This window comes from Camellia sinensis, chromosome 12, assembly GCF_055761805.1.
Source record: "Camellia sinensis isolate YWXY chromosome 12, ASM5576180v1, whole genome shotgun sequence".
Lineage (NCBI taxonomy): Eukaryota > Viridiplantae > Streptophyta > Magnoliopsida > Ericales > Theaceae > Camellia > Camellia sinensis.
Genome location: NC_138972.1, coordinates 39,811,310 through 39,883,398, shown reverse-complemented (window position 1 = coordinate 39,883,398; position 72,089 = coordinate 39,811,310). Strand labels below are relative to the sequence as shown.

The 72,089-nt window shown below is 40.1% G+C and overlaps 1 protein-coding gene across 1 annotated transcript; it reads right to left on the bottom strand.

The window, feature by feature from the left end:
• Nucleotides 1-24,668: 24,668 nt before the first annotated feature.
• LOC114272017 (transcription initiation factor IIB-2-like) lies at nucleotides 24,669-51,795 on the bottom strand. Its single transcript, XM_028213688.2, has 5 exons — nucleotides 51,501-51,795; nucleotides 51,282-51,412; nucleotides 51,052-51,140; nucleotides 25,777-25,856; nucleotides 24,669-24,820 (listed from the first exon to the last, which is right to left on the bottom strand). The coding sequence occupies exons 1-5, from the start codon at nucleotides 51,793-51,795 to the stop codon at nucleotides 24,669-24,671; spliced, it is 747 nt and encodes a 248-aa protein (XP_028069489.2).
• Nucleotides 51,796-72,089: the final 20,294 nt, after the last annotated feature.

The following is a 72,089-nucleotide window of genomic DNA, read 5'->3' as shown; positions in this document are numbered from 1 at the left end:
TAAATAGTTTGTTTAGAGTGTTTTGTGGTTTGGAGGTGTTTGACCCCTCTTAGGCCTTGAGAGGCCCCATTTTGGGCTGTTTTGTGTAAGCTCCGCGACTTTGGTGTTTGGGCCTCCTCACCACTGAAATCTTGAGGGATTTCAGTGGTAAGGATGGTGCCTTGAAGTCCCAAGAAGGAGAGGGCCACCCCCTCTCCTTGTTGTCCTTGAAATGGACCATTTTTAGCTTCTTGAGGGAGCACCTAGCTAAGCTTCTTGTTGACCATGCCTTGGCTGTTTTTTGTGCTTATTATGTCATAACATGCCTCTGTTTTTTGTTAGTTTTGGTACACCATGCATGCTTAGCATACCTACCTTGTAATGCCACTTTGTTGCCTTAACATGCCTTAGGTTGTAAACCCTTGTTCTAACATGTTTTAGGCTTAGCCTTGTGAATCTTTCATGCTTATTTTGCTATGTTTGAGGTCTATCCTAGGTTGTTTGGGTTGGCCATGGCATGTTTAATATGGCCCCTTTGCATTTTTGGTTTGTTGGCCTTAAGTGTGTGAATGTATAGCATGCATCCTTGCCTTAATTTAGTGTGTTGGGACCATTTGCCATGTTATTTCAGTCCCTTTAACATGCTTGTATGCTTGCCTTGGATGCCTCTTTGAAGCTTTGAAAGTTTGTCTTGCATGCTCCATGTTTTGGTCATTGTGCATGCTTTTGAGTTTGAGCCACTTAGATGCCATCTAGGTGTCCCTTGGGTGTTGTTTAGGCCTGCCTTAGACCTATTTTAAATCCTCTTAGCCTTGTGAGGCTCGGTTGATTTAGACTTGGTTTAAGCCTCTTGGCTTGTCTTGGATTTTTGCTTTGTTTGTATGCTAATGTTTGTCTTGTTTAAATTGGCTTAGCACCTTTTGTAACATGATTTTCAATGCTTACCTTGCATGCCATTAGTCCATGTTAGGCCTCTTTCAAGTGTGCTTGAGAATTGTTCCTTTATGCCTAAGTGTTGGTCCTTGTATACATGCATGCTTGCATGCCATTAGTCCTTCATTTTGGGCACTTATGGCCACTGTTTTGGGCCTAATTTGAGCTGCCCAAATCATGTTTAAGTCCATCCCTTGTATACCATTCAAGTGTTGTTACATCACCCCATGTTTGCATGCTTTGGTTGCATGTGTTGCATGCTTGAAATTATTTGCATTTGGCATGCATTCCCTTGGTCAAATTACTAGCATGTTGCATGATTAGATCACATCTTGCATGCTCTAAGTAGTTTGCATAGTTGTGGCATGCTTGTATGCTTGTTTGCCTAGTCTATGTTCCTAGCGCGCATCACTTGCTTGTATGCTCATGTTGCATGCTAGCTCACATGATTAGAGTTGCATTGCATTGGTATGCATGCTCTACCTCCTGACCAAGTCATGATGGAGGTAGAAGCCTCTTGGTTTGATTGTGTGCATTGCATTTCATTTGACATCAAAAGGTGCACACTTGGTCTCTTGGGCCATCACGCATGGAAATGCGCGATTGGTGGTCGAGAACCAAGGAGCATGTCCCTTTGACTCACTCACGTGATAAGGAACATGATTGGTGCATATATGGCTTGAATTGTATTGCCATGCAAAGTCCTGTCCTCTGCTGCTGTCAAACAGGTTCTGCAGGCATTCTCTGCCGATCGACTTCATAGAATGCCGACCGGTAATAAACCGGAAGCCGATGGATTAATTATGTGCCGATGACCACCAGACCACTGCCGGTGACCATTCTACTCAGCCGGTGGTGTCTCCCAATGTCCAGAGAAGCAACTCTGAGAGTTTGACCATCTTCAGAGGAGCAGAGCAGGGAAAACAGAGGCATATTGCGCATGGTAGTGAATTCCCGAGCAAGACCGAGCATGCATTGCATCGAGCTCTCTTCCCGAGGCGGTTTACTGTTTTTCCTAACTTAGTTAATTTGTTAACTAATTAGGTAATTTGTAATAATTAATTAGCTAGGATAGTTAATTCATTATTCGAACTGTATTATTCTTTTGGTCCCTCCGAGCGAGGGTAAACTTGTAATAAGTGTGGGTGAGTGTGTGCATGTCTTCCAACCCCCACTTCTTTCTCCCTTTTATTTACATGCTTATGATGGTAGACTAGGGCATATTTAAATTAGCATACCTTGTGCTATGCATGCGTGCATCCATACATTTGTCTCGCACGCATCGGGCTCGGTACATCATGCTAACTGCATTTGTACTTCAATTCCAAAATGAATACGTGCATCAATTGATTGCATTTCACATGCCATGCTTAGGTTAGCCGAGTCCACTCTAATTGCATCCTGTATGTGTTGCATTAGACATTTAAACATGAACTTGGATCATGCATTGTTTACTAATGAGTTTATTGTTTTGACATGGAGTACGATGTAAGTATTTTCATGTTTTAGCATATCGCATGCGTGTGAATGCTATCATAAACAGCATGTTTACCATGTGGCTAGATGCTTATGTGATAAATTGTTTGAATGCTTGTGGGTGAAGGTTGGATTGTCTGAGTTGGAAAAACTCGTTGAAATCCGTATTTTAGCCTACTTGCAAGTAGCAAATTCCAAAGTGTTTTTCAAGACAAACGGATATGCAATGCTTATTTCCAAATTAGGCAATCTAGTCTATACTTGTTTGCTGTGCGCATAACATAGTAATTCTAGGCTAATAACTGGAATGAGAACACATAACGTTTTCATAAACGGATATCACGGTTAGTAGAGACCGGTCTTCGGACCGGGCGAGAGGGGGTGCTCATAGCTGACCTTCCGCAATCGTACCCAAGCTCCCGAGCCGAGGCAACTTTGGTGATGACGGACACGTGGCCTTTGGCACCGAGTCAGGGTTTCCTAAATTCCCCCATTTTAAAATATTTAGGTGGCGACTCTGTATCTGGCAAAGCAGTCCATGTTTGGCACTTCTTTTTCTAAAAATCTGTTTCTCAAAACGATTTGCCAGATTTGGACTCTTTGGTTCAGATTAAGAACCGTGACACAAATCGAGTCCGAACTGTAGTCGCGGGGCCCCCATGCGGGTGCGTCTACAGAGGGCGGAGTCTGTTTCCCTCTTCATCCACTTTTAAGGGTTGCCCTTTGCCATTGGGGTTTAATCCCTTCTCATCCGAAGATAAACTTTTTTCGAATAATAATGGGTATTGTAGAACTAAACCGGGACCTTAGGCTTAACCTCGGAGTCCCTGCCATTCGACATTGTTATGCCTTGGCCAAGTCCTCTAGACGGTAGGGGCGCTACTTTCTCAGGGCCAAGGATACCGACCATCACTTGGTCACTATGCTTGCTAGCTCTGGCAAGCGAGTTGACGATGTCATGGTTATGGTCCATGGAAACTAGGAATTCAGCGAGGGCGAAGATCGTCAAGATCCAGTGCCCAGGCAAAGGGGTGAACCAAGTGGCCGTTTAACTCCCCATGAATTTTTACTAAATACTTCCTATTCAAATTCTATGTGTTTACTGTTTTAATTGGGTAGGAAACAATTTGAAGAAAGTTCTAGTTTCGGCTGACGACGACATACTTGCGCATATCAGAATGGTACTCCAGTTCGTTGGCCGTTTGAATCTCCAGAAACAAGAGAGGGCAGCCCACATTCTTCTACGATATGAGCCGAATTATTCCATATTTTCGGCCGCGGAACATATTCCGATTCCAAGGGGCGAACAGCACCTCACGACGCTTGTTTTTATGAGTTTCAAGAATCTTAGGCAGATCGGTTTTGAGGCTTCAGATTTAGAGCCGGTAGAAGAACAAGTTATCGAAGGAGTCGCTGAGCAGCCGAATCAGCCATCTTTGGACGGATCCGATAGACTAGAGGAAGAGGTTGATGCGGCACTAAATTTGGCTTTTGAAGAAGCCGACCTCAATCCTCCCTCCACTTTCGGCTGAACGGAGGTGTCTTTCGAGGATATATTTACCGACTTAAGGGACCTACCTAGCTCCTATCCAGACAACATGGCCAGTGAATCGCTCACTCAATTGGCCAGACGAAAAAATGCCATGAGGATGGCTGCGTGTAGGAGAGCCGAAGCCGAGCAAGTCCAACCTCCACCCCCTCCACCCAACGCTAGGGAAGAAACTCCTCCACCTGCTCCTGTTGAACAGGCTGAGACCGAAGTGGCCGAAATGGAACCTGTAGTCGATCAACTAGAGGGTCAAGTGATGGAGCACAAGGGCGAAAAACACCCGGCTAAGTACGAAGCTGATTATTCGGAAGAACCAATTGACAAACGGCCACGCATGGAAGAATCTGACTTGGTTGTGTCGTTTACGATACAACCGAGGATAAAGAACATGTCGGTTGCCTTTGATGCATCGATTATAAGAGACCCAGGAGTGGCCTTGAGCTTAGCGTCCTTCATTTCTCTGCCAGTTGACAGAGTAGCTTTTAGGGCAGAGGCTGATTTGCTGGCCATCGCATTAGCCACTCAATCGGCGATATTGGTACGTGTCCCTTTGTAATTTTACAAGGTTGACTGAAAGAAAAGTTTTTATATTAGCTTATTGATCCCTTGTTTTGTAGGCGGCGAAGAGGATAGCCGAAATTGGCCGTCGCCAACACGACGCTATCGAATAGATCGACTTTCTTATAGCCGAACTGGAGAACGAGAAGGGAAAAGTGGCAGAGGCCTCTCTCCGGGCCGATTTTGAGGCCATAAAAGCGGTGGCAGAGAGAGCTAGGGCCGATTTTGAAGCAGATAAGGCCAAGACTGCTGACGAATTGAGAGTGGCCACCGAGGGAAGGGCGAATGCCAACGAAGAAGCGCTCAAACTGGCCAACGAAACAATTGCCAAGCTGGAGGCCGACTTAGAAGAGTCGAAGAGGGCGATGGCAAATGTCGAGTCCAAAATTTCCAAGTCATTCCTGGCGGGCAAGGATGCGGCCTTAGCGGACTACGTAGAATAAGTGCCGAAGTTCAAAAATAAGGGATTCAGGCACGGCTGACTCAAAGCCTTGGCTGCTACTAACGTGGTATCGGAGTAGCTGATTTCGTACGAGCAGGTAGACATTGAGCCGTTGCCGTTTGACCCCGAAGACTGATCTAGAGTCCAGCATTTTTCATTTTGTTTGTTGTTTGTTTTTTTGTTTTGTTTTGTTTTGTTTTGTTTTGTTTTTTTTGTTTTTGTTTTGGTGGTATGTATATGTAGGTTTTGTTGGAGTTATCAGCTTTTGACTATTGGTTTTTGTCAAAAACTGACGTAGGGTGGTTTTCATTTGTAAAATGACTTATGTTTGTGCTCAATTTATGAATGAAAATTACTTTTGTCTTTCTGCTTGATGAATTTGCTTGTTAACGGCTAAGTAAGATGTACAATCATGAAATTAATTTTCTGCCTGATGAATGTGCTTGTTAACGGCTAAGTAGGTTGTACAATCATGAAATGAATTTTCTGCCTGATGAATGTGCTTAACGGCTAAGTAAGATGTAAAATCATGAAATGAATAGAACAAACTACTGAATCAAGTCAGTGCACGAATAACTGTATAGCACTGCAACTTAGCCGAATATATTGATAAATCTGCCCTTGCCCCAGCAAGTTGATCAACAGGACTGCCTAAAAACGACGGTTCAAGTGTTTGCTGGGGCACAATGGATGTTCGGCTATCAATTCTGATATTTAGGCTGAATAGATTGATGAATCTGCCCTTGCCCCAGCGAGTTGATGAAAGCCGCCTAATAACGGCAGTTCAGGTGTTTGCTGGGGCACAATGAATATTCGGCTATTAATTCTAAATTGGCTGATGAATCTGCCATTTGTGAATTGGCTGGGGCAGCCTGTCTGTTCAGCACAAAGACTTGCGTAAGGCCGAATATATTAATTAATTTTCCCTTGCCCCAGTGAATTAGTGAACATTGCCGCCGATTATCAGGCATTTATGAATTGGCTGGGGCAGCGTTGAAGGGACCGCTTTGGGAGCGATGCATCCGTGGTTAATAAAAAGGGGAGTTGCTTCGTGCGCGTAGGTCCCATTAGCGTGTTAAGACTCAACTCAAACCAGTTTGCTGAAGAAGGCTAGATAAGTGTGAATGTCAAGTAGACTATTCTTCAATAGCAGAGGAGAAGGTAGGACATTGGCTGAGCTGGACTTAGCGATGTATCGAGGTGGGGAACCTTCATGAACGGGAAGTAGGACGTCTGGGGAACGGGAAAGGCGTCACTCTCCACGTCATCGAAGTAGGTCACCTAGAAGGGAGAAGCTACAGCGGGGAAACTCCCTTTATTCACGAAGCGAGGCCAGTGGGCCACCACGCCCGATGAGTTTTTCAGTCTTTATCGGGAACAAATCTATGACGAAAGTAGACTCGATCATCTGAGATCCAAGCGTGGCATTCGAATTTGCACGAAAAATTTTTTCGCTGGAAGTCCAGCAGTCGATGATTGGTTGACAAGATTTTGAAGTGTTTCGAGAGGGCGTTCACGGAGCGGTGAAAGGACTATATACCGCTTATGAGATCAGCATGCACCTTCATGCCGCACGGCGGGAGATCGAACATAAAGATGAACACATTCGTAACTTAGAGGCCCGTGCGGAGAAGGTCGAGGGGGAGTTAAGAAAAGTCAAAATTGCCGAAACTCATTTGGCTGGCCTAGCTAACCCGATTGTAGAGGAGAGGGTGACCCAGCATCTTATAAGTCACGCGATTGCTGATCGTGATACGACAAGCATGTTTGTCATAGAAGCTGCAAAGACTAGGGCTTATGAACAAGGCTTTCATGTACGCCGAAAAGTTAGGATAGAGAAGACGAAGGAAAAGCTCGTCGAGGAGGTCTGCCGATGTGAGAACTATGGATTTAAGCATGGGTGGATCAAGGCTTTCTAGGCCGCAGAGTCTCTACGGGTAGCAGGCGTTGATTCGGCGTCCTCATTATACCAAAGTCATCATTTTCCTTTCACAGCCTTCGAAGTCAAGAAGAGCGATGACGAGGGGGATGCCTAATTAAATTAAACATGTTGTACCGCTTTAACGTAAATTGGGAGTGAATTATGTATTATCGATTAATTCAATAAAACATATTATTTTACATTTGCATGTTGTTTTAGCTTATGTCACATGTTGTTTCAGTTTGTATTTAAACATATTAACAATCATCTTCCATCCTTCGTCAACTGAGTTTATGCTTGTTAACAGAATATTCATGAAAAGCGTACCGAAGCCGGATGCTTATTCATGTTGTTACTTAGCCAATCATGAATTCCATAAAGGGCGCTCCGAATCCGGAGGCTTACTCGGCCCAAAAGTGTCATTCATTGATGGGGCTCCGAATTCAAAGGCTTTTTACTTGGCTAATCGTGATATCTACGAAGGGCGCTCTAAATCCGGAGGATTACTCGGCCCAAAAGTGTCATTCAGTAATGGGGCTCCGAAAGCGGAGGCTTTAACTTGGCCAATTGTGATATCCACGAAGGGCGCTCCGAATCCGGAGGATTACTCGGCCCAAAAGTGTAATTCACTAATAGGGTTCTGAATTCGGTGGCTTTTTACTTGGCCAATCCTGAATCATGAAGGGCGCTCCGAATCCAGAGGCTGACTCGGCCCAAAAGTGTCATTCACTGATGGGGTTCCGAATTCGGAGGCTTTTTACTTGGCCAATCGTGAGTCACGAATGACGCTCCGAATCCGGAGGCTTATTTGGCCCAAAAATGTCATTCACTGATGGGGCTCCGAATTCGGAGGCTTTTTACTTGGCCAATCATGATATCTACGAAGGACGCTCCGAATCCGGAGGCTTACTCGGCCCAAAAGTGTCATTCATTGATGGGGTTCCGAATTTGGAGGCTTTTTACTTGGCCAATCGTGAGTCTCGAAGGGCACTCCGAATGCGGAGGCTTATTTGGCCCAAAAATGTCATTCACTAATGGGGCTCCGAATTCGGAGGCTTTTTACTTGGCCAATCGTGATATCCACGAAGGGCGCTCCGAATTCGGAGGCTTATTTGGCCCAAAAGTGTCATTCACTGATAGGGCTCCGAATTCGAAGGCTTTTTACTTGGCTAATCGTGAATCACGAAGGGCACTCCGAATCCGGAGGCTTACTTGGCCTAAAAGTGTCATTCACTGATGGGGCTCCAAATTCGAAGGCTTTTTACTTGGCTAATTGTGAGTCACGAAGGGCGCCCCGAATCCGAAGGCTTATTCGGCCCAAAAGTGTCATTCACTGATGGGGCTCCGAATTCGGAGGCTTTTTACTTGGCCAATCGTGATATCCACGAAGGGCTCCAAATTCGGAGGCTTTCATCTTCAAACTAAAATTTCATGTAATGAGATAAGTAATTTTGCATTACAAAAGTGAAAGTTTGTACACGACGAACATTCAAAATAAATCATCATGCCCCCAAGTCAGGTTAATGATAGAATTTACGCAAATGCGTGGAATTTCAAGGATGCGGTAGACTTTTTCCGGACATGTCTTTGAGCCGATATGCCCCTGTTCCTGCGATTGAATCGATTTGATAGGGGTCGTCCCAGTTAGGACCTAGTTTGCTGTCAGCCGGATTCCTGGCAGCTGGGAGTACTTTATTGAGGACCAATTCTCCTGGTGTATAATGGCGTAGATGAACATGTTGATTATACGACTTAGCAAGTTGTTGCTGGTACCGTGCCATGGATGCAAGGGCACGGTCTCGTCGTTCCTCAATCAGAGTCAAATCCAAGGCCACCATCATGTCATTTCGGCCCATATCAAAAGCTTTCGATTTCAAGGTTGGGAGGCCGATCTCTAGGGGGATGATTGCCTGGGTTCCAAAGCATAAAGCAAACGGCGTTTCCCCAGTGGATCGCCTCGGCGTAGTGCGATGGGCCCATAAGACACTCGACAATTCTTCGACCCATCTGCCTTTGGCTTTCTCCAGCCTTTTCTTGATGCCATCCAAGATGACTTTGTTGGAGGCTTCGGCTTGCTTTGTGGATAAGCCGGCGTCTAGAAATTAGGCCGAATACCATACGTGCTGGACAGTTCCCGATAGACGCCACAATCGAACTAGGTGCCGTTGTCTGAAATAAGTGCTCTTGGAATGCCGAATCATGTGATGATATTTCTCCATACAAAATACTTAACATCAGTATCTTGAATGTGTGTTAGTGCCTCTGCTTCGACTCATTTTGTGAAGTAATCTGTTGCGACAATAAAAAATCGCTTATTGCTCAGGGCACGAGGTAATGGTCCGACGATATCAAGTCCCCATTGGGCGAATAGCCAAGGACTGGTGACAGAACTTAACTCTTTAGCTGGCAAATGTGTTAAAGGGGAAAACGTCTGGCACTGTTCACATTTCTTGACGTAACACTCGAAATCAGCTCTCATTGTCGGCCTATAATACCCTTGTGTCACAGCTCGATGAGCCAGAGAGCACCCGTCGGAACGGGCACCACAACTACCTTCATGTATTTCAGTCAGGAGTTCTTCGACTTTGTCTGGATAAACGCATTCTAGATATGGACCAGAAAGGGATTTTTTGTAGAGCTGTCCTAGCAGATCCAAGTAATATCGCAGGACTTTGTTTCGCAGTTTGTGTACTTTTTTCTTGTCCACCGGGAACTGTTCAGAAGATAGGAATGCAGTGATAGGGTCCATCCAGCTTGGACCTAATTCTATGACATCAATTTGGATCGACTCCGAGGGGGCAATGCTCGGCTCAGGGATGAATCCTACTTCAATTGTCCATTTGATTTTCTGAGTTGATGGCGGAGGCTAGGCAGGCCAAGGCATCTGCATGCGTGTTCTGATCCCTGGTTATTTGATTTAGTTCATGATGGTCGAATTTTGCCAGCAAAGAATTCGCTGTTTTCATGTAAGCTGCCATACAGTCATTTTTGGCTGCGTATTCTCCTTTCAATTGGTTGATGACTAGCTTTGAATTGCAGAAAATAAGGAGAGGTCAAGCACTAAGGAGATGTGCATTCTGTAAGTCGGTTAACAATGCTTCGTATTCGGCCTTATTGTTCGATGCATCGAAGCCCAGTTTGACAACCTGCTCAATTATTGCCCCGTTGGGAGTGATGATCACTACGCCTGCCCTACTGCCACGTTGGTTGGACGATCCATCACAATACAATTGCCAAATGTCCCCAACATAAATTCTCCAGTTCGGGTTAGGTTGAATTTGATCAGACTTAAAGTCGGCGAGGCCTCTAGTGAGTTTGACCACAAAGTCGGCGAGTACTTGCCCCTTGATTGAGGTCCTAGGCAGAAATCGAATATCGTACTGGCCGAGTTCGAGAGCCCACTTTGAAACGTGCCCCGATACTTCTGCACTACGAAGTACTAACCGGAGGGGGTAGTCCATTAGTACCCCAATGGTATGGCCTTGAAAGTAATGCATCAGTTTTCTTGCTGCCATGACGAGAGCAAGGACAAGTTTTTCTAACGGAAGGTAACGTGTTTCGATGTCAACCATTGCTTTGCTCACATAATACACTGGCCGCTGCTCCCCAAGTTCTTCCTTTAACAGTACGACATTGACGGCCCGGTAGAAAACTGCCAGATATAAAATGAGCGGATCACTTGTCGAAGGTGTTGTCAAGAGTCGAACTAATCAGAGGTAAGTCTTCAAACCGTTGAAAGCGGCTTTGCACTTAGAGGTCCATTCAAAAGCATTGCCTTGCTGTAAGGTATGAAAGAATTGTCGGCAGCAATTTGTGGATCGACTGATGAACCTGTTGAGTGCGGCGGCCATCCCCATTTACTTTTGAACCCCCTTCACCGATCGAGGAGAGTTGAGTTCCAGAATTGCCATAATTTGCCTCAGGTTGGCTTTGATTCTGCGGTGGTTAACAATGTAGCCAAGGAATTTGCCAGATCCGATCCCAAATGCACATTTGGAAGCGTTCAGCTTCATTTTGTACTTGCGTAAAATGCTGAATGTCTCTTCCAGATCGATTAGATGATTTTGCTCTTCTTTGGACTTGACCACCATATCGTCAATATACACTTCCATAGTACAGCCGAGTTGCTCTTTGAACATGGCAATGACTAGCCTTTGGTAAGTTTCCCCCGCATTCTTCAGCCCAAAAGGCATAACCTTATAGCAATAGGTTCCTCTTGGAGTGAGGAATGCAGTTTTGTCTTGGTCCTCCGGATGCATGGAAATTTGATGGTAGCCTCTGTAGGCATCGAGGAAGCTCATACGTTGATGATGTGCCGTGGTATCTACGAGTTGGTCTATTCTGGGGAGTGGAAAACAATCCTCGGGACAAGCTCTATTTAAGTCGGTGAAATCCATACAAACACGCCAAGTCCCATTTTTCTTCTTCACAACCACAGTATTCAACAGCCATGTAGGATAGGTCACTTCCTGTATTGCCCCAGCATCAAGCAACTGATCAACTTCTTTAACAATGGCAGTAGTGTGTTTTGCGGCTGACCGCCAGCTTTTTTGAATAATCAGCTTACATTTGGGGTCAACGTTTAAATGGTGCTGAGAAATAGATGAATCCACTCCTAGTATATCATATGGTGACCACGCAAATACATCAAGGTTGCCGAGTAAGAAGGAAATTAATTGCTGCTTGTCAACTTTGCTTAGGAAGGCACCGACCATGAAGAACCTGTCAAGATTCCCGTTAATTTCAATTTGATCTAGGGCTTCAGTTGCCTTTTCGTTTGGGAGCCGCCCAACATCGTTGAGGCTCTCTCGGTCCGTCACCTCAATAGAATTCATTTTCAGCTCTTGTGGTGTCTTTGTGGCAAGGAGATAACATGCCTATCCCGATTTCTGGAAACCACAGATTTGTTCAATGCCGCGTTTAGTAGGGAAGCGAAGTAGTTGATGATAGGTGCTTAGCACGTCCTGCATTGTATACGGCCAAGTTCGTCCCATGATGAGATTATATGGCGAGGAAAGCTTGACAACCAAAAATTCCACATCCACTGATCGGGAGCCCGCTCGAACTGGTAGGGTGATTTTGCCCAACGGATATTCCGGATTGGCATTGAAGCCGAATAATGGATAATGAGCTGGAGACAGGTCTGACTCAGTGAACCCGAGTTTGATGAAGGTCTTGTAGTACATAACTTCCGAAGTACTCCCTTGGTCAATGAGAACGCGTTCTACGGTGAATCGGTTTACGCGTAGTTCGATGACCAAGGGATCAATGTGGGGGAGCGTTATGCCGACCAGATCAGAATCGTCGAAAGTAATACTCGGAACTTCATGGGGTCGTTTTGCTGGTGTGATTTTCTTTTATGGGTCAGGATGCGACTAAATTGTATGTACCGTGGATGCCGTCGGCAAGCTGTATATCATATGGATTACGCCAAGTGGGGGTGAATCTTGTTATAAAGCAACTGTTTTGGTTGAATTGTTCTTTCGGACGTGTTGCTTAAGTTGACCGTCCTGTACCAACTCCTTAAGATGATCTTTCAAGGCATAGCAACTGTCGGTATCATGTCTGTGGTCTTTGTGATATTCGCACCGTCTATCCCGTCTCCTTGTGTTGGGAGGTCCCACCATCTTGGGTGGCCATTTGAACAACAGAAGAAGTTGAATTTTAGACATAACCATGCTGATCGGCTCCGACAGCTCTGTATATTTCTTGTCCACGTGCCTGATGTGCTGGCTATCCACCTGAAGTTGTTCATTAGCCCGTTGTGAATATTGGTCATTTGATCGGTGCGAATCTCGTCTTTTGTCTCGTTTAGCCTGATACTGTGGTTCAGGGCTCTGTGAGGGTACGAAATTTATCGGCTGAAAGATCTCAGATGGGGTCGTTTTCTTGGCCTTGTGCCCGGCTTTAACCCGCAGGGCGTCATCCTCCACTTTGTAGTATTCCTTGACTTTCTTCATTAGCGACTAGACTGTTTTGAGGGGCCTTCTAGTCAGGGAGCTACGGAGGGCACTGTCGGGGTGCAACCCTATTTTAAAGGCGGTGATGACTATGGAGTCATTGCAGGCATCATCTATGAGATTAAAGCATTCCCAATAGCACGCCAAATAAGCACGTAGGGTTTCCCCTGGTTGAATTTGCATTGCCCAGAGAGAATTGGCTTACTTCGGTTGGACCTCATTGGTGATGAACCTTACCCTAAAGGATTTTTGAAGTTGATGAAAGCTCTTAATCGATGTCGGTTGTAATTTATAATACCATCTGACGGCCAATGGTCCTAAATTACTGGGAAATATTCGGCACATGAGGGCCTCGTCGTCTGCATGTAGTGTCATGGCTTGCTTGTAGTGATGGATGTGATCGGTGGGGTATGATTTTCCATCATAGAGGGTGAACGATGGAGCTTTGAACTTTTTAGGTAGTACCGCCCTTGCGATCCGTCGTACAAAGGGGTCATGTTGATCCTCTTTGTCTGAATCATTTCTTTTTCGTTTAGTCCTTGCACGCGGACTCCATTCGGAAGAACTGAAGACTTCAACCCATCCCTTCTTTTTGGATCCTGGGGAGGATGAGTCAGAATCACTGCTACTATCTTGTCTCCGAATTTGAGGTCGTCGACCATCTTTTCTCAGAGGTCGTCCCAGATCTTGGCACGTGGTTTGTTGGGATTTCGCCACCTCCAAGGTCAAATCCTGTCGAAGGCGCTCGTTCTCAGCCATCATATTTTCCAGCCTCTGTTCATTTTGCTTCGCCTGATCCATAAATGCTTGCATTGTCTCATGCGCTGATGTCGAGGGTGAGGTCTGGGCAGCTGAGTTGAAGTTCAAGGCTTGTCGTGCGGTAATGTTTTTTGGTCCAATCATGTTGCTTGAAGTGGTGTTAACTCGTGGTGTAAGGTCGTCAATGACTACTACAGGATCTTTCGTCACGCCCGCCATGGATGTGTTGGAGTATTCCCATAGACGGCACCAATTATGGAGAAGTGGTTTGGAAATACTTTTTGAATCCAATAGGATGCTCGAGATCCTCAGCTAGTCACCTGAAAAGGAATGAACACTTCGGTCGGGGGTGCCGGAATTAGCACTCTGACGGATAAGTCAGTGTATACTCTCTTGGTTGCTTATATCTTAAGTTAAACTTACTTGTTCTCATATACCTTTTGTTAGCTAATACACTCCTTATTTATAGTCGTTCTTGATGTTGACGGTTGGGCCCACCTTTCTTCCAATGAATAATCCCTCATTCGGCTAACTGTTCGTACTTGGCCTGGTCAACAGCTGAATATTCGGCTGATCTGGTTATTCGGCCTTCGTCCCACCAGGATGGAGCTGTATAATTCACAATTTGGTTTTATTCCTCAAGCTATTCGGCCTCCGTACGTAATAGATTTGTTCGGCCCCCACAATACAATTCAATCCGTTCTTTGATTTGCTTAATGCTCTTACGCTTCTTTCATGCTCTTCAATTCATTTACAATGTCCAATACATGCCTAAGAGTACTTAGAAATGAAAGAGAATGGAAAACGAAACATAAAATGCCTTTTCAAATTTCCTAAAATAGGACTCCCCGCTCGAGCGGACCCCTTTGGTCTACAAAAGTACTGGTTACATGTATTTTACGCTCAAGTGACACTTCTTGAGCGAGAAGTCTTGCAAAATAAGGTCCACTCGAGTGTACACTTTATTGCTCGAGCGATAGCACAATCTCTACAAAACTTCTAGGAGCTTGATTTTTATGCTCGAGCGGGGCTTTTCCCCACTCGAGCGGACAAGTTGAATTCTAGGTTTTCCAGAACTCCATTTGAAGCTCAAAACACATATTCAAAGGCTCAAAAGCTATAGATTGATGCCGAAAGAAAACATATATATGTATATATATATAGACAAATATAGTATGACATAAAGGGACTTGGATACTTGAAATCACTTGCTCAAAAATCATGGTTCATCTCCCAAATTTCCAAAACCATTTCAAGTTCTTCAAGCTCATACAATCAAGTTACATATATTCAAGAATTGGGCTTGCATGTAATTCATTAACTCCAATTTCATTCCAAAAGGTACAAATGATGTTCAAAGCCATAAAGCTCAACAAAATTATGCATGCTTGTAAGTTTTGAAACTCAATTCTTTATAATTAACATGCTACATGCTTGATTACACAAATTCATGGCAATTTTCTACATGCATGGTTCTATTGACTACAAATTTATCAAATTCAACTCAATCCATGTTCTTGAGCACAATTTTATCTTGAGCTCACATAATTATAATTTAAACTTATGAATTCATGTCTAATTACTCACCTAGAAGCTTCAATCCTTCCAAAATTAGCTAATTCTTGAGTTTAGCTTCCAGAATTCCAAACTTTGAGCTAAAATCCACAATTTGAGCTTCTTCTCTCTCTAGAACCGTGTACTGTCTCTCTCTAAAGTGTATGTCCGGAAATTTTGAGCTAAAAAGGAATGAGCTTGGGTGTTAAAAGGCCTATATATATACACTTGGCTAATCAACTTAATTAAGGCCAATTAACTAGGCTTAAATTAATCAATTTAATCCAATTATTTTGATTCGAATAAATTTTTAATTAAATTTCACCGTAGGCTCTAAAAATTAAGCTAATCACATTGCCTCTACGGCCTTCAATTTAAATTTTATAACAAAAAATCAAATAAATTTTCCTATGGTGAACAGATAGAAATTCAAACACACATATAATCGTAAAATTAGCATCCAAAATCATATCAAGCTCATAATTATAAGCACAATTAGGACCAATTACCATAACATAGAGTAGGGTTATCACATTCTTCCCCTCTTTAGGAAGTTTGGTCCCCCAAACTTACGTTACCTTCAGTCGGAAATAAATGTGGGTAGTGCTGTCGCATCTCTTCTTCTTTCTCCCACGTGGCATCCTTACCATAATGTTCCTTCCATTGCGTTTTTACCATGGGAATGGACTTGTTCCTCAGCTGCTTTACTTGTCAGTCAATGATCCGTTCTGGTCATTCCCCGTACTCCATATTTTCATCAAGTGCTATACAGTGATAGTCAATCACGTGGAACAAATCTTGGAGATAGCCCCTTAACATTGATACGTGAAACACATTGTGCATTTCTTCCATTCTCGGCGGTAAGGAAACTCTATAAGCAACTGGACTGAGTCTTTCTAGAATTTGGAACGGCCCAATGTAACGAGGTGATAGTTTACTCTTTTTACCGAATCTTAGTTGGCCTTTCATCAGATTCAAGTGGATGAACACATGATCACCAACCTCATACTCAAAGGGCCGTCTTCTAACATCCGCATAACTTTTCTGTCGGCTCTGAGCTGTCTTAAGCCTTTGTTGAATAACTTTGATTTTATCAGTAGTCGTCTGCACAAGCTTGGGCCCAAACAAGACTCTATCCCCAACTTCAGTCCAGCATATTGGAGATCTACATTTTCGGCCATATAATGCTTCATATGGCGCCATGCCAATGTTGGAGTGGAAGCTGTTATAGTACGTAAATTCGGCCAATAGTAGATAAGTCTCTCAACTCCCTTGAAAATCCAATGCACACATTCAGAGCATGTCTTCTAGAGTCTGTATAGTCTGTTCTGATTGCCTATCAGTTTATGGATGGAATGCTATACTAGGCCTTAACTTTGTTCCAATTGCTTCTTGAAGACTCCTCCAGAATCTAGATACAAATTGCGGGTCTCTATCTGACACAATAGATACTGGAACCCCATGTAGACAAACAATCTTATCAACATAAATTGTAGCTAATCGATATGCATCATACGTAGATTTCACTGGTAGAAAGTGTGCATATTTAGTCAGTCTATCAACTATAACCCAAATGTAATCCATACCTCTAGGTGTTCGAGGTAGGCCAACAATAAAATCCATGGTTATATACTCCAATTTCCATTTCGGAATGGGGTGAGGTTGAAGTAGACCTGCTGGTTTCTGGTGTTCAGCCTTAACTTGCTGACATTAAAGACATTTAGATACGTATTCTGCAATTTTACGTTTTATATTTGGCCACCAATAACTCTGTTTTAGGTCCTGATACAACTTGTTGTTACCCGGGTACATAGCAAACATTGATTTATGAGCTTCATCGAGAATTCTCGTCTTTAACTCAGGAATACTTGGAACACACAATCTATTTTGGAATTTCAACACTTCATTTACGACACTATCGAGGAGATCAGATAGAAACAGAAGGAAGATGAATTCCTCAATCCACTTTGTTAATGCAATACCACTCTAATCCCAGATTTCTCAAAGTCTTGCAAGATTTCTTTCTGTTCGGTAAGTAGGTAAGCCAAACTCCCTATCGATTTTCTGCTCAAGGCATTAGCAACTGTATTGGCTTTCCCGGGGTGATACTGAATCTGAAGATCATAGTCTTTTATCAGTTCATGACACCTTCTCTGTTGCATATTCAACTATTTCTGAGTAAAGAAGTACTTTAAACTTTTGTGATCTGTGTATACTTCGCATTTTCCCCCTTACGAGTAATGCCGCCAAATTTTTAAAGCAAATACAACTGCGGCTAATTCCAGTCATGTGTTGGGTAGTTTTTCTCATGCGGTCTCAATTGCCGGGAGACATAAGCAATTACCCGTCCATCCTGCATTAACACACACCCCAGACCCTTATAAGATGCATCACTGAAAATCACAAAGTTTTTTGTACTTGTAGGCAGTGTTAGCACTGGTGCAGTCATTAATTTTTTTTTTTTTTTTTTCCAGTTCTTAGAAGGCGGATTCTCTTTCATCATTCTATTAAAATGGTTTGCCCTTGTATGTCAATTGAGTGAGGGGCACAACTATTTTGGAAAAGTTCTTGACAAACCTTCTGTAATACCCAGCTAAGCCCACAAAACTGCGGACTTTTGTTACATTTGTTGGTGTAGGCCAATTTATAATTGCCTCAATTTTCTGTGGGTCTATTGAAATCCCATCTCTGTTGATGACATGCCCTAGGAAAACATCTTCATCCAACCAAAATTCACATTTTGTAAGTTTAGCAAATAATTTCTTCTCTCTAAGTATTTGCAAGACAGTTCTCAAATGTTGTTCATGTTCAAGTCTTCCCTTTGAAAATATTAGGATATCATCAATAAAAAACACAAAAAATTCATCAAGGTTAGGCCTAAAAGTTCGATTCATAAGATCCATAAATGCTACAAGGGCGTTAATCACTCCAAATGGCATAACAAGAAATTCATAGTGACCATACCTCATTCTGAATGCAGTTTTCTCAACATCTTCTGCCTTCACTTTCAACTGGTGGTAGCTGGATCTCAAATCAATCTTCGAAAAGACTTGTGAACCCTGTAACTGATCAAATAAATCGTCAATTTGGGGTAATGGATATTTATTTTTGATTGTTACCTTGTTTAGTTCCCGGTAGTCAATACACAAACGTAAGGTTCCGTCTTTCTTCTTTACAAACAATACGAGAGCACCTCATGGCGAAGTGCTTGGTCGTATAAAAACGTAAGGTTCCGTCTTTCTTCTTTACAAACAATACGAGAGCACCTCATGGCGAAGTGCTTGGTCGTATAAACCCTTTGTCTAATAAGCTTTGCAATTGTTCTTTCAGTTCCTTCATTTCAGCAGTGGACATTCTGTAGGGAGTTTTTGAGAAAGGTCGGGTGCCTAGGACAGCATCAATGGTAAATTCTATTTCTCTGTCCACCAATCCCTCTGGTAGCTCATCAGGAAATACATCCGAAAATTCCCGGACAACAGAAATATTATTCAATTCAACATTCATGGATTGTTCGGACAACACACTACACAAGTATCCCTGACACCCTTTCCTGATCAATTTACATGCTTTCATTATAGATATCAAATAAGGTAGAGGCACTACCCCATTACCCACAAATTCAAATTCATCATGCCCTCGCGGTTTAAACATAACCCATTTTGTCACACAATTGATAGTAGCACAATATTTCAATAGCCAATCCATACCCAAAATTACATCAAAATGCCGAATGTCCAAGGGTAACAAATCCACATACAAAATAGTATTGTCAATTCGTATGTCACAAACATGATACACAGATGCACATAATATGGATTCCCCAGATGGAGCAGATACACATAGCAAATATGGCAATGATTCTAGGGGTCTAGTCAATCTAGATGTAAATATAGTAGACACAAAGGAATGTGTAGAGCCAGAATCAAATAACACAAAAGCATCTTGATTGCATATAGAGATAATACATGAGACAACGACTTCTGCATTCTGTGTGTCACTCGGGACAAGTGCAAAGACTCTCCCCTGTCTCATTGTGTCTCGGGTGGCAGTAAGCTTCATAGTATTACCCAATTTTTTGATAGATCCGGTCGAACTAATAGTTAGTCACCCCTCTTGTTGTTGTTCAGTTCAGGTGCAATCCTTTGCCATGTGCCCCATTTCCCCACATCTGTAGCATGCCCCAGAAATACGGCAACAAACTCCACGGTGCTTCTTACCATATTGAGTACATGTTGGTGCCGTATTTCTGGTGGAGTCTGAGGTGCTTGAAGACCTCGTGTTTTGTTTCTTTGATGATTTCTTTCCTAAGAAAAAGCCTTGCCTCTTAGCTTTCCAGTCGGCTGGTGGCTTGCCTCGGTTGGCCGTATTGGTTTCTGACATTAAGGCTCTGTCTAACACATCGACATATGTGGGTAATTTCAGCACATTTACCTTTTCTTGAATGTCATTGCGAAGGCCATTTTCAAACTTCCTCGGCTTTTTATAGTTAGTGTCAACCATATGTGGGGCGAATCTAGCGAATTTGGTGAACTTGGCTTCATATTCCGCCACGGTCATATCACCTTGACTTAACCTTTCAAATTCTTATACCTTTTTATCATGAACACAGTGAGGGAAGTATTTCTCGTAAAAGAGTGCAAGAAACTGTGCCCAATCAATGCCTTTATTATCATCATAGACCAACATCCACCACCTCCTTACGTCATCTTCTAATGTAAAAGTGGCTAATTGAACTTTCTATGTCTCCACATGGAAATACTTCAAATAATTTCTCAATACCTAGGACCCAGGGTCTATACCCCCGTGGAATAGTGGTGGCTTCATTTTCTTGAATTCTTTAGTGAGGGCTATTGTCCGATCTTCATTTTGCATATCCGGTATAGGTTGTACTAGAGGTGGGGGCTGTGGATGTTGCCATTGCTGTTGTTACCTTAGCGTTTCTGCCATGTCTTGTATCATTCTCTCCATTCGGTCTAACCGGTTAGTGGAGGACTCTTTTAGCTCATCGGCTCTTGTTCTCACCATTATCTAATGAGACTTGCATTATATTTCACATAGAAGATATGCACAATATTCATATACAAAAGAGCATATTCACGCAATTAGGCAATAATTATATACATATCATGCAGTTGCATACTTCGAATTACTTAGCAATTCCTCATTGTATCCAAGCATACATTTATCACATGAATGCAACATAGATCTTTTCTAGACACTCTATTGCTCATTTGGACAAGTGTGTGAGTCATTACTCGTGCCCTAATACTACTTTGTCATGACCCAAACCCGCCCCCATGGATTAGAGTCATAATCGGCCAGTAACCATGAGATTACCTACGACCTTAGTCAAAAATCGATCTGGATTTAATGATAGGGGGCCATATTGCAGAAGAAAAATTTTCAAAGATTGTCCATTGAGCTGTGCATAGATGGCTTAGCCAAGCATTCTTACATTCACATAATAACTCACACCTTATGATTATTCACATTAAGCATGTCATATATTCATCCAGGATTATCCAAAACCAGTGCTAACAAAGATTCAGGTTATACACAAGGTTGGTCATTCATGACCGCAAAAGGTCCAAAAGACAAGTGGATCAAGACTGAGGCCTCTTGCGTGAGGCGACTTTGGTTGATCTCTCAAAACACGGTTTCTCATCGTTCACTAGGGTTGGGGCTGGACATCCCGCTGCTCACCTACATACATAAATATAAACAGTGAGCCAACGCCTAGTGAATAATACTAGAGTAAGGAGGTTAATGAATGAGATTCATCCATAAATGAGTCATACTTATAGTTTAAACATTCGAACTACTATTCCCATTCATATTAGATTTATAGATCATAATGAAGCAAAACGACCTCGGGTCCAACAAGTCATATCCATATACAAAACGACCTCAGGTCCATGGTATACAAAACGACCTTAGGTCTATTTAAACAAAATGACCTCAGGTCCGATACTCATTTATAGGCAGACCTTAGGTCTAATAGGTTCATCTGCCATTGACCATCGACTTTTCATATCATAATACCAAACGACCTTGGGTCTAACATTCTAATATTCATAATTATGCGCATATAATCGTGATATCATCCGTATTCACATTCATAACGACCTTTGGTCCAATCAGTTTTTTTAATCAAAATGACCTTTGGTGTATTTAACATTCATACAGAACGACCTTCGGTCCAAATCATATTTAAAATGACTTTCAGTCTATCTTATTAAACATTCCAAACGGCCTCAAGTCTAATATGCATCCCTATCAATATTCCAAACGGCCTTAGGCCAACTTTTAGATTTTCACATCAATCACTTTATAGATTCTATTATGAATCGTACAAATAAAATACTCATTCATATTACAAATTTATAAGTTTAAAAATTTACCACATGGGTAACAGTTAGAAAATAATGCATATACAAAAATATCTTTATTAAGATATTACTCACTGTGTTTTGGTGCCTGATTCGTCCTTGCACTTGACCCTACATAATTTATAACACATTGGGTTATTATACAATTCAATCCGTTCTTTGATTTGCTTAATGCTCTTAGGCTTCTTTCATGCTCTTCAATTCATTTACAATATTCAATGCATGCCTAAGAGTGCTTAGAAATGAAAGAGAACGGAATACGAAACATAAAGCGTCTTTGCAAAAGAATGAGCTTGGGTGTTAAAAGGCCTATATATATACACTTGGCTAATCAACTTAATTATGGCCAATTAACTAGGCTTAAATTAATCAAATTAATCCAATTATTTTGATCCGAATAAATTTTTAATTAAATTTTACCGTAGGCTCTAAAAATTAAGCTAATCACATTGGTACAGTCAATTTTGGTTTCTGACGCCTCTACGGCCTTCAATTTAAATTTTATAACAGAAAATTAAACAGATTTTCCTACGGTGAACAGATAGAAATTCAAACACACATATAATCATAAAATTAGCATTCAAAATCATATCAAGCTCATAATTATAAGCATAATTAGGACCAATTACCATAACATAGAGTAGGGTTATCACAGAGGGGGTGGTCCAGGCCCTCGTTGTGGCTTGTGATTTCTAAAGCCTTGTTCTTGGTATACCTGCTGCCTAGGTTTTTCATTGCCCCTTGGTCTTGGGTTATCATAGTTTGGTTGTCTAAACTTTTGGTCAACAAAGTTGTATTGTCCTAGTCTTGTTCTATCGATGGAAGGTTCCTTATACCTTGTGGCTCTAAACTGCCCCCCTAGTATAGGCCTCTGGTCAGTAAAGTTATACTACCCTATTCTTGGTCTGTCGATGATGGGTTTCTCATACTTGGCATAGGCCTAGCCATGTCATGCATTGGTTTTTCGTGTTCTAAGGGCAAATTATGCCCCCTTGCTTTGGTCTATTATTCCTTTCAAAGGTTGGATTATAATGTGACTTCCTTTCTATGGCCTCTCTTTGAATAGTAGGACTAGAGGGACCAGATTACCCTTCATAATTGATGTTAATTTTAGTTTCTTTATATGTTTGATTAGGATTCATTTGAAACCTCTTTTGCTCCTCCTCTTGGAGAGTGGGAGGCCTATAAAAAGAGGCGCTACTCTGGTGGATTTTACTTGCCTTAGGAGTTTGAAATTGTACCTTAGTCACTTGTGTTTCCACTGGGGATAGTGGTGGAGGACTACGGGTAGGGCTGAATCCCCCGAGCATCATTAGCTTGACCCTCATACTTTCTGTGTGGTGTTCTGGTCTCATCTCGAAGGTATGGTCAAGCTGGGCAATCATTTTCTCTATTTGTTCAACCGCCAGGATGTGGTGTTGGCCTCTATTAGTTACGTCTTGACCATCTTTCAATCCTACTCTATACCTAGCTGCCACTAATTGGCTATCCGTGATGACCTCCATGTCTTCCCCAGACTCGGGGAAGCCAGTGGGGACACTTGTCTCTTCAATAGGCCTCTTACATGGGTCCCAAAGAAGGCCGGACTCGTCAGCAGTGTTACTGCTGGTATCAGTAGTCTCAATTTTCTCAGTTTTCTTCTTCACCATTACTCTAAGTTAGAATGGTCCCATCGGGCATGCCAAATTATGTTAGCAAAATTCGGTTTAGGCCCAATCGACAGTGATTGATTGACAAACTTAAACAAACTTTAATAAACCCAAAAAGGTTAGGTTTTGTGGTTGAGTTCTATGCCTTAAACAGATTAATGACTTCCCTAGAGCTAATTATGTAAAGAAGGATTCGAATAGAAAAGAATATGTATTTATTCAATTAAATTGTCACTTCCTATCAGTTACAAGGACTCAAACAAGAATAAAGAAATGAAAAAATACAGCAATGGATAGAAATAAGAGAAGTGGGGATTAGAAAAAACAACTAATTTAATCTACTCCTAAAATGGCTAACTTAGAACTACTCCTAGATAACTCTTTACAAGTGTGATTGCTGGTTGTTGTTGATTTTTTATCTTCATTCCAGCTCCCTTTTATAGTTGACTACTGTCTTGGCTCTTGGTTCTGATCTCCCTTTATTCTTTGCTTGTCTTCATGTTTATCCTACTATTTTAAGGACTATTTTTTGATTTCTGCCTTAATTCTCTATTATCATCTTTTCTAGCCTTCTTTTTTCAACCCAACCTTATGCTATGTCAGCTATTTTAGCCAACCTTGCCACGCCATCCTTACCATGTCATTGCTATGACCTGTCGATGGAAAATTCCTGAATTTTAGTATCAATAGCTACATTTGGGCAGATCCGAATGTGGAATGTCCAACCAAACGTGGTGAATATAAAAATCCTATGGTGTATTTTTCAAATGTAACATATATGGAAATCACGAGATTAAAATAATGTGATATACCTAGCATAAACCATGGGCAAATGTGTCAATTCCCATATAATGGGACTTCTGTGTTCATTAAAAAAAGATGGGACTGACTAGTCCACAAGTTCTCCTTTTGAGATTTATGAGTCAATCGCCCTTAGAAAAATACCTAGTGGATCCCAAATGATATAATGTCCCATCATTTTTGACAAGATTTTAAGTGCAACTTTTTCTTAAAAAAACAAAAAAATTTAATATTACAAATTGCTCTCCTTTCCATATCCATTTAGAATGGTGTGTGAACCATATTATTTAAAATTAAGAGTCATACTGGTTTTTTTTTTTTTATTTTAAATAAAAGGATCACGAGATACGGCTTTATGTTATACAAGAATTTTGTATAAAATTTTATTTGTATGTCATTAATAAAATTTTATTTGTATATCATTAATCAAAAACTAAATAAAAATCAATACCAAGCAATTCAACAATACGGCCAGAACTATGAACACACAGATGAAACTGTAAAATTTGCATTTATTGAGCAATGAACTATCTTAAAACTTTTAACAGTACAAACAAAATCCAAAAGTTAAGGTAACTACAGGGAAGAAGAAAAAGAAAAGCTGCTGTATATTGATTCTTCTACTCCCAGTCCTACAGCATCCAAAAGATCCGAAACAAGAAGCTCCCAACTCAGTTCACCTAACAAGATTTGCAGTCTCATTTTTGTGAAGAAGGTTTTGGGCTAGCAAGTTGCTCGAGGTCCTTTTCCTTTGCATACCAGTCTGGTATTATCTTTGCAGCATGGGGATAAATATCTCCATATGCGTTCCTGATCGTTGATTCTGCAACTGTAGTAGCATTTGCAATATCTGCACACATATTGCTTCAATCAAGTCCATGTATACATTCAAGATGATCTTTGATATTCACATCCCTACTAATCAAGCCAAAACTGAGCATGGATCAAGCACTGCGTTGGTTGGGCACACACACTGACCAATACAACATCAATGCGTGGTCAGTTTTGAACGGTCAATGAGGCCTAAGAATCAATTTTCTTCTAGGGTAATATCATTATTATTATTATTATCATTATTTATTTATTTATTTTTTTGCTAAGGTAACAAGGGAATTGGAGCCCCTAAAATAGGTTGAGAGACGAACACCTACAGGCTAAAATATGAATGAAAACTAGAAATCTGTATTACCCACTTTCATTCATATTGCCAGTAGCGAGAGCAACTCCAATCTTTCATTGAATTCAAATTTTTTTTAGAGAAAAAAAAGAAAAAAAAAAGAAAAGAAAAGAAGAGAGCTAACAATGAGTTCCAATCATTTCAACTAACCTTTATCAAGGCGAAGGAGTTGCAAATATTTCTTGAAATGAGAGATAAACCAAAGCCTTCACTAATTTTTATTTTTATTTATTTTTTCAGTCACATAATGTTACCAAGTATTAAGAAGAGTATGGATTTGAGATAGTTAAAAGAGGTTTTTGGGATAAGTTGAGAACTTTTTAAAAAGATCTAATGGAAAAGAAGAAGAAAAGAAAAGAACAAAAGGATTAAAGTGTTTCATACCAAATCAAGCCTTTTAACTAAATTTTCACTCAAATTTGATGAAAAATAGAGTCAAGATTGGAAATGCCCTAAGAGGCTAACATATGGTTAATCATAAAATCATATGTTTTCCCACAATCGTAACATGTGTCGATCCTGCTATTGTTTGGCATAAAAAATAAAAAAAATAAAAAAAATTCCAAAACAGAGTCTATCTTGTCTTAAACATCCTCATTTATAACAAACAAGACATGGATTTTTTAAACCTTGCAGCAGAGGCTTGTTTTTACTTGACAGTCGAGTGATCATGTAAATAATTGCAGCTGCAATGGATATAGGGCTCCTTCTGTAATGAAAAGTTATCCAGTAAATAATAGTTAGGTAAAACTGACTATCCAAAGTATGTATAACCAGTATACAATAAAAAGTGATTGTGCCAAAGGATCAAAGAGCAGCAGTAAGGTTTCTGTTAGATCTTCATCAACTAAAGGGACCATGGAGGTATCTGTGATATTCGTGTACAGTCATAGACGAAGCTAGAAATCTCGTTTAGAGGGTCAAAGTAAATTTAACAAAAAAAAAAACAAAAAAAAAAACAAAACAAAAAAAATAAATTTCTAGCTTCTGGAAAATGGTAACTTCTTTGAAAAATTAGTAAGTCAATCACTAAATCTATATAAACCACTTCTTGATATACTAATTGCAATTAATTGATATAAATTTTTAGCAATATACTTAGGATTTTGGTGTGTAATTTATTAGAAAAATCATTTTAAGGCATTTTATTGATTAATATAACTTATATAAATAAAGGATGACAAATGATGATATATTTACATATCAAGTAGAATTCATTATTTAATAGATGAAATAGTTTGAGATTATGCCATACATATTGTAGAAGTACTCATGAAATAGAAGGTCAATAAAAGAATTTTCAAAAACTTAGGGGGCATTCTATATAAATCGAAGAAATAATCATAAATTTTAATAAGAATAAAAAATAAATTGAAAAACTTATCTTCATCCCTGCATACACTCGGTAGCATGGTCAAATCTAGAGACCTGACTATTTCAAAAATTAAATAAAAAATTATTCTTTGCCCCAAACTCAATAGAAACCCTGGTACATGTATTCAAAACCTCTTCATGAAGCACATTCCATACTTATGCCACATCTACAAGCTTTTAGTCCCGTAGAAGCACTACTACATGATGCTAGAGATGTCTGAGAAGTTCTCACACATGAGAAGAAAAATCGATTTGCAGTATGAGGTGAACATAGGCCAGGATGGGCCTAGACTAGATGAAATGATGTGTGTACTGAATTAGTAACCTAATCACAAGACTGTCTTGTCCCTGGATTTCCTCCAATCTTAATTTAAACATCTCAATTAGATATTCATTTGTTTTATTAATTTCTCGCCACTTGGAAAACAAAAGTACCTTAATCTCCACATCTGATTCAACAGGAGTAATTTGATTTAGTTCCTCATGGAAGTACTCTGATCTCAAAATTTGACAATCATTGGAACACAAAAAAGAACTGGAATAATTTCAAATATAAATGTTAAAGATGTCTATAACAACTCTAAAATTTTATTTTATTTTTTCACCTTCTCTGCATAGCATTACTCTAGTCTCTAGCTGTAGAGGTTCAGAAATTAAGGCTCAAATTAAGTATGGACCTAAGTGCTGAGGTCGCCCCTTTTGTGCGACCAAGAATGACTAAAGGAGCATGGGCTATAGCTCAAAGGAAGTGGGCCAACAGTGGGCTAAAGCAAGTCTGACCTACCAAAGATTTGAATAGACTCCATGAAGGAAAATGTCTAAGGGAAGTTGTAGAGGGAACACTTACAGTGGTCAAGTTGCTGAGGCATTTTGCCTTAGCGCCGCCATTATCAATATTGTCGGTTTCGCTGCCATCTGAAGTTGCTAAGAGAAACGGAAAACAAAAATAACTAAGTTGTAGAGGCAACACTTGCAGCGGTCAAGTTGTAGAGGTATTTTGTCTCAGCGCCGCCATCCCAAGCATTGTTAGTGCTGCCGCCATTCCAAGTATTGTCGGTATCGCCATCATCCAAAGTTGCTGAGGGAAATAGCAACCGCAACAACTACAGTCGCTGTAACTAACTTGCGAAGGGAACACCCCACCAAGGTGATAGCAACCTTTGGGAGAAGCTTCCCCTCCACAAGTGGAGGCTAATGCTTAGTGCTGATAGCAGGCCCTAAGGCTTACTAGTTGGAGCTGATAGTAGGCCCATAGATACCACTATACAACGGTGACCTCGCGAAGATGGGAGCATGGTAGTCCGAGTACAAGAGACTCCCTTTCCATTTACCCACGTCATGGGCCTACCTTAGTTGCACAAGTAGGACCAAGGAAGCCCGCTTGGGCTTGGTATTAAGGGGCAACATGGCTGACAGTAGGCTTAGTTGTGGCCTTCGCCTTGGGAAGCTGGAGAGTTTGTGGTTAGGTGGCTAAGGATAGAGGCTTCGCTGAGGTGAACACAAACATAGCCGATAGTAGGCCAATGAAGTTCTAAGAATGCATGAACTGGCCAAATAGAATTGAGAAGGCAAGTGCAACAATAAGGCTCATCGCTGCAAGTGCACTTGTGGAGGTTCAAGCTAAGAAAACACACCCGCCGCAATTGCAATTGGTGAGGCTCAAAATGTAATTGCAGCGCCAACCACTCCTGCCGCAAGTGCACTTGTTGAGGCATCTGTGCCAAACAGATAGTACACATTATATGCAGAGGGACGCGTGGCACCTTCAGCCTGGTGGCTTAAGGTTGAATATTCCATGTGATCCTTAGGGACACATGTCTTCTCTCTATTTGGCCACTTGGTGTCCTCTTGGTACCAAGGAAAAGTCTATAAATAGGACCCAACTTCTTAAGGTCCTAAGGAGGATTATTGGGGATTTAGGGGAGATGCTGCCTATTTGTGCGCTGCCATCTATTTCTTCTTGAGCTACTTGCTCCACCCTCACCTAGCTACTCATCCTCTAGTCATTCCACCATTGTTGGACCATTAACATAGTTTTGCCTCTCTAATCACTATTCACATCAAACTCTTCCCTACATTTCTAATGGCTCTACTGGGGAGGCTGCTTTGTTAATGGTTCATACCCGCAGTGGCTTGCATACTTCATTGGAAAAAATGGCAGAGGATGAAGTTTAGTAACCCCCATGGCAGCAAGACTCTTCCAATGGTAGAGCAGCACATGTTGAGGCCCATGACCACAGTGTTGTGGTCAAGGCAGTCTAGTCACTTCAGGATACATAGAGGGAAATCCTGATAGCTTTACAAACGCTCACCGAAGTGATTATGTCCATGGCATCCAAACAAGCTCCAGCGTAGGCACCTCTGCTTGTAACAGTCCCAAACCCAGTACCTAATCTGTTCCCTAAGAATCAGGCTCCGACCCAGGTGCTGCTTGCAGTACCTCAGGCGAATGGTACGATTGTTGGCTCAACTACCCAGGAGCAGATTGGTCCATTCCAGTCCACTCACTTTGTTACTGTAGCGGACGTACAAACTATGCTCGAGTAAGAGCGTAGCAAGAAACAACTACCATCTCTTCCCGTTTCGAATGTGAAACCTCTATACTCTTCGAAGATATTAGTCATGCTATACCCAACTAGGTATATAGTACCCAAGTTTGTAAAGTGTGATGGGAAACAAGGTAATGCTAGAGAACATGTGATAAGATTCATTGAAATTCTTAGTGTCCATGGTAGTGACCACTCTTGGTGCCTTCGGGAGTTCTCCAAATCACTTACTAAAAAGGCTTACAGCTGGTATGTGAACTTGGTCCCCAACTCGATCAAGAGTTTGGAGGAGATGGTGAACAAGTTTTATACGAAGTTCTTCCAAGTCCAAAAGAAAGTTACAACCCTCACACTTGGGCAAGATGTCCAAAAAGAAGGTGAAGATATATTGGACTATGTCAAGTGGTTCCAAGATAAGGCCATTAATTGTCATGAACTAGTGGATGAGGCCCACTTAGTCAGCATATGTGCGGAGGGTGCCATACACGACTACAAAATCTTCTTGGTGAACCATAATTTGCCTATCTTTTCAGCCCTAATTGAGGCAGTAAGAAATCTCAGTACCACGGGTCCTCTATCGTTTCGAAAAAAGATTATCTATGTGGTAGTCTCTAATATTCAAATCTGGCGCAATGGTGGTGTTGATCCCTATATAAAAGTCTTGTGATTCCCCAAGATTAGTTGGCACCTCAGAAAAGTGAGTAGGGGTACAGATCAGCAAGTTACTCAGAAGTTGCTGACACAACTGGGTCAGAAGTACCACAGCAGCAATAGCACCAGGAGTGGCCAAGTTGGCAGCTGCCTCTACAAGTTGAGTCAAATTTGGGGGGCTCACATTAGAAGCAATCGTTACATCTTCACCTTCTTCAACAACTGGGATATTGGAAATTATGGTTTACTGACCTAGATGAGACTCAATGGATTGAGAAGAATTCCCAGATCTGGCTTCCAGTGGGGGTGGCTCAACTTCAAGTGGCTCTCTTACTCTACGCTCTTCTCTCAGAGTTTCAGGAACAAAATCCTCCCCACCAACGGTGGAATGGTCAGAATGAATGGGATCAATAGGGTTTGGAGCCTCAACTCCCTCAGTAATCATACCACCCTCTATAACTTCTACGGTATGAGGGACTTGTCCGCTTTCAGTAGGAGGTATATTATGATCTTTTTCCATATCGCCAAAAATATATGGAAGAGTTCAATGTGAGTAGTGATTAGAGAGGCAAAACTATGCTAATGATCCAATAATGGTGGAATGACTGGAGGATGAGTAATTAGGAGATGGTGGCACAAGTAGCTCAAGAAGAAATAGATAGCAGTACACAAATGGGCATCATCTCCCCCCAAATCCCTAATAATACTCTCATGGACCTTGAGAAGTTGGGTCCTATTTATAGGCTTTTCCTTGGTACCAAGAGGACACCAAGTGGCCAAATAGAGAGGAGACATGTGTCCCTAAGGATCACATGGAATATTCTGCCTTGAGCCACCAGGCTGAAGGTGCCACGCGTTCTTCGGCATGTACTGTGTACTATTTGTTTGGCACAGATGCCTCAGCAAGTGCACTTGCGGCGGAAGTGTTTGGCTTTGCAACTACCTTTTGAACCTCAGCAAGTGCAGTTGCGGCGGGAGTGTTTGCCGTTGCATTTGCCTTCTTAGCTCGAACCTCAGCAAGTGCATTTGCAGCGGTGAACCTTGCTGCTGCGCTTGCCCTCAGTTCTATTTAGCCAGTACATGCATTCTCAAGACTTTAGCTATGTCCGTGTTCACCTCACCGAAGCCTCCACCCTTAGCCACCTAAGCACAAACTCCCCAGCTTCCTAGGGTGAAAGCCACAGCCAAAGCTACTATCAACTATGTTGTGCCTTAATACCAAGCCCATGGGGGCTTCCTTGGTTCTACTTGTGCAGTTAAGATAGGCCCATAACCTGGGTAAACAGAAAGGGAGTCCTTTGTGCTTGGGCTACCATACTCCCATCTTTGCGGGGTCATCGCGGTATACTGGTATTTCTAGGCCTGCTATCAGCTCTAACTAGTAAGCATTGGGGCCTGCTATCAGCGCCAAACGTTTGCCTCTACTTGTGGAGGGGAAGCTTCTCCTAAAGGCTGCCATCACTTTGGCGGGGTGTTCCTTTCGTAAGTTAGTTGTGACAGTTGTAGTTGTTTGCGGTTGCTATTTCCCTCAACAACACTGGATGGTGGCAATACCGACAATACTTGGAATGAAGACGACATCGACAATACTTGGGATGTCGGCGTTGAGACAAAGTACCTCTGTAACTTGACCGTTGCAAGTGCTGCCTCTGTAACTTAGTTGCTTCGATTTTATTTTTCCCTTAGCAATTTCAGATGGCAGTGGAACTAACAATATTGGGAATGGCAGCGCTGAGGCAAAATGCCTCAGGAACTTGACCACTGCAAGTGTTCCCTCTGTAACTTCATTTAGACATTTTCCTTCGTGGAGTCTGTTCGGATCTTTGGTGGGTCGGACATGCTTCGGCCTACTGTTGGCCCACTTCCCTTAGGCTTTAGCTTATGCTCCTTTAGTCATTCTTGGTCGCCTAAAAAGGGCGACTTCAGCACTTAGGTCCATATTTAATTTGAGCCTTAATTTATGACCCTCTACATTTGCCTCTACGCTCATATGAGACATGCCCCATGTTTCTCATGTGTGCATGATGTCAGCCACTAACCTTGGGTTATGTCGGTTGGGTTGAGAGTTACGTTGATTTGGTTAGAAGTTACGTCGGTTGGGTTAGAAGTTACGTTGGTTACGTCAAAAGTTGCGTCGGCTCTCTGTAGGGTCATAATGACTCTCGAAAGGTGTGTTTGACTGATGGGTCATAATGGTCATGGGGAAACATGTTGGCACCCTTTCTCTGATTTCTTTATAAATAGGCCTCCTCTGGGTCCACGATCTCCCACTTCCACCAAAACCCATCTTCTCGCTCTAGCCTCCCTCTTCTAAAGTCTTTTTCACCTTTATTTATTCTTCTTCATGGCCACCACCAGATTCTTAGCCAATAGGGTTGTCCCACCTAGCGCTGAATGGAAGAGGGGCCCATACTTTGGGGCTTGCCGACCCATTTTGGAAGGCTATTGACTCCTTTGCTCTTGATACTCCTTCTCTAGAAGAAATCCTGATCCATTTTGGCGAGGCCTCCTTAGATGATGTTGACATGGTCAACCTTGACGACGTCATTGTGAACAGCGACTTCGAATAGTGTTTGAGGCGTGTTCGTCTCTTCAATGCTATCTTGATTTCGAGGGAGTTATCTATGTGCAAGGTACAAACCAACATAGATGTGGTCGTTTCTCATAGGAGCAGTGACACCCATACTTTTGTACTTGCTTGGGAGAGGTAACCCCAACTCTTGAGGATGTTGTTATTCTATTATGCCTGAGTACCCGTGGAGACTATCCTTTTGACCTTGTATCTCTAATCATTGCGGAGCAAACTGCCATCACTGCTTTTTAAGGTGCCTTTCGAGAAGCACGAAAATACGGCTCTTGGTATGATCCCAAGACTAGAGAATTGCTTTAAGAGAGGCCAAAGAGGGACATGATAACTTACCTCTCTTGGCTGAAACACTTTTTCAAGGACATACTATTAGTTGTGGGTGATATTACAGAGGACAATCGCAACTCCATAGTTGGCCCGGGTTACTGTGGCAACTTGTACCTAACTGCAATTGTCAGTTATGTCATCTCTTTTTTCATTCTTTCCAACAACCCTACCGAGAGCATCAACTCGTTCGTGTTCCCTCTTGTCATCAAACTCTGTAGCAGCAATCAGATTCCCTTGGTTCCACTTTTATTGGGGCATTTGTATTTCCGTCTTGACCTCATCCACTCGGACATGGAGAGGTCCATGGGCCGATATGACGTATGGAGCTTTGTGCACACCCAATCCCTGATCACTTTATTTTATGAGCGGTTCCCTACAATGGACCCCATTCCGAAGGAGTATAAGCCTTTCTTTACTGAAAATGTTCTTGATGCAGAGGGTTAGCCTATCCAAGATGCGGAGGGACAAGCCATTACAAGACAAGTACGCAACTTCCTCCTCCACATCTCTAAGTGGTTCGATGTTGGCACTAATAGGCCTTTTGTGGATTACATTGATCGTGTGGAGGATTGTGCATTCCACCATTTCACCCAGGCTTTTGCAAGCATTTCTGTTGTCCCTTTGTACTTCTTGGAGGCTCGTCATGTGGACTGTTCTCTTGATAGTGTCCAATTCAACTCTCTCCATGTGGCCGCCATGATCTGCCCTAGATTCTTGCTAGTATGGAATGAAGAGGGCATGTCTAGCGTTGTCTATCGACCAGACAGGGTCCTTAGGCAATTCAACATAGACCAAGGAATCCCACATGCTTCTCCACTCCAGATAGACTTCTATCAGAGTTTCCAACGATTTGCTCGCGATTACACCACCTTACTTGTGGAGGGTTTAGGCCCATGGAGTTACCTTCACTTGAGAGAGAAGGTGCCTTCAGCCCTAGTAACAGACTATTTTGGCATCGTGACCTCGACTCTTTGTTTAACTTTTGTAACACTGATCTAGTTGTACTTGCAGTGGAACCCATTCCACAACCTGAATTATCTCTTCGTCTCCCTTTCAGTCGCAGGAAACATACCAGTTTGTTTTGTCGTTTCAAACTTTTGTCTTTGTCTACCGTAGAGAAGCCTCATCCATTTGGGGCGGTGTCTGTCCAACCTCTGTAAGTCGCTCTTTCCCCCTATCAGTACAACAGTGCGTATGACTCGCTCTTGGCTAAGGGCAGTCCAAGAGGCAGTGTCATCAGTTGCTGAGGCTTGTTGCTCGCCAACTAGGAAAAGACTTTGGAAGGTACCCACACTTGGAACATATTCTGCATTTTTCTATACCTCATTGGGTTTTTCATCTTTGTTTTAATAGTTACATTGTCTTTTTCTTTTCAGGGCCTACTGGTCTTAGGACGTGGCACTGTTTCGGCCATACCACTTTCGAGCCTTGGAGGCCTTTCAATTGCCATTGGACTCTTATCAGATTTTGATGATGACGACAACCTTCCTATTGCTTGAAGGGTTACCAGATTTAGAACCCGTAGACTGATACTCCTGGATGCTGAGGAAGAACCAACTGCCGAGGCCAAACCAGTTGCTAAGGTTGAGCCAAAGGTTGAGGCTGAGTCGGTTGTTGAGGCTGAAGATATGGAAACTCATCTTTCAAGGAGGCCGTGTTCAGGTCGCAAAAGTCTACATAAACCCTGATCTGGCCATTCTTCTTCTTTATCAGCACAATATTTGCTAGCGAAGTTTGGTATTGTATAGGCTCAATGAACTTGGCCCTCTGCAACTTTTCTACCTCTTCCTTAATCTTTTGCCTTAAGATCGGGATGGTACTTTTGAGCATGCTGCTTTATTGGCTTAAAGTTGGGAAAAGTGTCAAGGTGATGAGTGACAAAAGATGGATCAAGGCCAGGCATCTTGAGCATGCTGCAGTTTGGGCCTGTCTTGCATGCACTTGGGGGCGAGTTCAGGCATCTCCACCAACCCTTCTTGGGACTCATCGCCATTACATTTTTTTTTTTTTATCTCGGGGCCATCTTCCCATACAGATGATGTTTTCCCTAATGAAGTTGGCCACTTCAGCTCCGCCTGCTTTCCTCATTGGTATGGCTTTTACATACTTGGTGCTAACTTCAGTTGCTGCAAGTATCCATCTGTGGCATTTGGATTGCTACGCTATAGGGCCTACAAAATCAAATGCCCAAGTATGAAACAGGTAAGGGGTCTTGATGTTGTGCATTTCAACTGACGGTGCATGTATCAAGTTTCTAAACTTCTGACAGGACTAGCATCTTCTCACAAAATTTTTAGCATCTCCCTCCATTGTCAGCCAGTAGTAGCCGAGGTGGATAAGGTGTCCATATAGTCATTTCCCTCCTTGATGCTCTACCTTGTGGCTTCCCTCAGCACTTTGTTTGCCTCAATTTCTTTGGTACATCTTCCCCTAATCAAGGAAGAAGCAAAGGACAAACCTCTTAACTCTGATTGCATCGATTTTGTTCTCAGGTAGTGTATCGTTTCCAAGATGGTCAATATATGGCTGTCTTCATTCTTCACTACTTAAGAAATGGGCTTTCTCTTTTTTGGATAGGATTGAAATTTTGCACATTGCCTTTGCAACTCAGTACTTTCCTTTTCCATTTCTGGCTAATAATACCCTTGCCTCTGCATTTGTTAGTACAAACTGATATCTTCATCTTCGTAGAACTTAGCCTGGATCTGCTTAAGTTTATAAGTTGCTTCTTGTCTACCGATGCACCTTGTTAACAGCTTGTTGGGACCACAGAAGTATAACTCTCCTCTGAGGAGTAGGAATGATATATGTTCTGCTGGTCTGATTGTTTCTTGGCCTGTTTTCAGCTGTTGGATTATATCTGCTGTCCATCCCTTAGCATCCTCTTATGTATGTCCTTCAGCTAACACTGCTAGTGTTGTTCTTTTCTCAATGACGATGGCTATACTATCATCTGGTATATCCACTTTTGCCTCCAGTGTAGCTAGGGCATCGGGGAAACGGTTGTGTGTTCGAGGGGTGTGTTGTATTTGGACATCATAAAATTGAGTGAGCAACTTTTGAATTATGTCGTAGTATAGGGCTAGAAGCGGCTCTTCCAAGGCGAAATCATCCAGTGTTTGCTTGACAACTAACTTGGAGTTGCCCCAAATTTTCAACTTGCAGAGGCCTTTCTTTTGGACAACAATCAGACCCTAGTACCAGAGCCTCATATTTAACCTCGTTGTTTGAACATTCAAAGTCTAGCTTATATGATAAATGGAACTTCTGCCCCTCTTGACTGGATAGTGTTATGCCAGTTACACCTTTCCCAACTCTAAAGGCTACATTAAATTTTAAATCCCAATAAGTCTCACCCTCAGTTGCTGAGACATGGACCTCACCAGGTAGAGGTACCTTTGCAGGTTCATGTTTACTAGATGGAAATTGTGCTAGCAAATCTGCAAGTGCTTGGCTCTTAATAGCCTTGGGCGTAATGCAAGTGATGTCATATTCTGCTAGAGCCAAAAGCCATCTTGCCATTATTCCAGTTAGAGCGGGCTTGCTCAATAAGTAGCGGATTGGATCACTCCAAGTCACAACCTGGATCGGGTGTGCTAAAAAATAATGATATAACATTTGCACTGTGAAGATTAAGGCCAAACAATGCCTCTCAATTGGGGTATATCGTGATTTGACACCATTGATTTTGCAGCTAATGTAATAGACTGGCTTCACAACGCAATCTATGTCTTGGACAAGTAGAGGTGAAGATATAAGATACAGCAGCAGAGGCTTTTAGGTTGTGGGCCAATCATTGTAAGTGGCGAATATAACAACCCCGACTTCTGATTTACGTTAATTCATGATTAAATAAGCCTAATAAGCAATTATGGTGAAATTTTGAATGTATTGTATGTGTGTGTTGCCTTATTATGCTTATATCTGTTCATCATAAAAATATCTGTTTCCGTTTCTGTATCGTTCTACGAATTGAAGGCCTTATCGACATCCGACCACGAAATTAACTTGATTTATGTGTTGGTTGGAATTTTTAGAATTTTATGGTGAGTTTTTAAAATTCGATTTGGAACAAATTAATTCGAATTAATTAATGGCCATTGCTTAGGCTAATTAAAGTCTAATTAGTTCACTCTTAATTAAGGCCATATAAGGCTTATATGACTCCACTCACACCTACACACTCTCACATCCTCATCTTGATACTCCAAACGTGTGTGTGTGTGTGTGTGTATGTGTGTGAGAGAGAGAGAGAGAGAGAGAGAGAGAGAGAGAGAGGGAGAGAGAGAGAGAGTGACCAAGAGAACAAGTGAAATCAACAATGGAAAGAGGAGAATCGCTAGGATTGTTGGGAATTGAAGAGAATATTGAAGTTTGACCCTCCACACTTGTGAATTCAAAGTTTAAGGTAAGAATTCAAGCCTTTTATCTTGCCTTTGAGATGGTGAGTTCATGAATTCAAGAGAATTGAATAGATTAACATGGGAATTGAGTTAGAATTGAAGGAATGAACTCAAACCATGCATGCATGCATATTTCATAACATTTTGAAGTTGTTTTCCAAGAATCTCTTCATGCATGTTACTACTTCACCTTAGTTTTAAGAATTCATCAAGTTTCATGTCATTTTGTGTCATTAGATTATGTCTTGGAATTTTTGAAGTCAAAGTAATGCATGCATGTCATATTTATATTATGTTTGCACAATTCAAGTTTGAATTTGCTCAAATAGACAAGCTTATGGGCCTTGATTTCATGAAATGATCCTCAATTCTCAATGTTTTTCAAGTTGGATATGTTTTCTTAAGTTTTTCGCCCAAAAGAACATGATTTGTGACTTTGAATTCGAGTTTTGAAGCTTGAAGGCAAATCTGGAAATTCCAGAATTTACACCCTGTGCTTGAGTGACAGAACCTGCGCTTGAGTGACCACTCTATGATCTTGCACTTCCGCTTGAGCAACCAGAATTTGGCTCGAGCGTAAAATGCATAATCCCAGAAGCTCATATGTTTTGCAGGCCACTCGAGCGACAAGAGTTGTGCTCAAGCGAGGACCTGAGTCACACGCTTGAGCGAGCATCGAGCGTCTGTCAAGCTTGAAAATCAAACAACCAGCACTTTTGCACAAGTTTACAGACCGCTTGAGCGACAAAAGTTACGCTCAAGCGACAACTCACATTTTGCATGTCCGCTCGAGCGAGGACCATATTTTCAGCAAGTTTTGTTAAGTATTTCCAAGTGCATTTTAGCATTCTCATTGCATCCTAGGCATTTCTAGGTCAAGATTAAGACACAATAATGGGGATAAGAAGTAGAAACACACCGAGACAAGAAAGAACTAAGTTAATGATTACGAGTGATTCAGTACGTATTCATTCTGCATCTATGAAGATCACGCGCCACAAGATATCTGAATTGCCTACTCTATCCGTTTACTTGGAGCCATTTGTTATCTGTGAGTAATAACTTCATAAAGCTATGTTCAAGTTAAATTATTTTCTATATGTGAAATAGGAGTTGTTTTATGAAGTGTTATGTTCTATACTATGAATGATTGTCCAATTCTGACAAATATTTGTAACATTAAATCTGTGATTCAAGTATGCTATTTGTACCTAGACCGTAGGTTCCTTTATAGAACTGACAAGTTATCTATACCTGACTGGAGGTTACTTTATGGAACTGACAAGTTATCCATTCCCAGTCCGGAGGTTCCTTTATGGAACTGACAAGTTATTCGTACCTGGCCGGAGGTTCCTCTATGGAACTGACAAGTGTGATATTTGATACTCTGTATGTGATCTATTAGCACTAATGGATAAACCATGTAAGATTAAGCCTGAACTCTGATTTCTGTATATGCTTAGAACAAGAATAAGAATCTGAATCTGTCTTCGATATGAACTCTGGTTTTTGAATTAGTTATGGGACATCATTCATTTAACCCTTTACTCTGTTATTATTCACTGGGCTTCCGCTCGCTATTTATATTATATATGTAGGTGACCAGGTGTGCTACCAGGCTTAAGATGATGCCTGAAGAGTTTTGAATTTGTCAGCTACCCTTTGTGCCAGGAGGTTCCGAATCATGTTAAGTCTTGTGGCCATGTTCTTGTGAATATTTAAGACTTTGGTTCTTTTGACTTGAATTACAGACAAAATTTTTGTTATATGTACGGTATATGGGGTGACATGTAACTACTGTATCTTTTGATGTCACATGTATGTTTAAAAAGTTTAAGATTATCAGTCTCATGTATGTCTTCACAGCTCAATGGATTATGTATATTCTGTATATTGTTTCCGCAACCCCTAATTATATATTATTTCATTAAGAGGCCTTCGGTAATCCAAGGATTACTAGCCGAGTATGACGCTAAACCTATAGGGGGGTTGGGTCGTGACAGATTGGTATCCGAGCACGTGTTCTACCGTATACACAAGTCCATATGAGCTTAAGATGTCCTAGTCAGAAGTAGGGCCATTCCATCTGCATATGTGAGCGTGTGTTCATTGAAAGTGAAAACTAAATCTGATAATAACCACATGATATGGAAACAAATGATCTGAATATTGTAAAAAGAACTATATGCCTATGTTTATAATGTTCTGTTCACCTATAACAAACGGAAAATACAAGAAGTGATGGAACAACTCAATCATCCGAGGCTCGAATGAGTCGCGTGGAACAAATGATTGCAGCTTTAACTAAGGCAATGGCTCAGCAACAACAGAGACAACAACGTTTGCCCCCTCCACCTCCGCTGGTGCAAGTTGAATCGGATAACAATGATATCATCAACTTAACCCAGAAGTTTATGAAGATGAAACCGCCAACTTTCTTGGGTGGTATTGAACCCTTAAATGCAGAAACATGGTTGCTTGAAATGGAAAAGTTATTTGAAGTGTTCCCTTGCTCCGTGACTCATAAACTACTTTTGGCCACCTACACCCTTAAGGATGAAGCCCGGAGATGGTGCTTATTAGTTCAAAATAATAACGGGGACATGACATGGACTCAGTTCAATGAGATATTCTACAACAAGTACTTTCCCCAATGCTTCAAGGATTGGAAAGTGTCAGAGTTTGAAGAACTTAAGTAGGGAAGGATGTCTATGGCTGAGTATGAAGCCAAATTCACCAAACTAGCTCGGTTTGCTCCACATATGGTGGATACTGATTACAAAAAGGCACTGAAATTTGAAGGCGGCTTGGATTTGGAAGTGTTTGATCGTGTAGGTATCTTGAAATTGCCTACCTATGTGGAAGTTTTAGATAGAGCGGTAATGGCAGAAGCCACCCTAGCAGTAATAAAACAAGCCAAGGCACCAACAACGGAATGGAGAAGCAAAAAACCTGGATCCAATTTTCGGAAGGGTCGTTCATTCTTCACGAACAAAAAGCAAAATACTGGATCTTCAAGCAGTTCAAGCCAAAGTAGTGGGTCTATGCCAATCTGTTCAGAATATGGAAGGAAGCATAAAGGCATGTGTCATCGTGTATCGGGCGCATGTTTTCGGTGTGGCAAAACCGGTCACATGATTAAGGACTGTCCAATGAGGTTCGACAATGCAAACCATCCGGCAACAAGTTCAGCTGGATCTACTCCTATAACGAGGGCCAATGCAAGAACAAATGCCAAGACTAACACCAGGAATGAAACACTAAAGCAAGAGAGAGTGTTCACGCTAGTACTTGGGGATGTACAGAATACTGAGCCAGTGGTGTCAGGTATAATTTCTATCTGTGCAGAATGTATCGCATGCTTTTTCTCGGAAGTTGACTAGATCATTAGAACCTATGAAATGCATATTATTTGTGTCTACACCATTGGGAAGTTCTATGATGCGTACTTATGTATATCCAGCATATGATGTTTTGATTGGTAATACGACATTGTACGTTGATTTGCTACCTTTGAGCATTGACCACTTTGATTGTATTTTGGGCATGGATTGGTTGTCGAAGTATTGTGCTACTATTGATTGTGTGAATAAAACCATCATGTTTAAACCAATTGGTATGCCTGAGTTTGTTTTCACTAGGAATGGAGTAGTTCCTCTACCATACTTGATTTCATTTATGAAAGCCAGAAAATTGTTGGGAAAAGGTTGTCGAGGCTATTTGTGTAGTGTGTTGACTGTGTCTTCGGATAGTGCCGGTGTCGAAACTATTCCTGTGATTTGTGAATTTCCTGATGTGTTTCCTAATGACCTACATGGGGACTTAATTGATAGTGAAATTGAGTTTGCTATTGATGTAGTACCTGGAACATAACCTATCTGTAAGACTCCTTATAGAATGTCAGTTTCTAAACTGAAATAGTTAAAAGGCCAACTCCAAGAACTCTTAGACAAGAAATTTATCCATCTGAGTACCTCACCATGGGGAGCTCCAGTGTTGTTTGTCAAAAAGAAAGACGGGTCCTTGAGGCTGTGCATTGACTACCGTGAGTTGAACAAAGTAACCGTGAAAAACAAATATCCATTACCCCGAATAGATGACCTGTTTGCCCAACTCCAGGGGGCCCAAGTGTTCTCTAAGATAGACCTTAGATCCGAGTTACCCCAGCTAAAAGTGAAAGCAGAAGACATTGAGAAAACCACTTTCTGAACTAGATACGGGCATTATGAATGTTTTGTCATGCCATTCGGAGTAACAAATGCACCTACAACCTTCATGGACTTAATGAATAGAGTGTTCAAACAATTTCTTGATGAATTTATTGTTATATTCATTGATGATATACTAATATATTCTAAAAGTAGGGAAGAACATGAGCATCATCTGAGAACTGCTTTATAGATTTTAAGAGAAAAAAACTTGTACACAAAACTGTCCAAATGTGAATTTTAGCTTGACAGTGTGACATTTTTGGGACATGTAATCAATAAGGATGGTATCTCTGTTGACCCTCAGAAAGTTGAAACCATTGTGGACTGGCCAAGACCAACTAATGTGACAGAAGTTAGAAGTTTTTCTGGGGCTTGCAGGCTACTACAGAAGATTTGTGAAAGACTTTTCAAAACTTGTTATGCCTTTGACCCAATTAACTCAAAAAAATATATCATTCGATTGGAACGATCAAAGAGAGTCTGCCTTCCAAGAGTTGAAAACTAGATTAGTAACTGCACCAATTTTAACTTTGCCTAATGGTACTGATGGGTTTCAGATTTATAGTGATGCATCCTACACAGGTTTGGGTTGTGTGTTAATGCAAAATGGTAAGGTGATTGCTTATGCTTCTCGGCAACTCCGACCACATGAAAAGAACTATCCGACACATGACCTTGAACTAGCAGCTGTGGTGTTTGCCTTGAAAATTTGGCGACACTATTTGTATGGTGTAACTTGTGAGGTATATACAGATCACAAAAGTTTAAAATACTTCTTTACCCAAAAAAAACTGAACATGAGGCAGAGAAGATGGCTGGAATTGATCAAAGACTATGATCTACAAATTATGTATCATCCAGGGAAGACAAATACCGTTGCAGATGCATTGAGTCGGAAATCCATTGGGAATTTGTCATGTTTGCTCACCGGCCAGAAGGAATTGTTATGTGACTTGGAAAAGAATGAGATTGAGATTGTGATGCATGAACATGGCGGGATCTTAGTCGCCATTTCTGCTCAGCTTGCAATCATCAAAGAGATTAGAGAGAAGCAACTACAAGATGAATTTTTGAAAAAGATCGTGGATGAGATAAACTTAATACCAAGGCCGGGATTTATATTGGCAAACGATGTGTTAAAATTTCATAATAATCTTTGCGTGTCAGATTGTTTTGATTTGAGAAAGCGTGTTATGACTGAAGCTCATAATTCTTAATTTGCTATGCATCTGGGGAATACAAAGATGTATCATGATTCGAAACAGAATTTCTGGTGGCTTGGAATGAAGAAGAGCATTGTAGATTTTGTGGCTTGATGTTTGCATTGCTAACAAGTCAAAGTTGAACATCAACGCCTCACTGGATTACTTCAGCCGCTCCCAATACCAGAATGGAAGTGGGAACATATCACGATGGACTTCATTGTTGGACTGCCTCGCTCTCCCCGAGGTATGGATTCTATTTCGGAAATTGTTGACCGTTTAACTAAATCTGCCCATTTTCTGCCTGTTAAAACTATTTATAATGCAGACAAGTTAGCTAACATGTATGTGAATGAAATTGTGAGATTGCATGGTGTACCAGTATCTATTGTATCTGATAGAGATTCTAAAAGTGTACATCAAGATTCTAGCAGAGTTTACAATAGGCTTTGGGAACTAAATTGCGATTGAGTAGTGCCTACCATCCACAAACAGATGGCCAAACTGAACGAACAAATCAAACTTTGGAAGATATGTTATGAATGTGTGTATTGGATTTCCAAGAGAGTTGGGAAACCTACTTACCATTGCTTGAATTTGTGTATAATAACGACTACCATTCAAGTATTGAGATGGCTTCTTATGAATCTCTATATGGAATGAAATGCCATTCTCCGATCTGTTGGGCTGAAGTAGGTGATAGACCATTGTTGGGACCGGAACTCGTGCAAGAAACGACGAAAAAAGTGAAGTTGATTCAACAACGCCTAAAAACTGCATAAAGTCGTCAAAAGAGTTATGCGAATGTTCGGAAAAGAGATAGAGAATACGAAGTTGGTGACCATGTATTTGTAAAAGTAACTCCAATGAAGGGTCAGACACGATTTGGGGTAAAAAGAAAGCTAGCACCAAGATACATTGGCTCGTATGAAATTTTAGAGAAAATCAATTCAGTGACATACAGAGTGGCCTTATCTCCAGTGATGGAAAATATGCACAACGTTTTTCACGTTTCAATGCTTCAAGATTACTTACGAGATCCACTTCATGTCATTGAACCAACACATGTACTTTTGAAGGATTACTACACCTACGAGGAGAGACCAATTCAAATTGTGAATCGAAGAATCAAAAGATTAAGAAATAAGGAAATTTCGTTAGTAAAAATGGATTGGAAAAACCATGGAGGAATGTATGCAACCTGGGAGATGGAAGAGGATATGATGAAGAGATATCTGAATTTGTTTCCATTGAACCCAATGTTCTTCCAAAATGAAGGTACTACGAGTTTGGAGGACCAAACTCTTTAAGGGGAGAAGACTGTAACAACCCCGACCTCTGATTTACGTTAATTCATGATTAAATAAGCATAATCAATAATTAAGGTGAAATTTCGAATGTATTGCATGTATGTGTTGCCTTATTGTGCTTATATCTGTTCATCGTAAAAATATTTGTTTTTGTTTCTGTATCATTCTTCGAATTGAAGGCCTTATCAGGCATTCGATTACAAAATTAACTTGATTTATGTGTTCGTTGGAATTTTTAAAATTTTATGGTGAGTTTAATTAAAATTCTATTTGGAACAAATTAATTCGAATTAATTAATGGCCATTGCTTAGGCTAATTAAAGTCTAATTAGTTCACTCTTAGTTAAGGCCATATAAGGCTTATATGACTCCACTCACACCTGCACACTCTCACTTCCTCATCTTGAGACTCCAAACGTGTAAGAGAGAGAGAGAGAGAGAGAGAGAGAGAGAGAGAGACCAAGAGAACAAGTGAAATCAACAATGGAAAGAGGAGAATTGCTAGGATTGTTGGGAATTGAAGAGAATTTTGAAGTTTAACCCTCCACACTTGTGAATTCAAAGTTTAAGGTAAGAATTCAAGCCTTTTATCTTGCCTTTGAGATGGTGAGTTCATAAATTCAAGAGAATTGAATAGATTAACATGAGAATTGAGTTAGAATTGAAGGAATGAACTCATAAACCATGCATGAATGCATATTTCATAACATTTTAAAGTTGTTTTTCCAAGAATCTCTTCATGCATGTTATTACTTCACCTTAGTTTTAAGAATTCATCAAGTTTCATGTCATTTCGTGTCATTAGATTATGTCTTAGAAGTTTTGAAGTCAAAGTAATACATGCATGTCATATTTATATTATGTTTGCACAATTCAAGTTTGAGTTTGCTGAAATGAACAAGCTTATGGGCCTCGATTTCATGAAATGATCTTTAATTCTCAATGTTTTTCAAGTTAGACATGTTTTCTTGAGTTTTTGGCCCAAAAGAACATGATTCGTGACTTTGAATTCGAGTTTTGAAGTTTGAAGGCAAATTTGGAAATTTCAGAATTTACACCCTCCGCTCGAGTGACAGAACCTGCGCTCAAGCGACCACTTTATGATCTTGCACTTCCGCTCGAGCGACCAAAATTTGGCTCGAGCATAAAATGCATGCTCCTAGAAGTTCATATGTTAGCGAGGACCTGAGTCAAACGCTCGAGCAACCATCGAGCATTTGTCAAGCGTGAAAATCAAGCAACTAGCACTTTTGCAAAAGTTTACGGACCGCTCGAGCGACCACTCACATTTTGCATGTCCGCTCGAGCGAGGACCCTGTTTTCAACAAGTTTTGTTATGTATTTCCAAGTGTATTTTAGGATCCTCATTGCATCTTAGACATTTCTAGGCTAAGATTAAGACACAATAACGGAGATAAGAAGTAGAAACACACCAAGACAAGAAAGAACGAAGTTAATGATTTCGGGTGAGTAATTAAGTACGTATTCATTCTGTATCTGTGTAGGTCACGCGCCACAAGATTTTTAAATTTCCTACTCTGTTCGTTTACTTGGAGTCATTCTTTATCAGTGAGTAACAACTTAGTAAAGCTATGTTCAAGTTAAATTATTTTCTGTATGTGAAATAAGAGTTGCTTTATGAAATGTTATGTTCTGTACTATGAATGATTGTCCAATTCTAACAAATATTTGTAACATTAAATCTATGATTCAAGTATGCTACCTGTACCTGGACTGGAGGTTCCTTTATGGAATTGACAAGTTATCTGTACCAGGCTGGAGGTTTCTTTATGGAACTAACAAGTTTTCCGTTTCCAGTTCGGAGGTTCCTTTATGGAACTGACAAGTTATCCCTACCCGGCCGGGGGTTCCTTTATGGAACTAACAAGTATGATATTTGATACTCTGTATGTGATCTGTTAGCGCTAATGGATAAGCCATGTAAGATTAAGCCCAAACTCTAATTTCTGTATATGCTTAGAAGAAGAATAAGAATGTAAATCTGTCTTCAATATGAACTCTGGTTTCTGAATTAGTTATGGGACATCATTCATTTAACCCTTTACTCTATTATTATTCACTGGGCTTCCATTCACTATTTATATTATATATGTAGGTGAGCAGGCACGCGACCAAGCTTAAGATGATGCCTGAATAGTTTTGAGTTTGTCAGCTACCCTTTGTGCCTCTCGAGGAGTTTCCGGATCATGTCAAGTCTTGTGGCCATGTTCTTGTGAATATTTAAGACTTTGTTCCTTTTGACTTGAATTACAGACAAAATTTCTGTTATATGTACAGTACATGGGATGATGTGTAACTACTGTATTTTTTGATGTCACATGTATGTTTAAAAAGTTTAAGATTACCAGTCTCATGTATGTCTTCACAGCTCAATGGATTATGTATATTTTGTATATTGCTTCCGCAACCCCTAATTATATGTTGTTTCGTCTAGAGGCCTTTGGTAATCCAAGAATTACTGGTCGGTTACGATGCTAAACCTATAAGGGCGGGTTTGGGTTGCGATAGCGAAGTAAGTGCTTTCTTTACCATATCAAATGTTTCTTGGTGTTCTTGTAATCATTCAAACTTGTGATTCCCTTTTAGTAGTATCCCAAAGGAAAACGTTATCTTAGCATGGGCTAGAATAAACATCCTTAGGTATGACACTTTGCCTAGGACCTTCTTCAAGGCTTTTTGAGAGTGTGGTGGTGGCATCTCTATGATTGACTTGATTTTATCTCCGTCTACCTTAATCCTGCACTGGTGTACTAGGAAGCCAAGGAACTTTCCTGCGGTAACTTCGAAGGCACACTTGAGAGGGTTCATCTTTAAGAAGAATTTTTTACCACCTTCTATAATTTCCACAGTAGGGGGGACTTGTATGCTTTCAGTAGAAGGGATATTATGATCTTCTTCCATATCTTCAACCTAAACAACTAGCTCAGCCTTAGCCACTGCCTCTGCCTTATTCACTGGCTCTGCCTCAGCATTTGGCTGAGCTTTAGCCTCAGCAATTGGTTTGGTCTCAACAGTTGGTTCCTTCTCAGCATCTGGGAGTATCAATTTACGGGTTCTAAGTCTGGTAACCCTTGAAATGATGGGAAGGTTGTCGTTATCGTCTAAATCTGAGGAAAGTCCAACGGGAGTTGAAGGACCTCCGGGGCCTGAAGGTTGTATGGCCGAAACAGTGCCATGTCCTGAGACTAGTAGGCCCTAAAAAGAAAAAAGACAACGTAACTATTAAAATAAAGATGAAAAGCCCAATGAGGTATAGAAGAATGCAAAATATGTTCCAATTGTGGGTACCTTCCGAAGTCTTTTCATAGTTGGCAAGGCACGAGCCTTAGCAACTGATGCTACTACCTCCTGGACTGTCCTTAGCCGAGAGCGAGTCATACGTACTATTGTACCGATAGAAGGAAGAACGACTTGCTGAGGTTGGATAGACACCGCCCTAGATGGATAAGGCTCCTCTATGGTATGCAAAGACAAAAGTTTGAAACGGCAAAATAGACTGGTCTGTTTTCCATAACCGAAAGGGAGATGAAGAGATAAGTCAGGTTATGGAATGGATTCCACTGTAGAGGCAACTAGATCACTGTTACAAGAGTTGAAAAAAAGAGTTGAGGTTGCGATGCCAAAATAGTCTATTGCAGGGGTGAAGGCACCTTCTCCCCCCAAGTGAAGACAATTCCATAAGGCCTATACCCTCCACAAGTAAGGGGGTATAATTGCGAGCAAATCGTTAGAAACTCTGATGGACGTCTGTCTGGAGTGGAGGAGCATGTGGGATACCTTGGTCCATGCCAAATTTGCCTAAGGACCGTGTCTAGTCGATAGACAACACTGGACATGCCCTCTTCATTCTACACTAGCAGAAATCTAGGGTAGATCATGGTGGCCACATGGAGAGAGTTGACTTGGACACTGTCAAGAGAAAAGTTGACATAATGAGACTCCAAGAAGTAGAAATGGACAACAGAAATGCCTGCAAAAGCCTGGGTGAAAGGGTGGAATACACAATCCTCCACACGATCAATGTAATCCATAAAAGGCCAATTAGTGCCAACACCGGACCACCTAGAGATTCGAGGGAGGCCGTTGCGTACTTATCTTGTAATGGCCCGTCCCTTCGCATCTAGGATAGGCTGACCTTCTGCATCGAGAACGTCTTCAATAAAGAAAGGCTCATATTCCTTGGGAACGGGACCCATAACAGGAAACCGCTTATAAAAGAAAACGGTCAGGAATTGGGTGTGCACAAAGCTTCATACGTCATATCGGCCTATGGACCTCTTTAAGTCTGAGTGAATATGGTCAAAACGAAAATACAAATTCCCCCAGAAGAGGCAAGCCAAGGGAATCTGATTGTCGCTATAGAGTTTGACAGCAAGAGGGAATACTAACGGGTTGATGCTCCCAGCAGGGTTGCTGGGAAGAACGAAAAAACAGATGAAATAACTGACAAATGCAGCCAGGTACAAGTTGCCATGGTAACTCGGGCAACTATGGAGTTGCAGTTGTCCTTTGTAATGTCACCCATGTCTGGTTACATGTCCATGAAAAACTGCTTCAACCAAAAGAAGTAGGTTGTCTCTTTGGCCTCTCTTGAAGCAATTCTACAGTCTTGGGATCATACCTAGAGCTGTATTTTTGTGCTTCTCAAAAGGCACCTTGAAGAGCAATGACAACAGTTTGCTTCGTAACGGTTAGGGATGCAGGGTCAAAAGGATAGTCTCCACAGGTACTCGGGCGTAATAGAACAGCAATATCCTCTAAAGTTGGGTTTACCTCTCCCCAAGCAAGAACAAAAGTATGGGTGTCGCGGCTCCAATGAGAAACGACCACATCTGTGTTGGTCTATACCTTGTGCATAGATAACTCCCTCGAAATCAAGATTGCATTAAAGAGTTGAACACTCCTCAAACGTTGCTCAAAGTCGTTATCCAAAATGATGTCGTCGACCCAAAGGGACTAGTTGTCTAGAGGGCCTGAGAGAAATGACCACATCTGTATTGATCTGTACCTTGCGCATAGATAACTCCCTCAAAGTTAAGATTGCATTGAAGAGACGAACACCTCTCAAATGTTGCTCGAAGTCGTTATCCAAAATGATGTCGTCGACCCAAAGGGACCAGTTGTCTAGAGGGCCTGAGTGAGTGCGGTACCGAGATGGGTTACCATGTTGGCATCGTCTAAGGAGGCCTTGCCAAAAAGAAGTAGGGCTTCTTCTAGAGAAGGAGCATCAAGAACAAAGGAGCCAACAACATTCCAAAATGGGTCGGTGAGCCCCCCAAAGTATAGGGCCCTCTTCCATTCCATGCTGGGTGGAACAACCCTGTTGGCTAAGAATTTGGTGGTGGCCATGGAGAAGAATAAAGAAAGGAGAAGAAGACTTTGGAAGCAGGAGGCTAGAGAGAGAAGAAGACAAGAAGATGGGTTTTGGTGGAAGTGGGGACCAGTGGACCTAGAGGGGGCCTTTTATAAAGAAATCAGACAAAGGGTGCCAAGATGTTTCCCGAGGACCATTATGACCTATCTGTCAAACACACATTTTTAGAGTCATTATGACCCTACAGAGAGCCAACGCAACTTCTGACCCAACTGACGCAACTCTTGACCCAACTGATGTAACTCTTGACCCAACCTACGCAACTCCTGGGTTATTTGTTGACATCATGCATGCATGGGAAACAAGGGGCGTGCCCCCCATACACTCAGGAGGCAGATGTAGAGGGTCAAAAATTAAGGCTCAAATTAAGTGTGGACCTATGCGCTGAGGTAGCCCCCTTTTAGGCGACCAAGAATGACTTAAGGAGCATTAGCTAAAGCCTAAGAGAAGTGGGCCAAAACACGTCTGATCCGCCAAAAATCTAAACAGACTCCATGAAGGAAAATATCTAAGTGAAGCTGCAGAGGGAACACTTACAGTGTCAAGCTGCTGAGGCACTTTGCCTCAGTGCCGCCATTTTTAATATTGTCGGTTCCGCTTCCATCAGAAGTTACTGAGGGAAAGAGAAAACCAAAGCAACTAGGTTGTAGAGGCAACATTTGCAGCGGTCAAGTTGCAGAGGTACTTTGTCTCAACGCCGCCATCCCATGTATTGTCGGTGCCGCCGCCATTCCATATATTGTCGGTATCACCACCATCCGAAGTTGCTGAGGGAAACAACCGCAGCAACTACAACTGCTGCAACTACAGCTACTGCAACTAACTTGCAGAGGGAACACCCTTCCAAGGTGATAGCAGCCTTTGGGAAAAGCTTCCTCTCCACAAGTAGAGGCTAATGCTTGGCGTTGATAGCAGGCCCCAAGACTTACTGGTTGGAGCTGATAGTAGGCCCAGAGATACTAGTATAACGCAGTGACCCCGCTAAGATGGGAACAAGGAAGCCTGAGCACAAGGGACTCCCTTCCCATTTACCCAGGTCATGTGCCTGCCTTGGTTGCACAGGCAAGACCATGGAAGCCCCATTGGGCTTGGTATTAAGGCATAGAATGGCTGACAGTAGGCTTGGCTGTGGCCTTCGCCTTGGGAAGCTGGGGAGTTTGTGATTAGGTGGCTAAAGGTGGAAGCTTTGCTGAGGTGAATACGAACATAGCCGTTAGCAGGTTAATGAAGTCCTGAGAATGGATGAACTGGCTAAATAGAACTGAGAAGGCAAGTGCAACAGCAAGGTTCACCACTACAAGTGCACTTGCTGTGATTCGAGCCGAGAAGGCAAGTGCAATGGCAAACACTCCCACCGCAACTGCACTTGCCGAGGCTCAAAAGGTAGTTGCAGCATTAAACACTCCGCTACAAGTGCACTTGCAGAGGCATCTATGCCAAACAAATAGTACACATTACATGCAGAGGGATGCCTGTCACCTCCAGCCTGGTGGCTCAAGGTAGAATATTCCATGTGATCCTTAGGGACATATGTCTTCTTTCTATTTGGCCACTTGGTGTCCTCTTGGTACCAAGGAAAAACTTATAAATAGGAACCAACTTCTCAAGGTCCAGGAGAGGATTATTGGGGATTTGGGGGAAATGTTGCCTATTTGTGCACTGTCATCTATTTCTTATTGAGCTACTTGCTCCACCCTTACCTAGCTGTTCATCCTCCAGTCATTCCACCATTGTTGGACCATTAGCATAGTTTTGTCTCTCTAATCACTACTCAAATTGAACTCTTCCCTATAGTATCTATAAAGGATATATACACAGGAAAGCACCAAAACTCCAATCTTCGCTCATGAGACAACGTACTAAATGTGCATTAATCATGGCAGACAAAAGAGAAGTACCTTATATCAATTTGTTGCACTTTCTGGACAGTTTCTTGGACACATTTTAGATCTTCATGGCTCATGCCAAGATTGGAACAGAAGCGCCTCTACAGATTAAATTGAGATAATGTCAATGGCAAGACATGAATTCAGAGAAACAACCGTGATCAACAAAAACATGGAGTGCATTCTATAATAATGAAGCAATATTAGCCAAAGAATGCGCTGTTACTTCACAAGAAGCTCACCAGATAGTCTCCTGCATCTATGGTTCCCATAGCCATTGATTCACCCATTTCCATCTTTAGTTGTTTCACAATAAACTCCATTGCCCGGCCAATTTCCTTCTTTGTGGCTCCATTTGCCACACAGCAAATTTCTAGTTGAAATTCACAGGTTCAGAAGAGCTCATGGAAGGATATAGATAAACCGTGAAACAACCATATGCTAAAAACTTTAGGTTTTACCCTTTACAGTGCGCGGCTTGCCTTCATTTCGACAAGCTATGTAAAGGCAAGCGGCCAATAAAGCAACCTGATTTCTTGTTGTGTTAGGCTTTTGATCTTCCAACCTCTTGTATATCTCACAAGCTCGATCCTTTAATGGAAAAAGTACCATCAAGGTATTTGGAGTACATACAGCAACAGTTAAATAGAAAGGAGAAGAGAACAGCAAATCAAATATGAACATGTACCAAGATAAAGAATTCACAAGAGAATCCCATATCAGTTCTTCAAGGGACAGATAAAATTGAAGTACCATTTAGGAAATCAAAGGTGGAAAAAAAATTAAGTGCGAAGTGATTTGTAGGAGTCAAAATATGCTACACTTATGCATCAATACAAATTCTATGTTTTGAAGCAAGATGCAATAATCAAGATTGACTGAAACTTACAAACATTGAATTTGTCAAAATGCTTAATAATACTGCAACCTTTTTGCATTTTGTGTTTTTGGGTGGTTGAAACATGAAATAAAATAAATAAATAGAAATCCCAAGTCTAAAAGACATGAAGAATTTGACCATGTAACATGCTGGATTGGTTAGTATATGATTGGGTAGCTCTCGCGGTGCCAACCTTGTTGGAATGGCATAGGTTTACTGTGATACTTTTTGCATTTCTCCCGCTTTATTGATGTATTTTCTCTGATTATTTGAATATTCATCGATAAAATTCTTTTTTGGCAAATCAAAAAAAAAAAAAATATGCTGAATTGGTGTTTCAAGACTATTAAATAATTATCCATTTTTTAGTCATGTTGAAATAAAATAAATAAATAGAAATCCCTAATCTGAAAGACATATGAAGAATTTGACCATGTTAACATGTTGGATTGGTTAGCATATGATTGGGTAGCCCTCGCGGTGCCAACCTTGTTGGGATGGTGTGGATTTACTGTGATACTTTTTGTATTTTCCCCTCTTTATTGATGTATCTTCTCTGATTATTTGAATATTCATCAATAAAGTTCTTTTTTGACTAATCAAAAGTAAAAAAAAATAAAAATGCGGAATTGGTGTCTCAAGACTGTTAAACAATTATCCCTTTTTTAGTCATGCTGCGTTAAAGGTATGTCAATATCTCCCTCGGCCAAATAGGTCCATACCATAACATGAAAGTTTCGTAATGGAAAACCAATGTACATCAATATTCCATCTAATTTTCTAATATGCATCTTACATGGAATAAAACATTTTTCATTCCTGGGAGGTTTGTTAATTGAACCATAACAAAATTGGAAAATGACCAATCAAAAAATGATATTTGAACCATACCAAATCATAAAATGACCAGCATAACAAATAATCAAGTTGCACACCTTTGTGGTTTCCGCAAGACTTAACCTGAAACGCCAAATTGGTACATTAGCTATATTATTGTGAGTTCATTCAAGCAATCTCTCAACAAAAATCATAAACATAGCCATTTCCCATAGTGGCTAGATCAGCCATGGTTTTTCAAACAAATGTCTCCATATCAAAATTTGAAAATCAAAATTCTAAGGTGCTATTTGGTAACGTTTACGATTTTTTTGTTTTGATTTACAGAAAATGTCAAACATGATTATATTTTTTAAAAAATGATATCCACATGTTTTAAAATTTGCTTTTCAAATCAGTGAGAAGGGATAGGTAGAGGTGGTTACTGGTAGGAGGTGGTGGCCGACCAACTACCGAAGGTGGTTTATGAATTGAGGTGGTGGCTAGCGATGGTGTTTGACAAGAAGTTGTGATAATGGATGTGATTAAGGGAAATTTCATATTGTCAACTGAGATAATTCAGACTTACCTAGTTAGCTATTTATAAATTGAATCGCATATATAATCAAACAAATAAACTGCCACAAAATTGAACTGATAAGTAGAATTCAAGAAGCAAAACCTTTGCAATATTGGGACAAGTACCTTTTTGGAACAGAAGGTCTAGTCCTTTTTATAATTATGAATTTTCTCAAAAAATTAATCACAAAATAAAATGATCAATTTTGTAAGAAAACTCTACGCCTCATTTTGCTCTATAAGATATTGTGTTGTCACTTTGAATTCTTTTTTTGTATACACACATATATATTCTTATTTTATATGTCCTAAATTGTTAACATAAGAAGGACGTACACTTCTAAGAAAGTGAGGTATCTGTGTCGTGTCTGTGTTGATCACAAACACTCTTTAGATACTTCCTGACGTGTGTTTGACACTTGTCAAAACATATCCTATTTTTAATATTTTTAAAGACTCTAACACTTAGAGGACATTAATATCTATTACTTAAACACATGTCTATCGATTAAATAAGGATCAAACTAATAATAAGCTTGAATAAAATAATTTAAGATACAATAAAAAAAAAATCATATAAATTTTTAAAAATTAGTGTCATATTACATATTTTTATTATTTTTGAATGATATATTTATATATAGAACATAATATATATATATATATATATATTTAAATATAATTATATATTTCATGTGTGACTCACGTGTCATATCCAATATTTTTAAAAAATTGATATGTCTATATTGTATCGCGTATTTGAGTCCATACGGTTTGTCGTTTACTAAGGCCTCGTTTGGCAAGAGGTTATTTTAGTCAATTAGTCAAAAAGTTACTAAATTAGTCAAAAACCCAACAACTCATACAAAAAAGTCAAAGATTCTCTTTTCTTTCTACTTTTTGCACAACTTTTCGTAATTAGCCAAAAAGTCATTCCAAACATACAAATTTTTTTTACTTACCTTTTTAACCAAATAGCCAAAAAATTACTAAATTAGCATGTTCCAAAACGAGGGCTAAGTTACCTGGATTCAGATATCAATATCAAGTACCTGTGGGTATCCTAATGGCGTATCTTCCTAATCCAAAATATTAAAATATTAGAATATAAATCCAAAAGTTGGGTATTAATTGGGTGGATAACAAAAGTTGGGTATGGTACAATTACACACCTTAAAATACTAATTATGCAAATGTTCTCTATAATTTTCTGGTTTTATCATTCTAGTGTCTGTTATTTTAATTTAATTAATTTTATTCCTAAATTTTACCAATTATATCATATTAATTCAATAAATAACGGTGGTTAAGTTTGATAGATGGAAAATTAAATGATGTGTCAAGTTGATCCATAAAATTTATAAGATGTGTTAATTTGGTTCCTGTAGTTTATAGAAAAGTCAAAACATACAGGAAAGTTAAAATAACAGGGACCAAATTGACACATTCTGTAAACTATAGGGACCATATTGATATACCATTTGTTTTTTGGTCCATCAAAATTAACCGCTGTTATTTATTGGACCAATATGACACAATTCATAAAACTTAAAGGCAAAATTGATCAAATTGAAACAACAGAGACCAAAATGATAAAACGAATAAACTACAGGGACTACTGTTGTAATTTGTCCTATATATTACATATTATATAATATTTTTCGATAAAATATTATAAATTATTTTAAAAATTAAGTTAAATGAAATGAAATTAAGTGCGCATTAGTAATTATCTCTAAACAAAATGGAAAAAATACAAATTATTATTCACTGCATTAATAATTATCTCTAAAAAAATTTATTACAAGCTGACAAAAATTTTATTAGTAACCGTTGAATCCAAATTTGTTATGTATGACAAAGAACATTTAATCTAGAATTAATTATTTAAAAGTCTTATTTACAAATATTATGATAGCTTAAATCCTATCTAATATTTTTTGAATCAATAAGTTCTATTTAGTAAAACTGAGAATATTATTAGTTTTTCCTAACTTTTAGAATTAAGAACATTATTAATTTTGCATAATAATATTCCAGATAATTGTTTCACTAATTGATATATGTATAGAAAAAAAAAGTTAATGAGATTAAACTTTTTTTGTCTTTCTAGTTATTAGTTTGATTTAACTATCTAATAAAATCGAGGACAATATAGTTTTTTTTTTTTTTTTTTTTTTTTTTTTTGCACATCAATGTTCCATCACCATGGTCCTTTATATACAAAAGAAATTTTAGTTTTGCACAAAAACATAATTCATTTTTTTTAACTTTTTCAATAAAAAATATTCAACTTATTTGGTTTGAGTTTTCCAAATTCACTTTTCAAAAAATTGAAACTTTTTTTTGCCATGTTTTTTTTTTCATTGAATTTTTTTAATATTTTAAGCAATTTTCTTTTCTTTTCTTTTTTTTTTTTATAAATTTTTTGATACACTTAGCATAAATACACCTAAAAAATATAATATTTGTTAAAAATCTTTAAAAATTCACTAAATACCAAAAATACAAAAATTCAATAGATTTTTCGTATTCTTATTTATTTATTGATTTTTAAAATTATTTTTTTTATAAATATTTTACGTTTTAGATACATCTAAGTTAGGTGCATCTAATAAGTAAAAATTTGCTTAAAATTTTAAAAATATTAACTAAAAATAAAATAATATAAAAAACAAAAAATTGAATTTTTCAGAAAATTGAAACCATATATAGTGATTAGTTTTTTTTTTTTTTTTTTTGTGCATATATATATTTTTTGTTTTTTGAATTTGAAAGTTGATATTTTAAAAATGTAAAAATCAAAGTAAATGTTAAATCATCCCGTTCTTTTATAGATAAACATAAATTATGAACAATTATTATTTGAATGGTAATTCTGACAATAAAAAATTTAATGAAATATAAGTTTGTAAGTTAGGAGTTATTTGTAAATGCCCCTTTAATTAATTAAACAAACTACAGCAGTATATTCAAAATCCTAAGAAACGACAAAATATTAGTGATGTCAATCTTACGTTGTGTAACCAGACAAAAAAATAAAAATAAAAATATAATAAAAATAAATTGCAAATACACTAATTGATTAATTTTTTTGTCCCACTAACCCACAACATTCCCTATCAAAAATTCATTATGCTGATTGAAGGGTGATATTGTCACGTAATAATGTAATTATATTCGATATTAGCTTGAAACGGTAAAATAAAAAGAAGTATATATAAACATACAAAAAGATGTAAATTCTATATATAAAGAGAGCGAGAGATGAAATTTCAAACAAATAGTTGAAGATACTTTTATGCATAAATCCCAAGTAGGCTGCAAATTCACATAAAGTAATGTTATAAGAACCAACAATCCTCGATGACTTGAATTTTTTTGGCTTGAATAGCTTAAATGTCATAAAATAATTTCATTTTATATATAAAATGACATCGTTTTGATATATTTAAACCATTCAAATCACATATTTGACAAACTAAACATTTCTCTATAAAAACGTAGCAGATTTTACAAATCTTATAAAGAGAAATGGGATGAGTGTTGCGTTGTGCCGCCTATTTCAGATCCGATTTTAATAATCTGAATCAATTACTTTTCCCAATAACTCATAAATGACTCACAAGGAACATATAATGATCACAAGCATCATAATATAAAATAAAGCAGAAGTACTGTAAATATTAATTTAACTAAGCACTTCTAACATTAATATTATTGATCTAAGCCCTAAATTTTCTCTTCGTTTCTTTTCTTTCCCAGCATTTTCTTGGAAAAAAACAGAGCAATCCTTCTCTCCCTAACCACCTTCTCTCTCTAGACGTATCAGCTTATCATATCAAATATTTCAGTTGTACTGGAAATATTTATTTATTTATTCTGGCACTGAAAATTAAGCAACGTAAGGGAAAAGTAACTTAATTTAAAAAAAAAAAAAAAAACTCAATTTCAATTATTTCCATTTTAACTTTACTCTTCCTGTATTTTCTCAGCATCCAACCAGGGTAACGGGGTCTAACACCACAACCACATCCCACCAAGAAAATGTCAAGACTCTCTCTCTCTCTCTCTCTCTCTCTCTCTCTCTCTCTCTCTCTCTCTCTCTCTCTCTCTCTCTCTCTCTCTCTCTATATATATATATATATAGATATATATATTTATATAATATATTCATCAATAATCATATTATCGGTATTTTCTTGTCTTTCTTTCTTACCAAGCAAACAGGGTTCCCTAGGGTTTACGTACGGAAAGAACCGCGCACACACGCGCACACACACTGACACACACACACACACACCTATCAGCCATGGAAGCGATCTCTTTAAAGGCCATTATGGTACAACTGTCAGGGTTCAGCAACCGAGTCCGCAAGCCGGCTCTGGCGGCGGCGGGAGTCTTGGGTATGAAAGTGCAGAGGCCGGTGCCGGCTAGGAGGGGGGTGGCGGGTTCGCCGACCCTGGCGGGGTCGCGGTCGGGGGAGGACTCGTGGCTGGGAAAGCTCCGCCACTCAGAGGTCTCGTCGACAGAGCGCGCCTCCAGTACCAGCCCACACTCTGAGCACACCGTGTCGCCGGCCGACTGGTCGAACACCACCTCGGTTGCTCTCTTGCAGTCCGTGCAGATTATATCATCCATTTCTTTAGAATGGATAGGATTTGTTTTGGGTTTATGGTTTTGGCGTCGCTTGGTAAGTTGGTTTTGAGTTTGAGAGCGAAACAGAGGAGGGTCTATATGTCCCCTCTCTCTCTCTCTATATGTATATATGGTGATTCTGGGAGGAGTGTGAGAGGCTTGGGGTAGAAAGAGATGTATTTATAAGGCTCAATCCTCACCACCAGAGTGAAATTTTCTTAAAATTTTTTAGAGTGTTATATTGTGTGATTGAGATTTATTGACAAGTCACATTAGAAAAATTGATATGATTTGTCAGTAAATCTCAACCACACAATGTAGCACTCTAGGAAACTTTAAAAAAAAATCACTCTAAAGAATCCTTACTCCAATCCTCACACTATGGATGGACCCACGTACAGATAGGTTAATCTCTCTATCATAAATGCTAGGCTAATCTCTCTATCATAAATGCTACCGATCATACACCTCTAAGTATTTAGATTGATTTGAAAATAAATGATTTTAGTAGTTTTTTAATTTTTTAACTAAAATATATTAAAATGTTGTTATTTATTCTGTATTTTTTTTTTAGTCCTCACACTTTTACTTTTTATTTTTTATTTTAATTTTGTTTAAATATAAAATTTCATTTCTATCTCTACTCTTAACCTTCTAAACCGAATGTCTTAAACCTTAATGCTAATTTCACCGGTCATTCCCATAGTTCTAAATGGCGGTATCGGGTAACGTAACGGTATCGATCGCGGAGTATCGGTATCGGGAGTGTCGACCGGTACGTATCAGGTATCGGGCGTCGCGGCTCTGAAATTTCAAAAATCATTAGCAATCCCTCTAAAACTCAATTTTATGTATTTTTTTTGACTCTTTTAGCCTTAATTTATCACATTTTAATCAAAATTTTGATATGTAAAGGCACTTTTGACTCATTTTCAACTAAATGATATGTATTTATTTTAGTCTCAAGCTTTTATTTGGCATATATGTTAAACTTTAATATAAAATTAATGTGAAAATATTTTTTAAAAAACTAAAATATTTATGAATATTTTTTTGTAAAGAAAATTATTAAACCTCTTTACTTAACAATTAAACCTCTTTAAAAAAATCTAACAGATGAAACTTCTTTAAAAAAAATTTGATATAAAAATAATCTGAAATAAAAAGATTTGACAGATTCAAAAATTTGACAGATTCAAACAAACACACTATAAGGAAATAATTATCCTAATTAACTCATTGTCATGGCTTCTAAGTTTTTCAAGGATCACTAATTCTTTATGACTCAAATGAAGCACGAGAGACTGAAATGATATCAAATTGGGTTTGGGATCTTCTATATTAATTAATTAATTAATTTATTTTTATCTATTTTAATGCACTTTCAATCAATAATCAGGGTGACTCTAGTCTCATCCCCCATCAAGCAAACAAAAGCTGTTAAATTTTTTTTATTTGTATTATTAATATTTTATTATATGTAGTTTGGTTATTTAAAAAAATTAAGAAAAAAACCATCCCATACCATAATATAAATAAAAAAATAACCAAACACAACTTACCAAGCAAACAAATTATAAACCATTATAAACAACTTACCAGGAAAAAAAAAAATTGTAAACAAACCAAACACAACTTACCAAGCAAAACCAGCCCATACCATAATATAAATAAAAAAATAACCACAGAAAAAAGAAAAAAAAGAAGAAAGAAGAAAAAAAAAAAGATAATATAAACAAACCGAACACAAGCAAAACCATTTGAAGAAGTCTTCAGCCAAAACAAAAAACAGAGCATGAAACAAATGCAAATAGAGCATGAGAGAAAAACCTTCAACGAAGAAGCTTGAAATCGGTGATGGTTTGGGTTCGATTCGATCCTTCTCCTTGCAACACTTTACAAGATCGATGCCCTTGGGAGATGGATTTAGGTTTGATTGGGGAGTTGATTTTGGTCCGATTGAGGGAAAATTTTAGAGGTTTTTACACATTTATGGTCTCCTGCTGTTCGTGAGTCTGTGTGTATGTATTACTGCTTGAAGAAGACAAATTTGCTGTCCAGGTGATTTGTTTTTCCAGGTGACTTTCTTTCGTCAATTATTTTTCCATATGCTTTGCTCGTTTTTTCAGCCGAATCGGACTATATCGGAACTGGAGCACTCACGAATCGGATACACGCCGATACGTGTCGGGAATCGGCCGCTACGGACGTGAAATTCATTCTCACCAGTATACCGGTGAGTATCCGACTCGGCACTCCCATTTTCATTCTAACCGGCCGATACGGCACGTACCGGCCAGTATTTAGAACCTTGGTCATTCCCATTACTTCTGACAATCGCCACTCACCCTTCTCGTTGTCTCCAACGCCGGTCGTCTACCTACCTGTCACCTCTATCTCCAGCCGTCCACCTTTTTCGATCGCGAACCCTAACTGTCATTGCCTTTTGCAATCACGGAAGAGAGAAATGAAAGACAACCCTAGCCATCGCCATTGCGATTGATCTCCATCGTAGCTCTCGCCGTTGTGATCAATCTCCACCATAATTATTACTACAATCGTGATCTCAATCACAGCGTACACGCGAGAGACAAATGTGGTTTGGTCTTCGATGGCAATGGGTGGTGACGGTGGTGGTTGGGACTGGTTGAGGTGGCAATGCGGTTGAGAAAGGACATAGGGAGGTTGAGGAAGTGGTTGAGGTTACTCACCGGAGCATGGTAGCTAGAGTTGTGAAGTCACTGGTAAAGGTGGGGTTTGCAATATGAGAGGTCATCGGAAGAAAGGTCACCAACGGTGAAAGACTATTGGCGGTGGGAAAAGGTTATCAAAAGATGAATTGAGGAGTTCAAAGAAAAAGGGTATAGTTAGAATTAAGATGGGTGTTCAAAGTGAAAATGGGAAGAACTCAATTAAATGGGTAGGGGCTCAAAGAAGTGGGGGTTCCAAAGAAATAATGTCAGGGTAAATAGCAACACTAAAAAATTGGTATGTTTGGAAATAATTTTTTTGCCTTTTTACGAAGAAAGTGCATAAAGTATAGAGAATATATATATATATATATATATGTATATTTACTTTTTTGTATAATTCTTTGGCTTTTTAATTTTTTAAGGTGATTTTTGACCTTTTTAGGATGTTCCCAAATCAATCCTTAGTTATGTTTTGGATAATTTTTAGAGATTTGGTTTCTTCAAAACTTCAAAGAGCGTTTGGGCTTGATAGTTCTATTTTGGAATCAATTTTGGTGATTCGATTCTTTCACTTTTTAAGAGTCGTTCAGTAGAATATTCATACACAAAATCAAGATGATTGGATATCAGTGGCTATATGTTTGAATTATATATGTTTAACGATAAATATAATTTCAAGGATAGTCATCCATTTTATGTAATACAAATTTGATTCAAATATGTAGCTTGTGTACGAGAACAAAATAATCTGTCTCGTATAATCCTGTTGATCAAGTTTGCACTTCTCCAAACGTTGTCGCCTTATTACCTGAAAACACAAATGTGAGTTAGCCGGCAAGTGTGTGCCGAAAATCTCTCCGATGCCTAAGTCAACAAATAGACAATAGACACAAAAGATCCGTGCAATACCTGGAAAGTGGTGTTATCGTGAGCTTTTATAGATTCCCCATGGCACAATTCTAGCAGGACTCTTGTTTCTCTTAACAAAGTTCTCATAAGAATCCCACTCCTTAAGATAATGCTTATCCCAAGAACACCCTTTCTCACTACAAACCAAATGAGATAGTAAAACACCCTGTTCAAATGTCGGTACGAAACCGAGCTACCTTGTTCTGAACCGTGCCAACAGCCACGTACTGTTCTACCAAGCTGTATACAGCTCGACCCTCTTGAAGGAAATCACTATGGTTCATTCATGGACTGTACGGGTAACCAAGTTCACGATCTAGTCATTAGCTCTGACCAACCTATAATAGGTTCGGTCCAAAACCAGGTTACTAACTGTTGTTATCTGGGTCCGCTACACGACCCAAGTTCATGATCTAGTCATTACCTCTGACCAACCTATAATAGGTTCGGTCCAAAACCGGGTTACTCACTGTTGTTATCTGGGTCCGCTACATGACCCAACTCATGCAAACCACTTCATCTAGCTCAGTCCAATTTATCTACATAAATTACCCTCTTGAATTGCCCCTTAATTTCATCTGGATAACATGATTAGGTTTAAAATATTCAAACCAACCAAGCTAAAATATTTAGACTAACTGAGCCAAAATTTTCAAACCAACATGGCTAAAACTTACTAGGTCCCAAAATTCACTCAATTTCCAAAAGTCGCATTGATCATACAGCTTATCTATCCATGACTCTGACATCGTGTCCTTACTGGGACACATGGCACGCATCGATTGCCCCCATTCACTATGACAGCCATCATACACTGCCCAAAAATTTGAATAGTCTCGCAATTTTATCTCCATTACATATAAAGCCTATTCATACAATCTTTCTAGCTCACTGTTAATCTTTTTTCTATCGTGCCACCCCTAGTCCAGAGCTCCTGCCCCTTGCATTCTTGTGGACCAAGCTCCAATCGAAGATTTTTTAGTGAAGACTCAAGTTCGCTGCTTCTATTGGAGCTTCGTTCATCGATTGTGACTGATTTCGGCACCTCTAACCCATAAGTACTTTAAACCCTCTTTTCAAATTCATGTTATTCTTCATGTTCCTGGTATTATTGTGCTGTTAAATCCTTACCGACGCTCTGGAGGAAAACTTTAATGCTTAATCCTACCGAAAGTGTATATGGAATAAGCTTTGGGATCGAATTACGATCTCTAAACACCAATAACCCTATATTCGATGGTGAACACTAAATAAGTGAGTTAAAAACAAGTCCTGAATTGAGATTTTGATTCATATTCGTATTATGATTGAATTAAAAATTTGTTTGTAGCCTTATACTTGAATGTAACCGAATTAGGGGTTCCTTCTCCTCAAACCGGGCTAAAGCCTTGCCCCTTCGCCTAAACTGGGCTAAAGTCTATGCCCCTAGTTGAGACCAAGCTAAAACCTTGCCCAATTTATCGACCGATCTAAACGTAACCATATTTTTTAGGTCGATCTAACAAATCTTTGTTTTTCCCCAGCTTGGTCTGCACTTGGGAATAACTCATTTTTCTTTATCACTTTACAGACTTTGACTAGGTTGGCTAGGCACACCTTCCACTTGCCCCTTGGTGGCATCGCTCAACCGAGGACTCTCTTGATCACACCATTGCCAGGCTAAGGAAATATTTTCTTTTATTACCTTATTTTAACTTAAGGCCACGGGAAAATACCGGTTCATAGTAAGCTCGCCAGGTGCCATAGCCGAGTTCCGAAAGGACTACAACATTCTAGACGACGTCCACCTCTCCTTAGCCAAGCTAGACACCATGCCATGGGGTAAGCCTAGATTCGTTCTCTTCTCAGTGGTGTCCATTGTAGAGGGTGGACTTTGGTTCCTAGTCCAACCCCTCATTAGCGAGTTCCTTAGGCAGACTAGAATATGCCCCACCGAATTATCCACCAACACATACAGGATAATAAACAGTATCACCGAGCTAAATTGCCATCTCGGCCTCAACCTCGGATTGGTTGAGATATTTCATCAATATTTGCTCGGCTAAAATGATGATGGTTGGGTCTTTTACCTCAGAATTAGAAAAGGCCGAGAGAAAATCGTCAAGCGTACTCCTGACAAAGATTTGAACGATGATGACTTTCTCTAGGTCTCTGGCAACTTTGAGGACTAAGTGGCCCAGATACCAGGCTATAACATCAATTGGAATAAAAGAACAGCTGGTAAGAATAGCTTAACTCTTCTTCTTTAGATTTTAATTTCTTTAGCAATGCTAATACTTGTTCATTTTGCAGATCTAAGTTGGCTGAAGACAGATTACGTGCACGCCGACCACGCCATACTACGAGCCGCACTACACTTCAGACATTGTGATTGGGCCGAACTACTTGGTGTTAAACCGTTCTACCGCTACAGTAGTAGGAGAAAAATTAAAGTATCCAACTTTCTCTTGGAATCCTCACGATAGACACCCCATTTTTGATCGTTCTCAAGACTTGGACGTTATCATTTGTGCATCGGTGATTGTGCTTGTTTGTGTTTATTTTGAGCGCCTGAAGTCCTCAGCGGAATGCCTTGTCTTTGAGCCTCTAAACCTTGCTATTTTGTGCATGTTTTTGGACTAACGCTTGTAGTTTCTTGCCTAGAGAGGAGGGTGACCTGTCGGCCAGCCTTGGGGCCTGTCGGCCATGGCTTGTCCTTGTCGGCCAAAAGTGGTAGCCGATGGCCATTGATCTCCTTTGCCTGATATTTGTTTGCCAGCTGTGCTAGCTGTTGCTCACTGAGCTACATCTTCATACACGTGTATGGTAGGATGTATACAAGCTCAAACCTTGATTTTTTATATATAAGGGGTGTCCTCCCCCATTTTGGAGGGTTAGACATTTTAGACCAAAAATCTCTCTCTCTCTCTCTCTCTCTCTCTCTCTCCCCCCCCTCTCCTTATTTTGTGCCTTAAAGTATAGTTTCTCTACATTTTTGCACATCAACCCTTGATCAAACTTGACCAACTTGGAGCTGAGGTCTCTTGAGGCCCTCTTTGAGCTCTATAAAAGGATTTTGGCTTGATTTGGCTTGTTTTGTTGCTCTAACTTGCATCTTGTCTTCAAGAGGTATAACACTTGTATTTTAAGCTTGTTTGAAATACTTGTTTAGCCATCTTTTTACACTATTTTTGAGCTGGTTTTGGACTCCAAAAAACTCTATTTTTATGGTTTAAAAATGGTGGTTTGAGGCTATTTGATGTTAAGGGATAGTTTACCCTTCTTGTTGCTTAATTGTTCAGCTTTTTGTGCCATCTTTCATCACCATCAAATCAAACTTTTTGAGCCTTTAAACCACTAAAATTCAAAGGATTTTTAGTGACAAAAACCTACTTTTGAAGTCTAAAATTGGAGGGGATAGCCTCCACTCCTTGTGTCTTGTTTGCGTTCCTAGTTAGCTTCATATGTTAGCATGTTTTTGTAGCTTAACTTAGCTTATTTCCAGCATGTTTTTGCCATTGATTTGGGCTTCTTTGGCTCTATTTTGGGCTATTTGTGTTGTATGAGTAGTCTTTTGCATAGTTGTAGTGTAAAGGGCTTCACTAGTTTAGTGTTTTAGGCCTTTAAACATGAATTGTTTGAGTTGTTTACACGTTACGGTGCTATTTTGCATGTAATTTTAGCATCATAAGCTCTGTCACATATTCTTTTGTTTCACTCTTTTATTTGCTTTTGAGAGTGGTTTCAAGTTTAGGATCCTTTAAGCTTGAGATTGAGTTCATTGCTTAATGGTTTAATCCTCTTTGAGGGTTCATTATCAATGGCATGAACTCTCTCTTACCTTAAATCATCCCTTGGTAGACACTTCTTTTTCTTTAGAGGACACTCACTTTTGGACTAATCAATTAAAGAATGGATTGATAATCTAAAATGAGTAAACAAAAACATGGCAAGTAAAAGAGGCAAGATTAAGCATCTTTTGTGTTGCATTGCATGTGTTCGGATCAGATGTTAATTCGAACACAAGGAAAATGGGACATTTCATACTCGAAGTGATGAAATGTGCCATTTTTCTTGGTCTCCATCACCCTTGATCATGCATGATAGAGTGGTGGTTGTTTTGGTCTTGTTTATCCACTCATTAAACTTGTACAAGCTTGGCTTCTTGGCCATCATGCATAGAAAATGCTTGGTTGATGGTTTGAGGGTCAAGAGTTATGCTCCTTTGAACTTGTGTGATGATAAGGAGAGTAACAGTACACACAACCCTTGAGAATACACTGTTTTGCCTCTGTTTGTTCTCTGTTGTAGCAAAAAAGGAAGTTTGAGAAAGGGGTAGCCGACCGGCCACCAGCAGTGGCTGACCGACCACCAGTATCAGCTGACCGACCACCAATGGTAGCCAACGACCACCATTTGTAGCCAACCGGCCATCAATGAAAAAGGTTGCTCTGTGTGCTCCTAAAGGGGATTAGAAGTGTTCTGGGAGTTGGCATAATTTTCAGTGATCAAACATGTGCAAACAGAGGCTGCAATGGCAAGGCGATGGCATTTTTGGGTGGAGAAGCCGAGCATGCATGCGTCCTTCGTCCTTCGAGGCCATTTAATTTCTTAATTAGTTAGTTGTAGCTAATCCATTCATACAAGTGTTGTAACTATTTAGTTAATTGATTTGTTTTGTAATTAATTAGCTTAATTTGGTTTGTAATAATTAGTTAACTAGAATAGTTAATTAGTTTCTTTTTGTAATAGTTAGCTTAATTAGCATAGCTAGTTAGCTTATTCATTCGGACCCTCCTTCGCGAGGGCACAATGTTGTAATAAGTGTGCGTACGTGCGTGCATGTCTTCCAACCCCACGTCTTTCTCCCTTTTATTTAACCGCTTTTGATGGTTAGATTAGGAACATATTTCGATTAGCATATCACATGCTTGCATTCATTCATTTGTCTTGCATGCACCGAGGCTCGGCGCATCATTCAAACTGCATTGTTATTTCAATATTTCTTTGAATACGTGTTTCAAAGCATGCTGTTAAAGTGTTGCAAATACCATGATTAAGTAGCTGAGCCTGTTTAGTTGCATTATTGCATGTGTTGCATTAAGCACTTAACATAGTTAGGATCATACATCTTTCTAACTAGTTTTTGCTTTGGCTAGGAGTACTCGGTAAGCTTTTATACTTTAGCATGCTTGCATGAGTGTGGTTGCCATGTTGCCATGTTTCACATGCTTGCCACAAGGCTATGTGCTTAAATGCTAAACTGCATGAATGCCTGTGGGTGAAGGCTTGTTGTTCGAATTGGAACGATTCAACAAATGTAAGTTTAAGCCCGCTTTGTCGTGGCAAAATCATGTTTTAAGCCCACCTTGTTGTGGCAAATCGGCATCTTTAAGCCCATTTGAGGGTGGCAAATTCAAACCATTTTCGCAAAAAAAAACATGAGTTGAGTTGTTCCAAGTCTTGCAAACTAGTCTATACTTGCTTGTGCGCATCACATAGTAAAACTAGTTTAATAACTGGAACAAGAACACATGATGTTTATAAAAGAACATATCATGATTAGTAGAGGCCGATCTTTGATCAAGCGAGCGGGGGTGCTCATTTCAGGACCTTCCCCTCTCGTACCTAAGTTCCCGAGCCGAGGCAACTTTAGTGATGACAGAGATGTGGCCTTTGGCATGAGTCATGGTTTCTTAAATCTTCTCAAAATAAAATATTTAAGTGGCGACTCTGTATCTAGCAAAGCAGTCCAATTTTGACATTATTTGATTAAAAATCAATTTTTCAAAAAGATTTGCCGGATTTGGACTCTTTGGTGTTTATCAGTCTCACATTGAACTTGTGAGACTAGATTTAGAACCGCTAGAGTCTGAACTGTGAGGCTTTCTTTTTAAACCCTTTCTGAAAGGCGGGGTGTGGAAAAAGGCAAGTCCACAGTTTCTGGCGACTCTGCTAGGGATGTAGAGAACTTGACTCGAACTCATGATATGTTGTTTTATCTACACTTATGTGTTTCTTTGCATTTACATTTGCATTGGTGTGCCTAAGTCACAGTGTTTGCCATCTGCTATTCCTGAATGATTTGTCAGAGGCTCGCTTGGAAAAGCTTGCCAAAAGGCTGACCGGTTGCAGGCTCTGCCGCGATGGGAACACAACCCTTGGATCTGGACTACCGCTGTACCGTTTGATCCTCCTTTCACTTCTCGGTGTTAGGTGTGAGAGGTACATTAGGTAGTCTTGCTGAGGTACCCTTTTTGACCAATCGACCTAGTTGCATATCGAAAACTATAGAGACTGTTCCAAACTAGGACATGTTGCTCACCCGAATGTAGGATTGTTTAAAACCGCTTGTTTGCATGGTGAACCCCTAGCTCCTGACGAAATTAGGACAGGGTAACCGTACCCCATCATAGGGGTGTTTTTGGCTCTCACTTTCTTGAGACGTGCTTTAGAGTGAAACTCTACAAGAATGTATGTATCAGTTGCAAGTTTGGGTATCAGTTTTGGGGCAGAAATTTTGGACAGAAATCAGTGTTTGAGTACAGTTATCCAGCTTATGATTACAATCGTGTGTTATTTTTGTCTGAGCCGAGATGTTATGCGGTTTTTAATTCTTGTATTTTTTTGCTTTATTTTCTTTTTGCCAGATAGTCTTTCACCATTGCTTTAGACGAGTCTGTCACCCCCCCAAGTGATATGGACCCGAGTAAGGTGACTTTACTGATCCGGGGATCTTGTAACAGGACAACCAGTGTTTGCTTCACTACCTCCAATTAGAAGACAGAGGAGAGTCAGGCATAATTCATCGATTTGACAGTTACCTTCATTCAATGAAGTCCAGTCATCTGCTTCTACTCCGGAAAGAGAGTATACACCAGTTTTGATAGCTCAGCATTCCTTATTCAGCATGGAAGAAATGCTTTGCCAACTCCAACAGACTATTGAGAACATACAGCTAGATGTTGCCCGACAAGCTGAGACCACAGCTCACCAAGCTGAGGTAATAGAGAGGCTTCAACAACAGCAGCCACAACCTGCAGTAGCATCAACATCCCATGCACCCCCAGTGGGAACCCCATCACCCAATGTCTAGGAACATGCGGGCATTCAGGCGGATCCTATCCCAACTCAGACTTCCAAGGCATCAGTTTACCCGACAGAGGTGCCGTTTGAATTTGAGGTCGACCCTACTGCATTGAAAGTCAGCAAGCTCGAGAAGCTCTTTAAACGAGCGTAGGGTGTGAACTCGATCCCTGATATAGAGGATGGCTATACTGAGTCGGCAATAACGTTGCCAGACAGATTCAAAATGCCGCATATAGACCAGTTTGATGGTTCCGGGGATCCTATGGTCCATCTACGACTATTCTCTGACATCCTACGACCCATGGGTCTCACCAGACTATAGAAGTTGTCACTCTTCGGCCGGACCCTATCGAGTATAGCGGCCATCTGGTACGCCAAACTTGAAAACTCTGTGAAGAGAAACTGGAAGGAAATGGCCGAGGCCTTCATAGCATAGTACTTCTACAATACTCAGATCGAGGTCACAACTTGTGATCTCGAAGCAACCCACCAAGAGCTGACAGAGGGCTTCTCCGATTTTGTGACTCGGTGGAGGGCCAAAGCCTCCATGATGACTGTCCAGCTGGTTGAAAAGGACCAGATCAGAATGGTGGTTCGTAATCTGCAACCAAGACTGTTATAAAAAATGATAGTCATACCTCTGTCTACTTTTGCTGACCTCCATGAAATAGGGGTGCAGATAGAGGATGCAATGAAGCAGGGTCTGATAGACCACGTGAAAGAGAAGCTTATGAGGTCTTTCACACGAAGTTCTAATGTGACTGCGAGTGGTAGTGCAGCTGCAAGGCCTTCTGATGTGGGTATGGTCACCACCACACTGAAAACTGCCAACCCCTTTGCTGGAACATCTGATACAACCTCACAAACTGTGAAGCGCCAACCACGAGGACAAAGGGTTTTCACCCATTTATACATGTCCTTATCCAAAGCCTTAGGGGTCCTGGTCAAAAAGGGGCACCTGAAGCCACTAGAACCTCAACCCCTACCCGATCATCTTCCCCCCGAAACACAACTCGGCCAAATACTGTGCTTTTCATCAACAACATGGTTACGACACCAACCAATACTTCAGATTGCGTCATGGGATTCAACATTTCATTGACAATAAAGTGATAGTGCCTCCTCAAAAGTCTAATGTCACTACAAATCCCCTCTCACCACATAACCAGGTCCCTCCACCTCGGCAAGTAAACCTCATCCATACACTGGCCGTCCCTGACGACCCCAGTATATACATTACCCCTGTCCACCTACCTAAGCCGGCGTTGTTCATTGTAATGACCCTCACCACTGCCTACCGATAAACACTGATTACCGTTAAACTGAACTGATTATGACTGATACTTGAACTGATTAAAGTACCAAACTGACTGACTGAAAACTGGAACTGAATTGACTGAGTCTATCTGTTCGATTGTGCATCTATCTGTTTGATTGATTATTTGATCTCTTCGTGTTTTATGTTTAAACTGCTAATTGAAGGCCTTATCGGCGGCCGAACCGGGAATTGACTAATGTTTTATGATCCTCATAATTAATGTGATTTTATGGTGTATTTAATTAAAAACTGATTAGGTGTGATTAAATTAGATGAAAATGAGTTAATTGCAACAGTTGCCGTAATTACCTTTTTGCCACACTTAGTGGCCACTATCTCACACACATGTGAGCCTTGTTTACACTTGAATCAAACATTTGCTCAGCCTTATCTCTTGTTCTTGCCGACCTTGAGGGAGTGAGGGAGAGATTAGAGTTGTCCTTGAGGAATTGGCTTAGTCAACTTGAGGAATTGCTTGGAATTGAAGTGTAAATTGTCAAATTGGACTCCTAAACCTTGAACACAAGACTAAGGTAGGACATTCATCTTCTTGTTGTTGTCATAGAATTGATTCTTGCATGATCCATGTTAAAATTGTAGAGCTAAGTCTTGTTTTAGTTCATACATGTAGGACTAGAATATAATTCATGCATGCATGTTTGAATTGTTGAGTTGTGAGTTGATTTCATGGTAAAATGGTGCATGCACGTTCATAATTTTGTAATGGTCCATGTTTTCAACTTGTTTTTGGAATCAATTGGCTCCTTAGAGCATCAAATTGGAGCTTCAAAATGATTTGAATTCATGCATGTTTGCATGTTCATATTGTTCATGAAATTGGTTTGAAATTGGGTTTGAATTAAACACCCTTGGGCTTTGATTTCTCAAAATTGAGCTTCGAACCATGTTATTCTATGTGTTTATAAAGGTTTTCTAGAAAAATGGGCCCAAGAGGATCGGTTTTAATGCTTTTGAACTTGGTTTTTGGCTTGGAGGTGCAATCTGAAATTTCCAGATTTTGCACTTCCGCTCGAGCGGGGGAAGTGCCGCTCGAGCGCGGAATCCGAGCATCCAGTATCTCTACACTGTTTTACAGTCCACTCGAGCGGAGGATTGGGCGCTCGAGCGGAGTCATGTGTCTCAAGCTTGAGCGGGCGTCGAGCGTCCGTCGAGCGGAAATTTCACCCATCCAGCACTTTTGACTGTTTTTGCAGAACGCTCGAGCGGGTAATTATACGCTCGAGCGGGTACCTTTGTCTGCATGTCCACTCGAGCGGAGTGACCTATGCTCAAGCGTGACCCCTGTTTTCTGATGAATCTGAAACTGCTTTTTGAGTACATCTTTGCATCCTCAGCCCATTCTAGGCATTCTTAGACCTAGTTTAAGACATCTTGTTGAGGATATAGATGTAGAACACACCAAGGAAAATTAGGGATTAAGTTATGATATTTCCCAATTGTAGCTTAGTGTGTGTTCAACCTGTGAATTGTGTAGGGTTGGCGACTGGGGAGACACGCTCTAGCATACTGTAGCCCAAACTCTGTGAGTAACAATTGTGTAAAGATATGTTCAACTGAGAATGTTTTCTGACTGTTTAACGAAACTGTTTTTTGAAGTAATTATTGTTAATTGTTTGAATGTATGTCCTATATTCTGAAATATATTGTGGCATCCTTAGCAACTGTTGTATTACTGCTACTGTTACAGAGATCTCTGTCGGTTCTCTCGTGGAACCACTACTGTTTACTGATTGATGGCCATCATTACTGTTCGGTCTTTAAGACCTACTGTTTACTGCTATGCTAATGGATGTACCACATATGACTGAATAACTGTTCTGACTGAAAGACTGAAGTATTGTTTAATGAACTGCTTTCATTACTGTAAGGACATTTCATTCTTCACCTCTTTACGCATTATGTTATTCACTGGGCTTTAGCTCGCTATTTATATATATATGTAGGTGCTCAGCCACCAGATCGGAGCTAGGAGCGTGGGTTAGACTCCAATTTTGTCAATCCAGCCTTTGTGCCTCACTGCGAGGTTCCGAGTTGCCATGCTATGGCTTTGGGGTGTTTTGTTTTCCCCCGTCTGTCTCTATACTGTTTGGATTACTGTATAGACTGTCAGCTACTAACTGTGCTGTTG

Coding starts and splice junctions, on each gene's coding strand:
- LOC114272017 (XM_028213688.2), bottom strand. CDS start 51,795: ATGGTACTTCAATTTTATCTGTCCCTTGAAGAACTGATATGGGATTCT. Junction 51,413..51,500: donor CAAGCCGCGCACTGTAAAGG/GTAAAACCTAAA, acceptor AATTTCAACTAG/AAATTTGCTGTGTGGCAAAT. Junction 25,857..51,051: donor GTGCAACAAATTGATATAAG/GTACTTCTCTTT, acceptor TTTTCATTACAG/AAGGAGCCCTATATCCATTG.